Source organism: Numida meleagris, chromosome 1 (assembly GCF_002078875.1).
Source record: "Numida meleagris isolate 19003 breed g44 Domestic line chromosome 1, NumMel1.0, whole genome shotgun sequence".
In the NCBI taxonomy this organism is placed as follows: domain Eukaryota; kingdom Metazoa; phylum Chordata; class Aves; order Galliformes; family Numididae; genus Numida; species Numida meleagris.
The window spans coordinates 171673071-171735345 of NC_034409.1; the positions used below are offsets into that span (position 1 = coordinate 171673071).

The 62275-nt window shown below is 40.5% G+C and overlaps 1 protein-coding gene across 3 annotated transcripts; it reads right to left on the bottom strand.

Moving 5' to 3' along the window:
* RFC3 (replication factor C subunit 3) lies at nucleotides 48220-59500 on the bottom strand. Of its 3 annotated transcripts, none has more exons than XM_021377956.1 (9): nucleotides 59261-59500; nucleotides 57919-58056; nucleotides 57032-57099; nucleotides 54234-54331; nucleotides 52597-52778; nucleotides 52221-52357; nucleotides 52013-52111; nucleotides 50796-50865; nucleotides 48220-49565 (listed from the first exon to the last, which is right to left on the bottom strand). In XM_021377956.1, exons 1-9 carry the CDS (start codon nucleotides 59483-59485, stop codon nucleotides 49374-49376), a joined length of 1209 nt encoding a protein of 402 aa, XP_021233631.1. In that variant the 5' UTR covers nucleotides 59486-59500; the 3' UTR covers nucleotides 48220-49373. The 3 variants fall into 3 exon arrangements, with proteins under 3 accessions (XP_021233631.1, XP_021233640.1, XP_021233648.1); XM_021377965.1 differs by having other exon boundaries at nucleotides 59302-59457; XM_021377973.1 differs by having other exon boundaries at nucleotides 59229-59312.

Genomic DNA, 62275 nt, shown 5'->3' on the forward strand with positions numbered 1-62275 from the left:
CTGCAGTGAGGTCTCCCCAGAGCCTCTGCTTCTCCAGGCTGAACAAGCCCAGCTCCCTTAACCTGTCTTTTTAGGGGAGGTGCTCCAGCCTTCTGATCACCTTCATGGCCCTCCTCTGGACCCTCTCCAAAAGCTTCACATCTTTCTTGTCCTGGGAGCCCCAAGCCTGGCTACTGTCCTCCAGTGAGGCCTCGTGAGGTTGGAGCAGAGGGGGACAATCCCCTCCATCTCCCTGCTGCCCTTTTTGATACAGCCCAGGATGCTCTTGGCCTTCCGGGCTGCAAGCACATATTTGACTGTGAGTTTCCCTACACCTCTAGTGATGCCTTTATAAATACTATTTTGTGGATCTTGTGAGGTTGAATTGTCTGAAATACTGTGACGCCTTTGCTGGAGCTCTCTACATTCATGCTTGTGCAGTGTGACACAAGGATTATGTCATGCCCTGAGATGTGGCAGGAGAGTACATGGAAGAGTTTCAGGATCAAAGCCGAGACTGTCATAAGCCACCTAGCTGTAGTTATAACTCTTCCACGTGTTGCAGACAGTCTCTAGAGTGAGCTCTGCTCCTCCCCATCCTTGGGTGTCTTGGAGAGATCCAGTCCAGCCTGGTTTCAGCTGGGACAGAGCTGATTTTCTTCATAGTATCCGCTATGATGCCATGTTTTGTCTTCAGGAGAAAAGCACTGTTGATAATACACCAAAGTTTTAGTTGTTGCTGAGCAGTGCTGCACAGAGCCAAGGACGTTTCAGTTTCTCAGCTTCTCGTACTGTCCTGCCAGTGAGGGAGCAGGGTACACAAGGAGCTGGGAGGGGACAGAACCAGGACAGCTGACCTAAACCAGCCAAAGGGAAATTCCATACCATACGACATCGTGTGAAAATAAATATAAAACTGAGGGGAGTTGGACAAGGGGCAGTCACTGCTGAGGGACTGGCCAAACGGCAACACAATCAAGGAAGCTCAAAGCGTGCTTCAAGGGTTAAGCACTGTGGGCGAGCAGAGATCTCATCCTTTAGCTCAGTCTCTGGCTCACTTCAACACTGTGCTGGCACAATTTTGACCATACTTGTAGTCATAAACAAACCCTGGCCCTGAGTCAGGAGTAGACATGGGCCAGGGACTCTCACAAGCCAGTACAGGTGCAGCCAGCCTCTACAAAGCAGTAGGAGTTTTTGGTTTGTCTGTTATGTCCCAGTTGGCTGCTGTGTCCCAGTGAGCCTCAATGCCAGCACAGTCCCAAGCACACTTCAATTATTGTTGTTGGCTGCAATATTAATACCTCTAGACATGGTGTCACAGTGCTACGATCAGAGTAACCCAGATAAAGAGTTGCATTTTTGTATATTTACATCTCTGCAGCTAGTTTATCCTGGATTTGGAAAGAAAATTGAGTTGAATGGGCTTTATAATGTGACTCATTCTGGACAAAATTTCAGTACTTAATATTTTCTGGCATAATTGTCAGCAAACATTTTGGATTCCATCCACAGTTGCAGTACTTTGAGTACACTAACTAGATACTTTAAAATTTGGGTATAACCACTGAACCCGGAATTATGTCTTAGAATGCCATGTTGACACATCCCCAATTAGACTGATGCAAATCTGTATCAAAGGAACAGAAATGGACGAGAGAGATTTTTATACTTGCAACCCAGAAAGGGAATGGAGAGACATGCCATGTAAACCTTCTTTAATGTAGTCCTCAGAACTGTAGGACTCTCGGCTTCTGCATATTCTTCCCATTTTTCATGTGTGCAGATGTGCCCTCTGTGTTCTCATTTGGTTCTGATCATAGATGTCAAATACAAATGTAGTCATGCCTCTAGTTCAGAATAAGCAGTAAAGATCTTGAATACCTCACTGTGCCCCGTGTACTTTTCATTAGGAAAAGGTGGGGTAACACGCATTTTATGTTTGTGTCTTGTTTTCCCTTTAAGATGGAAGACTGAGGAAAGTGTGCAGCATGACAGAGTGCACACAGATAACTTAAAACTTCTGAAGTAATTCACCTCACTTCGTAAACAGAAGTGGGTAATAATGTGGTATAAATCTATCCTGATCTAATTTTACTTGTTTACTCACTTGGACATTCCCTCACCCTCTCCACCCTTACTGTGTAGGTATTTTTGGAGCCTTCAAGGTTCTGTTTGGTGCTGTGGTTTTTTAATTACTTAAGAATGAATAGAGTTTGATGTGGCTGTTTTACCACTTCTCCCCAAGTGCACTCCAAGTGAAGATGAGAGTTGAGGATTTTAGGAGGAAGTGGAGCATCCTCTCCCAGTGATACTCCTGCTGGTGGTATATTCGCTAATGAGAAGTCAAACAGTGAAGGTATTCACAGGAAGTGATTTATCATATTTTGTCAGCCAAAATCTGGTAACTGTTTTATTACTGCAGATGTTGCTGTACACTACCTATAACATACTGTTAATAATACACCTGTGCATGTTAAGTCTTCTTCTGATATAAATCAGTCTCATGAAAAGCAAGGAATTTTGGAGGGACGCTTTAACCGACTGTGACTAGAGTATTCATTTATTCCTTTGCTGTTGGTGTAATCTAACAGAATTGCTGCACAAGTGTTTTTTGTTTAGTTTAGTTTAAGGAAGTTCTTGCAGAACAATGAACAAAGGGATTTGGGGATTTATACATTCCATTATAGAAATAGTGACATTTCCATGACCCTGTTTAGAAGAGTAAAGCTTCTATTTCTCTCCTGCTGATTCTGTCAACATTAACACAGTAAGTTCAGTAGAAATCCCCCAGGTATTCCAGTGTCAGACCACAAAGTCATTTCTGCCTTTTAAAGAAAATGCTGTGTTTCAAGGAACAGGGACTTTGGGGAATATTTGTGTGCAGTGGAAACCTGGAGCAGCAATGCAGACCAAAGAACGGAAAGGCTGTGCACAGAACGGAAGAGCAAGGAAAACAAAATGACAAAATGTATATTTATATATCTTCTGAGTTTAGTTACCTTGGTGAAAATATGCAGCAACACCACAACAACTCCAGAATCTCCAGGAACAGCTCAGATTAAAATATGTGCCTGCCTGAAGATAAAATGAACTGCAATAAACAAAGAGGAGAAACGCTAACCTGTGCTGGCAGCAAATATTTGGGGAGGAAAAATAAATGGGATTATGAGTTTTTCCTTTCTTCTTTTCACAAATATTTGTCCTGTAGATTAATTCAGACCCATTTAAATAAAGTCAGTCATTACAGAATCCAATCACTTATTATTCATTTCTTGCTTTCTGAAGGATACTCAGTTCAAACAATGATGTTGCTCTGTGTGCCACTCACTCCTTTCCCCGGTAATCTGTTAAAATGATGGCTGATTTTAGCCAAAATGGCAGATGGATAATGGGCTCAAAGGTAACAAGTTACAGCACATGTGGGAAATTCCATGTGCGTATAGAGGAAAGAAGTACAAACCCACCAAGGGACAGGTGGGTATAGATTATACTCGTACTCTTGTACTTCTCAGACATAGGGTCTGATTTTTGTGGGGTCCTGTGTGGAGTCAGGAGTTGGATTCAGTAATCTTTACATGGATCCCTTCCAACCCTGGTTATTCTATGATCCTATGATTTTGTAAGGCATTGATGACTGGCTGTTCCTCATGTGTTTGCTCTCCCTAAAGCCATGGACCCAGATGAGTGTGGCACACAGAGCACCAGGATTTTGAGGTCCTTAATAAAATACAAAGGGGAAAGATGGTTGCTACATACAGCGGTAACAGCTGAAGCATGAAAGAGAGCACAAAAGAACAAATCACAGAGAGTCAGAAATGGTGGTAGAACAGTGGGATGAGAGGGACATAAGGCGAGTGTGTCAGTCTGTCACATTTCAGGCAGAGTGTACTGATCTCTGAGCTTTTAAGGCATAATGGCACAGAGTAATGCTAGAAAGGATCTGAAGGATGCAAATTACGCCTACTTAAAACATGGAGCTGAATTTTATTTTGTAGCATAGAACTGGAGCTGAATTGCTGAAACGACAGAGGAGAGGATGATGCTAGAGCAAGTTGCATCTCCTTGTTGCAGGGCACTAGTAATTTGGCAGTATATTATAACCTGATGCCTTCTAAAATGTACCCTGTGGCCCTAAAGAGAAGGTTCCTCAGGCTACGGTTGGCAAAACACAGCACATGCCAGATGTGTTATTTCCACACTTTGGTAGATGCCGGTTTCCCACTATAAGGGCTTTTGATATTTGCAAATCACCAATAAAGATAATCTGCATCAAGCTGGATGGTTTCTCAAAATAGAGTTTAGGTTTGTATTTGGTTGTGTAGGATAAATTATCATCATTGCATAATGAGGACAGAGATGGTGTAAATTCCGTATAATTTTCATATTAGCTGTACAACTTGAAGTACCAGCTCTAACAGCCTTGGATTTTCAGTGGTGTAATTGAGAAGACAGAGACTTTCAAAACACTTTTAAAAGATTTTCCAACTTTCAATCTGATGAAAATGTACACATACTGAATATCTTTCTCTAATTGGTTTAACTTTGGGGAGCCAATGTTAATCGAAATTTCACGCTCCACAGTGATTCTTTTTGTGGCTTTGCAAAGAGGATGCACACTTTCAAAGCTTCGTGTGAAGAAACCCATGATACTTTATCACCTGGCATTCAAAGTCCAGATTCCAAATCCCATTGCAGCGAAATATTTACTTGTCAGATCTTGTTTGTTGCCAGTGTTGAAATGCATGTAATTTCCTGCAAGGGAGGGTTGTGGATTGCGAGGCCACAGCAGTAATGAAGGGAATTTGTACGGTCATTGAACTGGTGGTGTGAGAGTGAGAACTCTGCATTGTAAAGTCAACACAATGCCAGCATTAGCATTCAGATGAAATTCAGGCTTCTGTGAAGAGGCTGTCATCCAGTCAGTTTGTCAAGATAAAACCTCACTGTGCTCATACACCCTGCAAGTGGCTCTGCAGTATTTCAAAAGTGAAGTGCAAGCACTTTCTGGCACATTGCTGTTGTACCTCCTAGGTATGGGGTCCTTTAGAAAAAAAGGAGAGCTTTTCGTTGCTGGTCCCTGTCTACACAGGCTCTTGCCTGTATGTTACACAGATAACTGAACACTGTTTTAACTATTCATCATGGAGCTGTACTTAGGGTCATGGACTGGGGCCCTATTGTGCAAGGCATTGCAAAGACATGGACAAAAGAGCTTACAATTCACCTTTGTAGGCTTTTGCTTAGAGATGTGAATGGCCATTCTCCAGGAGCTGGGTTTTCCCTACCGTTGTGCAGTGCCCAATAAGGAACAGCTCTACCAGTTCAGCTAATGCAGTTATTCCATTTCCAGTGCAATTGTATTACCACAGTAGAGCTGCATCAGAATGAATATTTTATAACCAACATGAGCTGGGAGCAGTGTGCTTATGTCTGCCATAAAGGCGGCTCGGGCTGGAATTCAAGAGGCAGTGTGGGGCTGCCAGCAGGCAGGAGAGTAAGGGCAATGGAAAGGCAACTGTGAGTCGAAACCATCTTGTTACAATAGCATAAGCCTTGTTTGCTACTTAGTGGAGTCCAGACTGATTCTGATGAATTTCCCACAAACAAAAAAGAATGCATGGCTGTAATGATTTTAACCAGGTATCTCAGCTGGAGCCCAAGGACTTCTCATTTGGCCTCCACTGTGTGGACATATTCTGCTAAGCATAGGGAGGCACTGAAAAATAACAATCTCTGGTCAGTGGGTGGGCTCACCATGCTGTACGCCCTCAGGTCCTCCTACATGCCACCCAGCTGGAACCCACAGTATGTGCTGTCAGTATGGGCAAAGTAGAGCTCACAAAGCCTTTGCTGGGGAGTGGGAAGGGAAAATGAAAACTAGAACACAGCACCTACTAAAACATGTATTTCTCTAATTTATTAATGTTTTTTGAAAGCACTTTCAGCCCAGTGCCTGAGGAACAGATGGGCATAGTTTGCCCTTTAGGAAAGGTTTGATAAAAAGTTTTTTTCACAGGAATTTGTTAATAAACTTAGAAACCACAGAGTGAAAGATGAAGTCTTCTCATGAATTTAAAACAGGATAATACTTGGGGAAAATCACAGAATTATAGAATGACTTTGGTTGGAGTGGACCTTAAAGATGATCTATTTCCAACCCCATGCTGTGGGCAGGGCTGCCACCCACCAGCTCAGGCTGCCCAGGGCCCCACCCAGCCTGGGCTTGAGTGCCTCCAAGGGTGGGTGCAGTAATAAACCATCCATTCTACACAGCCACAGATAAGTTTGTGGTGTATCCTGGAGGTCATCCAGTGTGATGCAATGGTAAATGTGTTCAGAGGTTAAATAGCCAACAGGCAAAGTATGGTAGTAACATAGATATAGAACTAAATCCAATCTATCAGATACATAATTGGTCGAGAGTGTAGATTAAAATTTCCATTAAAATTTTAACCTGATTTTTAAATAGTCAAGCAGTATACAGAATTGTCTCTAATTTAGGTTGTATTTATACATAAGCCAAATTTTCAGGAAGCAAGACACTTACAGGCAAAGGGGCTGGTGTGGTTTTTTTGCCCCTGCAACTGTGTCAGTCATCATGTTCCCTTGTCTTCCTATGAACTGAGTGAACTGTATGGTTTGTCCGGTTAACTAGTTCTGCATGGGTCTGGATCTGACCACATAAAAGCAAACAGTTCTAACCTTCTTCAGAATCCCACAAATGCTTCTAATGAGAAACAGCAAACTGCAGGAGTACAGGGCAGGAGATTGGGAGTGAAGGAAATGTATGTACCTGGAAGATGGTTAGAACTCTTGTGGTACGTATATTCTAAATTTAACACCTGGACAATAGATTTCTTCTTATTGTCATGACAAGCTTATTGTCTGACCAGTAGTCATTAATTTAGAGGACAAATATTATTTTCCCAAAGGCATCAGTGAGATCGTACTAGAGCCCCAAATACTCCTGCTTAGAATTGGTGTCACAGCAGATTTAATAAAGCTGGCATTTATATTCCAAGGAAGAATAGAACAGCAAGATATAGAGGTTGCAACACAGTCAAAACCCACACAGAACAGATAGAAACAAGGTAAGAGCAGGAAGTATTTCATAAAATAGAATTGAAGTGGCCCACTTTTGTAGAAAGGTGGCAAATATTTTTGAAATAAAACAAAAACCACAGAGGGTGAAAAACACTGTAAAAGGGTAATTTAAATTAGTAACATTATTTTTAAACAAGTAAACTTTTTTATTTGAAAGCATATACAATACATAAATACTAATTCATTACATGTGTCAGTAAGCTTATCCTTTGACATTTAACACAGGGAGACATTTTGCAGTTGTTTGAACTTTCATTCAGGGGAGCAGGGGCAGGACAGACAGTAACAAGTTTATTCCATGTAGATGATGATAGAGATAATCACTCCCAGGAGTGACACAGATTTCCCCCAAAGTTTCTGGCACATCCTGCAGCCAGAGCCAGGCCTCCAGGCCAGAAGCACCTTTGGGCTCTGCCAGTGTACCAATTGCTTTATTTCTGGGCTTTAACCTGGGCCTGCAGAAATGTTTATGAGCCATTACTGACATAATGTGATCTAAATTAATCTTGTTTCATCTATTTCAGTTAATGATTCTTTAAAAAATCAGTATTCAGTAGAGAACAACTATGCTTATAAGAATTTTCCAAATGCATAACTTAGAATTTGTAATTAAAAGAAAGGCACCTTTACTTTCTATGAAATAAATTTTTGACCTCCCAAGATATGAATTATACTGAAAGATTGAATGTCTTATAATTTACTCTAATTTACATGCATACTAGTACTCTGTGCTAGTGGAATCAAATCCATTCATCCATACGTCTCAGCATCTTTACTGCTAAGAGATAATGGAAGTTTTTCTGTAATGTGGCTAGGAGGGAGGTGTGAAAAGGTAATTCTGCTCCATCTTTTTGACTTACAGTCCTGAGAATTGGTCAGTCTCTGGCACAAGTTGGTTCTGCAACTCCTTACTCAGTGCTGGCTGCAGCCCCACATACAACTATGACTTCAATGTCATTCTTACCATGGGAGATCTCTTATGCAGTCAGACATAAAGGCTTTGGTGTGTCGCATTTGCACGAACCATGAGAGCGATACCAAACCGGCTACAGGAGCCCCTTGTGCAAAAAGGCCACACTCTGGTCTCCCTAAAGCATTTTAAACAGAAACAAGAACTCTTCAGATGACTTACAAATCTGAAACTTTCATTACTGCAGAAACAAATAAATTCATGTGTTGCTGTAGTTCACTAACAGTTTCAGCTCCTCAGTGGACTCTGTAAGTTTTATTGACTTATCAAGCTCTTATAGGTCGTGATATCAAACATATCCATTTTTATAGACATTTCAATTGCCCTGGTTTCGTCTAAGAGCTACTGTAGGAGACAATTCTTCTGAAAAGCATGAGTGACTGTTCTAATAGGGGACGTATATTTCAGATTCCAGAAAGTTTTAATATCTCTCTAAGTAGCAAAAGTTTTCACTTCCCTTAGAAGATTGGATTGATGTCGTTCTGCATGGAGCAGATATTTTGACATTGAACTTCTCTGATTATTTGGCCATGCAAGGAGCTATAGTCCAGTTTATTCTCCATCTGGTCATTGTTCCATTGTCTTTTCTAAATCCATTGAAGAGACAAATGTGGAGAAAAATTAGGATTTTCTTTTGTCAGTTTTTCCTTTAATTTCACCATATAATGTTACCGAATTTTTGTCATGCTATGTCTCATTCCTTAGGCTAAGGACACTGAATAGGACAGACAAAAAAAATTACTGTTCTTCATCACCAGTTACAGTCCTGTCGGGGACACTGAAGTGTTCCTTTGGCTTAAGAAGAATCTTCTTTATTTTTAATTTTAAATCTATATTTACTCCAGAATGTATAAGGACTGCTCTGAAAGTCATGCCTCCTATTTTATTATGTTGGCCCATGACATCAGAGGCAGATGTTGATGGTATGGCCATAGAGGTTGAACCTTCCTACTCAATTTCCTGTTACATTTTGTTGCTGTGTGACAGGTGGCAGCAGAGGGGCAGTCTGACAGAATGGCATCTGACATGGAAGTGTGTATGAAGCAAAGGTGTGTCACTGAGATCCTCCATGTGGAAAAAATGGCACCCACTGACATTCATCGACACTTGCTGAATGTTTATGGAGACCAAACAGTGGATGTGAGCACAGTGAGGCAGTGGTGGTGCATTTCAGCAGTGGCAACAATGACATGAAAGACAAGGTATGATCTGGATGACCATGCAAACTTTTACAAGGGTGTTATGCAGGCTCTTGTTCATTGCTGGCAAAAATGCATGGCTAATGGTGGTGACTATGTTGGAAAATAGTGTTTTGTAGCTGAGAATTTGCTCTGTCAATGCTGTTATTGTGCTCTTTGCATCTGCTGTAGTTTCCATGGAAATAAATAGGAGGCATTACTTTCAGAGCAACTTACATATTTCTGGCAGTATTTTTTTAATCTCTGTATATTCTTTTATATTAAGTCGCTGAGTAATTGCTAGGAAGTTCAATTTACTGAAGAGAACAAATCTCTAAATTTTGCATAGCTTTTGAATCTCACACACACCAAGGCTTTCACAGACTTGAATTCAATCAGCTTCGTGGACTGGGGGGCACAGGAACCTCACCGCCATTAGAAGGAAGGGAACCTACTCAGTCAAGCTGAACCTTCTGTTTCATGAAGTGCTGAAAAATACCATAAGCTTACTGAGCAAAACATGGTCTTCACAGTAAGACTAGTCTAGTTGTATGCTGGAGGGCAGGACTCTACTTGCATATTCACAGTCCTAAGTCTGAGTCTTCAGTGACCTTGTATTTCGTTTTGACCACTCTTGTTATGCTGGTCAGCACTTTGGCAAAGAGGTGAGAATACTCTACAGATCTTTATCCTAAATAATATTCACATTAAAAGCAGGTCAGATGCATATCTCATGGCAATAATAATTGGTATAAAGTCACATCACTTTAAGATCTGGCTCCTAGTTTTTGGCTTATTTCTTTTACTATATCCACATCATGGAAATAACTACAGCTCACTGAACAGTTTTAAAACATCTATAAAACAGAGGAGTGTAGCAACTGTACTGATGACTTCAATAAAAAAAAATTCAGTGCCAGATTATGAATTCATTCATGCTGGTATAAAGCCAGAGTAATTCTGCTGATATCACTTGTGTTACTTTGGCATTACAATATCATGACACAGACCAAACCTTAGTTCACAAGTGGCTTCGTAGTGCTTTGAAATTTTAATGGATTCCCTTTTCTCTCACTTGTTCTCTTTATTTCATATTTGTTTGGTTTGGCATAAGAAAATAACTCAGGCTTTCTCCATAGCCCATTCTTTTTCTTTTTTTTTTCTTTTTTTTTTCTTTTTTTTTCTTTTTTTTTCTTTTTTTTTCTTTTGTCTGAAGTCAGTTGTATGGGGTTTTACTTCATTCTGAAAGCAAAGAAATAGCAAGCAAATTGCAATTATTTCTTTTTATTTTGTGAGCCAGCAGACAACAGTTCCTGTTCTTTGTATTTCTGAAGAGTTTTTAAAGTTTTGCCTTTTTTAAGCTGAAAGATGTTGCAAAACGATCATATGCTCTGTCTGTTTTCATCTCAGCAAGAAGAACCTTGGAGCCGTGCACACTATTGCAGACAGGTTAAATTCTGGAGGCCTGAAAGACTGGAGCCTTGCAACTGTTGTAACTGTCAAAAGCAATTCTGGCCAGAAACGTCTCAGCTTTGTATTCGGCATAACTAAAGAGACCACTTGGAATTGTTTGTATATAAGGAACAAAACAATAGGCATTGAGACTTCATTATTGAAAGCAGCTGCAGCGGAGGAAGTCCTGCAGCCAGGGTTAGGTTGGTAAATCCTGTTCAGGACATTTTAATGCTGCAATTCAAATTCTCATGATCCTTTCTGTGAGGCTGGAGACTATTTTGCACTGTCTTCTTTTCTGCCCCATTTTTCCCTCCAGTATAAGGTGTATTAACCCTGTGAAATCAAATTTGGAATTGTTGGAGGACCCATTCTGATCCCACAGACACGTGTGAGAGTAAAATACGGGATTGTATATACCATCCCTCCAAACATGATGAGATCAGTACTGTAGAACCAGCTAGGTGAGGCTAGAGCTGGAATTCACTGTTAAAACTTTTCAGCTTCAATGAACTTGGATTTACTTCTTTCAGTAGCCTTTAGTTGTTTATGATGAAATCCTTCCTGCTTACCTGAGGCACTGCTACACAAACCAACAATGGGACAATGATTAGAAGTCCACATCCATCATGTTTCTAGCTCAACTCACTAATATGCAGAAGAAACTGATTGCTTGTGTTCTACTGGAGAGAATCTCCCGACATTGCCACACAGTAACTCAGTTTCCACAGGAGACTATAGTATCTTCTGCCTCCACACTTTCTCCTCTGTATCCTTGCTGATGGGGATAGACTCTTCTGTATGCTAAATCACAAAGGCCAAACCAGTGTTCTCACCGTTGGAGCACTGTACTAGAGGCTGGAAGCAGCAAAGTTACAACAGATGAAGTTGGTTGTAGCCTTGATCAGTTCTCCTGTTCCAGGAGGGGCAAGCTTGGCGCTCAGGTATACATCTGCCTAACTTGGACTGGTGGCTGTATCACCATTCAGAAGGATACCAGCAGACTGGGGAAACAGGCAAACAGTAATTCATGAAAGCCAACAAAGAGATATTCAGAGTCCTGCACTGGGGAGGATCAACCCCAGAGAAGTCTATATGCTGGAGGCAAACCAGCTGGAAAGCAGTTTCACAGAAAGACAAGCAAATTCATCACAGGCCAACAGCATCCTGGGCTACAGTAGGAAGAGCACCGCCAGCAGATTGAAGGAGGTGATCCTTCCCTCTAGTCAACACTGGTGAGGCCATACCTGGAGTTCTGGGCTCAGTTCTACACTCTCACCCCAGAACAAGAGGCATGGACCTACTGGAGAGAGTCCAGTGAAGGCCATGAAGATGATGGAGGACCTGGAGCACCATTCTTGTTAGGAGAGGCTGAAAGAGGTGGGGCTGCTCAGCCTGGAGAAGAGGAGGCTCAGGGGGATCTCATCAATGTCTATAAATACGTGAAGGGTGAGTGCAAAGGGCAGAGACAAGGCTCTGCTGAGTGGTGTCCAGTGACAGAACAAGAGGCAATGGGCATAAACTAAATTACAAACCAAGTTTGCTTAAACATAAGAAACATCTTTTCTATTTCTAGGGTGACTAAACAGTAGAAGAATTTGCTTATAAAGAGGTTGTGGAGTCTCCACCAATAGACATTCATAATGACTGGACATGCTTCTGAGCCACTTGCTGCAGCTTGACCCTGCTCTGAGCAGTGAGGTGGACTAGATAGTCTTCAGAGGTGCCTTACAAACTCAACTATGCTGTGATTCACTGACTGTAAGCAACAGTGCCCATCATCACCTCAGGAGATATTTCTGGGTATCTGACAGCAATTAATAGTCAAAAATTGGGGTACTTTCCAACTGAACAATAATGCATCTCTTCTTTGTTAAAAGCACTGACCAGGGCAGGAAAGTAAGCAAGGGTCTTTACTGGGACTAAGGTAGGTTTTATAAGCCTATAGCCCAATTACAGTGGTCCTCTCCTTAGACCAGGCCACTACACTTTGTGCTTCATTGTTTTGGAGCTATTTTTAGCTAAGGGTGACTAATGAGTTGGAGTAAAGAGTGCAGAGCTGTATGAGGAGGAACAGCTGAGCAGCTCTCCTCCCACTGCCTTGACTATCACACTTCAGGATTTCTGTAGCTCCAGAATTTTAGCACCAATGTTTTAGGGGGCCCTAGTCTGTTGGATGACTTTCTTTTTTCTGTCTTTACACAGTTTAGATTACCCATCTCTCCCCAGACTTTATCTTTGGATGTTGTTTTTGTATTTACATACGTATTTTTCTTTTCTCTTTCTTTCTCACCAGGATGCCACTATGCCATTTTTTGGCTTCCTTCCTAGATCCTTCAGAGATGTTTTGTAAACAAGCACAGTAGTGCAGAAGAAGCTGGGGTAGGAAAAGATTGTTCTGGCATTTTAGAATGGCTCTTCCATGCTGGGCCACTGTGTCATCTCTAAATGGATGGGACGTTTTAATGACAGTCCAAAGTAATGTGAAATCAGGTTATTGACTTTTCTTGCATAACCTGATGATGCTTCCATACTTGCTTTGATGTTTCATTTTCTTTGTATTTTCTGCTCCGCAGTTAAAAGAAGGTAGAAATAGAGGTGAGGAAAGGGGAAGCTTGTTAAAATGATCTAATGAGCTAATAAATTAACTATTGTGATGCCAAAACTGCAGCTGTCACTAAGCAAAATTGAAAACACCATTCAACTTGGCTACAGCTGTGCAACTTAGTCTGTCTCTTAATTCTATCTCTCTGTTCTTTTTTTCCCAGGAGGGAACACGAGGCCAGGAGCTCCCATTTGCCCTGTATGGCAGATGTCCCACAGGCCAGGTTGGGCCAAGAATGGGAGTTAGGAAGCAGAGAGCTCCTCCTCCACAGCTGAACTGGCAGGGCTCTACATCATCTGGTTTTCTCTCCACTTTTGTAAATCCACAACATTTAAATCCTTAGTCCTTCATTGTTGAATTACTGCCAGTGGCTTCCAAATCCTAACTCTTTATTAAATAAACAGGATCAGACAACATGCTGGAGTGCAGATGACCAGTGCTAATATAGATTACATTTATCTGATCAACACAGATTTGTAAGGGGGTGCTGGACACATGCAAGAAAGGATTATCAAGCACAGATGGTAGTGCTCAGTTATAGCAGTAGAACAAGAATGTAATTGTATTAATGAATGAGGATTCTTATGTTGTACATGAGGAAAGTGAAATGCATTACAGAGATATGAGGGAGAGAAAATTGATTATGTGAGAAACTGGCAATCTTTTCGTGCCTAGTTGTCAGCGAAATGAATGACAATGCTTAAAATATTCCCAAAGGTATTAGCATTGTAGCCCCTGTCTTTTAATGTTGCCTTGAGCACAAGTTGGGCAGGAAAAGGTGGAATAGAGCGTATAACATGTCCATAGCAAATCTCTCAAGTCCAGATGTCTTGCCCACACTGTCTTGTCTTGTGCATCGAGGTGTTCACAAAGACTTTTCTCAAAGCTGGACAGGCTGCCTGTCCCACTCCTCCACACCATTGTCTCTTTTACTTGTAAGCAACAGGCAAAAATCTCAAGATATTATATCTCAGCAATCCCTTGAATAAAAGAAAATTCCCCATGGAAAATGGACCCATATTGGATTTGCTATTAGATAAAACCTAAACAAGGTGATTTATATTCTCTTCAGACCCTTTTGTGAAATTTGCCTTCATATCCTTACTACATTGCGCCTGTAAAGATGGGAAAGGAGAATAAGACTTTTCCTTGTCTGTTAATCAAAATTTCAAAGTACGAGGATTAAGGTAGTACAGACACAAACATTTCCATGCACGTATATGGCTATTTTGAACAGATTAACAGATTTTTCAGACTTACAGCATGTAAAAATTTATTCAGTCTTGCTTGAATCAAGATAACATGCCTGACACTGCTACAGCAAAATACCGAGTGGTTGGTTAGTTTCAGTGCAGGTGTTAACAGCTGTGTCTTCAGATGGTTTCATCTCTTGTTTATTTGCTACTAATCATAAAACTTGGTACTTATTTGCATTCAGGGAATTATCAGAGATTTTGCAAAAAAGTAATGTTGGATCACATTTTACTCTGAAAATGCCAGAGACTGACAATATTTAAGAAAATCCCATTGTAAGAGTGAGCAGCGATCAACATATGCATTTTCTTGACTATGTGGTTATTTGCTGTTGTTCATAAATTGCTTTTGATTTTTCATTGTTGTTGTGGTGGTGGTTTCTTTTAAATGCAAAGTTTTATATTGAAAATTATTTTGCATGATATCCCTGTTCCCATCAGTCCCTGAACTGTAAAATGCTGTCATGCACTGTTCTGTTCAGCTCACTAACTGCATCTACACCTATAAAATGGTTTGGCTTTCAGTTCCCAGAGGCTCATCTTATTATTTTCTTCCACTTAAATAACTCTTTAAATAAAACATTGAAAGTGCAGTTCATTGGTTATTGGCTTTTTCTATACATATATAAACTATTATCTTTTTGAAGTAGTTCAGTTCTTCAAGGTTGAAATTCTGTGTGTAAATATTAGCACAAATAATGGAAATCACATGCATAAAACCTTAAGCACAATGCTGGAAATGCTTCCTCCTCTTTGTTCCCAGGTACATTCCATCTTTGTACCTCAGGCTTTGGGGAGGGAACTGGGGAAAGATTTGGCTGTAATGTAGCTTACATAAATATACAATTTTTGAAGGTCTCTGGAGCAGGGAAGGGGAAGCACTAAATTTACACAACTTCAGTTTAATGCTTCTGATTTTATGTTTTCCATTTGTACAATCATGTCAATTTTATAATGGCATGTAGTAGCACTATAACATTTAATCCAAGATAATCCAGTTACTACTTCCTTTTCTTAGGCATGTCTTATACAGAAAAAATTACCATATTATTTTATAGTTTTGCATATACACTGGGTACCGTACATTACATTCTGTTATTTTGCCTTTGTTTTCCCATGTGGCTGATACAAAGAGTCTGTCTCAGTGCTGTGAAAAGGGATGATAGTTCTTAAAGGTTATTTCATAACCTATGAAAGGAGTGCACTTGTTACAAGCAAATTTTTCAATGTCTCTAACAGATGGAGCTTGACTTATTAGGGAGGGATGTACCAACATGTAGGCTCAAGGAGGTTTGTACGATGAAGAACCTGAGTCCTACCAGTGGTTTCACAAAATGCTGCAAGTCAAGCTCCCGGCTTCTTCTGATGGAAGTGCATTTCAGGGGCTGATTCAGCTGGACAGCAGTGTCTCAGTGGCTCTGTGTTATTTGACTTTCTCTGATACTTAAATGCTGCTATTGGATAATGCCAGAAACCATTATAATCAGAGCGTATATGTTGGTGCTCACTTTCTTGCTGTTAATAGTATATACCTATGGCAGACCGGGCTACAGCACCCAGGAGTGGCACCGTGTGTGAAGCAAGTCCCTAACATGCCCTACATAAGGAACTCTTTGAAGAGACATTGGCCCTCATTTGCAGGGTAATTCTTCGTTTGGAGCATTTTCTTCTGCCCCACTTACCACAGCACCTCATGCAGCAGCAGCATTCTCTGCGCAGATGCATCTCCAAGGGAAGTTTTGTTGCTTACCTCTCTCTTTCTACGGCAGCTCCATGTCAGGAACAATGATCTATGATGATGCAACTTTGGTATATTACTTGTAGCAGTTGCCAACATGTTTTTGTAAAAATTCTCTTCAGACGTCAGATGAATTGGGCAGGACATGAAATTTTTGTCACAACTGCAGCTGAGAAGAGTCAAGTATAAGAGGCGCAGCCACATAGCTTCTGGAAGCGATGTCTCCACCAGTGATTTGTAAGAAACTATGAAGTTTATTTTCTTTCCACATTAGGACTGAGCGGAAAGATTCTTTTGTTATTTATTTGAATTTCCTGGTTTCTCCTTTGTTGAGAGATAGCTGTTATTCCTTTCATATATTGCATTTACTCAGGCCCTTACAAGGGGTTCCTAGGAAATGATATCATAGTGCTGCACTCGCAAAGGGCTGAGATTGACAAGTTATCATTGCAATACAAGCTAGCAGGCTAGCTTTCTGTCCATCTATGAAGGCAGTAAGGACAGGTATTGAGGAACCTTATGAATGGTTATTGCTGGTAATCCAGTCACCATGGAAATAATACAGAAGTCCAAGAATGCAGCACTGGCTCAAAATAAAGTGGGTTGACAGTTATTTAACACTTGGGTTTCCAGTGTCCCAAATTCTCTCAACAAGTTTTGCCTCCATTATGGAAGTACATGCAATATTGTTTTTTATATCGATACTAAAGTTCAAGTCTTGAAAGACATGGAGGTCGTCAGCGTGTAGCTCAGATCTCTGACATCCAGCTCTTTCTCTAATCTAAAGGGCCACAGTTTTCCATTTGCATCAGGCCCTGCTTCTGGATTGCACTCTGGCACTATGGATCCAGCTTTCCACAAGGATACCTAGAAAGCACAATCATCTATTCAGAATACTCAGGCTTCTCTCTCTACCTGATTATTATGAAACTATACTTCAGGGTTAATCTCCTGGACTAAGTGAGCCTATATCAGTGTCTGGTTTTCCATAAGTTCTGTTTTTGTTCTGAGTAAGCACCATCTCAGTCTCACAAATCTCATCCTTCCCTACCAGTTTTTCTTTCCTGCTTCTCTTGCACATAACCACCTCCCTACAATATAAACACAGAAAGGGATGTATAGCCAGCTCCCCATGGCTTTAGGAAGGTGGAGGAGATGCAGCCACTGTAAGAGGATGAGGATAGGGCTGTGGGATGTGCTTCAGGAACTAGAAGCCTTAAGGAAGGTTGCATCATGCTACAGTAATGTTAATGCAGCATGGTGGTGAGTCCCTAAATGGTTGATTAACTGTCAAATTGTGATGCCGTGCCAGTGTGTGATGGTATCTGGGAAAAAAAGCAGCAAGGGAAACTAATTAAATGCTAACCCGGAGTTTCTCTACATGTCTTTGCTTTTTTATGTCCTCTTCGGTTTTTGTACTTTTTTCTCCTCTTTTTCATTTCCTTCCTTACCCTTCATTTTACCTCCTTATTATTTATAAAATTCCCTTTTATCATTTTCTTCCCATATAACTTCTTTTAGCTCTCCTTTTCTCCCAGCCCCTCTGTGCCCCATGTTGTGTTTCCCCTTCTGTTAATCAGTACTTTCCCAGATTCTGACATCTCATGGGAGTTGCCGTTCAAGGGCTTTAAGAACACTTGCACAGTTTTTCCTCTCTTGTACTTTTTTTTTTTATTCTCCTTGAGGGTAGAGACTGCAGGCTTGACTGGGGGCTCCTCCATACACGGGACACAGTCTGCCCAGGGGCTTGCGTCCTGCATGAGCATCCCAAGAATCCACAATATTCAGGAAGTTAACAATCATTTGAAAGTTTTTAATGGATTTTAAACTCAAATTTAATTACATTTTCAATCTGATTTAGTGAAATTTAGCTTAGGGTTAGATGACAGCAAGTCAGTCTGTACCACCGCTCTGCATTTCTTTGCTTTCCTACCAACTCCCATTGAATAGATTTTTACTTTTTGGGTTTTTTTTCATGAAGGTAGAGATGCGTGTCCCAAAAGGAAATACCTACATTCCCCAAAGCCTTTGTTATGCATGTAAGCAAACAATACTAATGTAAGATGTCATTGTGTGACATTTGAAGCACTGAGTATCCAATTCTGTGTTGGACAGAAAATGTTTTTCCTCCCTGATGCACAGCTGAACTTCTGCATTCTTTCCTGGCTCTCTCTGTGACTTGAGAAAGGACACTGGGAATGATAGAGTAACTGAGGTCTTTGAGGTACAGATGGGCATGCAAAAATCCTATATTTGAATGTGAATCAATCCCTCAGAAATGATTTTCCCCCAAGCCAAGTTGGTGAGGATCTCTGTTTGCTTTCTGATTATGTTTGCTCCTTGTTTAGAATTATCATAGAATCATAGAATTAGCTAGGTTGGAAAAGACCTACAAGATCACCTAGTCCAACCATAATTTTCTGTAATGTGGGCTATAACGACCTTCCTAGGATTGTCTGAACATTTTTACTCTGGGTGCTCAAACATCTCTCAGCTCTCCTCCTCTAGTGCACAGTATTGTATATGGTTTTTGGTCTGCTGTGCTAAAAGCGTTAAGTGGAGCATTGACAAGTATTTTGTGGTTTTAAGCTTGGTTAGTACAAGAAATGGGTGTTCACTGGATTTCTCTAAGCAGAAATGTCCATAGCACAGCTGTTAGTGGTTACTGGGCACTGATCTGGTTGATTTTCTCTTCCTCCAGCCTCCCCACAAAAGGATTACTTTCTTATAAGAACAGTGTAGAAAACTCAGTTTCAGAGTGACTTGCAGAGCTGGATTTTTAAACTCAGAGAGTCCAGCCCATTGTCCCCACTCTTGAAGCTACCTATTTAAAACAGAGGATACTACAGGCCTTTGTTCCTTTTAGGTGAGAATTAATCATAGCCTCCATTACATCTCTTCTGCTCATATTCCAGAGGAGTAACCATGAATGCATGATTGGGTTGGCTTTTGGTTTGTTTGTTTGTTTTGTTGTTGTTGTTTTGCATTTAATTTCTTTTTGCCATTGTTTGTCTTACTCTGTGTGCTCTCTTTTGCTAGGTACTTCCATAGGTTTCTTCTTTTTTTTTCCCAGGAATTAAGCATCTTAAGCAGATAGATAGCAATTCCCAGGCTACCCCTCTGCCTCAGTAAGCTACGCTGAGTATAAGTGTGGAGTTAAACCTAAGCAATTCTGTTCTCCTCGCTCTTGTGATCTTATTCACAAGTTATTATTTCCTCTTGTCAAATGAAGCAATAGCAAAGCTTTAAAATGATTTTGCAGCTTTTCCAAAGAACAATTTCCCTCTCTTCTCTCGCCTCCTTCTGCCATTCCCTGTATATTTGATAGTACATCAGCTTCCTCTTGATATGATCCCCAGTAGAGCACTTCAGTTATTTCAACCAGGGTTTTCTTGAAGGCATTTTTTAAAAACTAGCTGCTACAGCAGAGTTTGGTTTTAATGAAGAACAATAAAAAAATCCTTCTGCCTTGGAGAGCCATCCTGTATGCAGTAATGCATGTGGTGATCTCTGTGCCTGGGATATCCCCACTGAATTCACATTCATTGGCACTGTTCATGCACACAAAGTTAAGCACCTGTGTAAGTGCCTGCGATAGCTTTAAATCTCACCAGAAGCTAAAGACAGATGTAGTAAAGCACAGGAAAGACAACTGAGAATTGTTTTTTTTCATTACCTGTGTTTCTTAGGTGGCTGTCATCTAGTAACACATCTAATGAAGAGAATACCATTGATCACCAAATAATTTCTTTAACTCACTCCAACATTTGTCATCACTTTGATATGGGCAGAATGGTTGGGAAATTTTCAGTCTGGGCCATTTCACAGCAATGCTGAGTGAGCATCTGATACAACAGAAGAGAGCAAAGCCACAAAATTTAATCCTAGCATAGTTTTTCAGATCTGTAAATTACATGACCAGAATACCTCTAGAGTCAGTTTCTCACTGCCGCTTACTACAGGATTGAATTTGGGCTTTGTCTGCTCCGGTGTTTTCCTCTGATGTAATTGCCTAGGAAATCCCCAAACACATCTTTGGAGTCAACAGGATTTTAACTGCTTGTGAGTTTGAAAATAAGGACCGTATCAGGAGTGTATCAGGAGTTAGATTAATGGCCAACACGCAGTGCAGACGTCTTGGGTGCTGTCACGGATACCTTTGGCTCAGTTATTCCCTATGGAGTTCTTTGCAGGGTGTGAGCAGAAGAGGAGCAGTCTGTCTTGGTGGCCCAAACCCTCACATAATTCAATGGAAGTGCTGACGTTGACAACATATGTTAAATGAAGTTTGCAGTTTTTATGGCTACATCAGTTAAATTGGAAGTTTTTGCTGTACAGAACTTCATGATTAGCTGAGCAATGACTTAGGATCCAATATGCTGTTCATAATACCAAAGGGTTTTCCTGCAGGCATTGTTAATACCAGTTCAGTATGGCAATCCAAAACAGCTGCAAAAAAAATGATTCTTGGAAAGCTTGAAAGATTTTTGTTCACAGTAACACATGGTGCCAACATGTTATTCAATGGGAAGGCCATAAGCATGCCTCTTCCAGAGCACTGAATGAAGAAGAGGAGACATCACAGCTCCTGGGGATTTTGTTTCAGATTCTGAGCAGCTTTTGGTATTTTTCAACATTTTCAGTTGCTCTTTTTTAAGATGTGTCTGTAAACAAAAAACTGAATAAGTACCTTTTTCAAGGAGAGATTGAAAAAGGGCGGAAGGCTTTATGGCGCAAAAGTTAAAAGCTTCCAAAGTATAACAGTATAGGCAAGTTAATAAACTTTGAAAAGCAGATTATAAAATTCCCATCAGATTTATATCCGAAAACAGCACATTGAATAATATCGTATAATAGACACTCTTCCTTCCTTTAAAAGCTTCAGCAGTTTCTCTTTAATGGCAACATAGTATTTGGAAATACTATTTACTAAATAAAGAATATAATCCTGGTGAAATTAACAGAAATGCATTTTGGTAAGAAGTTTCACTGACTGTATTTCTTCCATCCTTTCTCTAGGACTTTGGTGAATTAGTCCAGCATTGTCAGTGATGGAGAAGGAAGCAAATCAACTAAAGAGGGATCATGTTCATAGTTTATATGAAAAAATTTCTCCTTCAATGATGCATGCTGGAAGGCATGCCCAGTGTGCACCGGTGCATTTCAGAAGAGCAACAAGGAGCCTCATTGCTCTCATTGGTGAGTGGGGCTGTTTGCTATATTAGTAATGACAGTCTAGATATCTTCTCTTTCTAGCAATCAGTTCTTGATGCAGAAGAATTTGAAGCCTGTGAATCAATTAAAACGTTCAGACCGACTATCAGATGGAAGCAGGCAGTGGGGTCAGCTTGGAGGAAATGTCTTTTCTATCTGCTGTTATGCTCATACTGGAGGTTTTCCACTTCCCCAGAAGTCGAAAACAGAAAATCTCCTGAAGATCTCTTCCAGTCAGTGCTCCAGGGTGGTTCTCTTTCATCTCTTTCTCTTTGGAAAATAGAATCATCTTAGCCAACTTTTGGCACCATTTCACAGCACCTCTTCTCAGCTGGTACTGCAGTCAGGCATGGGAAGGACGGAGAGATCTGCAGCTACTTCCTGAATGTGAGATCTGGGAGAGCAGATCAGCAGTTAATATTAAGCAAGTATTTTGGAGTAAACTTCTATCTGTGACTCAGCAATGACTCATCAACCATTCAAGCAGTGTAACAGATTGATGAGGTTTGGAGGCTCCTTATGGAACACAGGGAACCGCACAGGGTTTCAGAAGAGAGGCAGAGATGCCATGGGAAGGCTGTAACTTAAGTATAGGGACTTAAACATCTGGAAGGTTCCAAAATTATTATATATTAAAAAAAAGAAGAAGAAGAGAGAGAGAAAAAAAAAATTCAGGCTCTGACCCAAGTTTAATGTCTGATGCAAGTACAGCCATACACAGGATGTGAACTATGGTCTGCAAAAGGTGCAGGGAATTATGTTAGCCAGATGCATTTATCTCTCTGATCTTATCCTGAACTACAGTTTTTATGATATAAGTGAGGAAGCAAGATTTTAAAATCGATATTCTACTTTTAAATGCATGACTTTGTGTAGTGAAGTCCAGATAACTCTGCAAACAAATTACCAAAATTTTCATTAAGATCCACTTTACTGCTGACATTAAAACAGTTCTTATCTAAACATGTTTGCCTTTATTTCAACGCAAGAAGTATTTCAATTTGGGAAGATGTAAATTTGTGTCACAGGCTCCATTATGAAAAGGAAATTGTGTGGAGATACCAGAAGAAGAAACTCTGCTGTTGTCATGGTGACAGCAATTAGCAGCAGTTAAAACAGCAAACAATGGATTTAATGGTTTGGTCTAATAGTGACTTTATTGCTTAGTATCTTAGTTTGTCTATCAGCACTTCTATATACAGAATATTTCAGTGCTGTGCTCCCACTACGCGGTGATTTCACTTATCATTTTGAGTCTATTACAAGGAGAACTGCAGCAACATCATTACCATAAATATTTTTGATTCTGTTTGTAGTGGGAAGGCCAATGTAAATGCTCTCTTGCAATCCTGCTTGAGCACCTCCTGTCACGCAGCACAGAGCCTGCTAGACAGATAGGAGCAGTCTGTGATCATTTTACTGTAATAGTAAAAAATCATCTGAATTTCACTGCAATTGTATCCTTTCCAAAATGAGTGGGGATTTTCAATCTATTGCAGCCAGCCAGGGGCTCAGTTCATTCCGGCTTATGTAAGGAGCACATTTTCCTTGGTGCAGACACCAAATGTCCACCTTTCTTTCTCATTTTTTCTTCAACCTATGGAAACGGCAAATACATTCATATCAGTTCTCAAGTCTATAAGCTGGGCTGTGACTACTGCTTCCTGATGGTGGAAGCAGCATGAAATGAAGGCCATGAAACCGTAGCTTGTGTCTGCTGTGCCAAAGGAAGAGCATCCCTGTCCACCACTGATGGAAAATTCTGTGTACTGTTGGTGTCAATAGCTCAGATCTGTACAAGGCCCAAGGCCTTTAAGCTGGCTTCTCAGTCTCTTCTAGGTTAAATTGGTGATTTTTTTTCTCCTTCAGTAACTGAATTTGTGTTGTGTAGACCAGAGAAATCCATCGTAGCAGAAAAAAAATGCCATTGCAAACACAGTGACAAACTGCAAAATGGGTAAGTCGCACAGATATGAGCTGAGTTTCACTCTAGTGCAAGCACTACTAGGCTACAATGTGAAAAAGAGGAAAGTAGAACCTTATTTGTGCTTTATCACACAGCAGAAATGCTAAACATTGTCTCTGTCAAAAAGACAATATAACAAAATTTGCTTAGGAACACTTGGGAAATATCCCAGGCACAGTATTAAATCCTTCTGCTCCTTTCCTAACACTGCTTTTTACTCCCATGCTCCACAATCTGTCAGCCAACACAATCATTTCTGTGCTTATGAGGGGAATGACCGTAGCACTGATCCAGCAGAAGGGAACCCAGCAAAAAGATTGTTCTCAGCTGAATCAAATCCCCTTTGCTTCACTGCAGCAAGACCTGGTACAGCAAAAGCAGGGGATAAAAGAAAGGGAAAAAGAAGGAGCCAACAACAGAGCAAGCAGAAGTACTTATTTTAAAGGCATAAAATGTCCATCAAATAACATCAAATTTCACTCCTTGTAAGATTTTTCCTTGTTGTTTAGTTGCCCTTTTCTACCTAACTTAATGATGGAGGAACTACTTGTCTGCCACTTTGAAAGCAGACACAGAATGGTAGCTTTAGCCTTTGTTATTTTTCTCTTAAATTTTGAAGTTTCTTGTTAGGAACCTTGAAATTACTCAGCTGCTTCTTACAAGTGAGGTGTTAAGGTTATGCTGATTAAAAGTAGGACAATACTGTAAATTAAACAAATTACACTGCTCAGCAAACTTGATTTTCCTTTTCTCAACAAAAGGAGTGAGAAGGTCTCTAAGCCTTCTTAAATCAAAGTGCAGTGTTAATATCTCACATCTCCTTAAGGCAGCCTTACACAGCCTCTTCTCCATGTCTCAGGTGACCTTTCTTTAAGTCCTGGAGGACTTTACTTTTTAAGTCCAGGTTTATGCCATATAATTTGACATTTGATGGAATTTTGAGATTGCATTGTTGTCTCTGGTACATCTCTCTACAGGGCTATGAACCATGCTCACATGCAGTGTCTGAAAATCTACCACTCATAAATTAAGAAACATGACCAATAGCTAACAGTTCTTTATTATGATAGTTGGCATTTTCTGGAAATCTCGGGTAAGGAAGTGAAGGACAATTCTGCTCTGTTGAAAAGAGTACATAGCAGTGTTCAAAAGTTGTCTGACTCAAAAGAGTCTGTGCCCCAGTACTGCTTCTGACCAGACTCAGAAGAGCAGTGTGGTGTGGCTGAGGTTGCTGCTGAGATGTGGATGGACTACAGACATCCTCATCCACGGCAAGCTGAGAGTTTTGTTTGTATGGCTGCTGGTTGTGGTGAAGAAGCCAGAAGGATGTTTAGTCTACAGGTGGAACTATATGGTTATGAAGTGTGGCTCACTCATTAACATGGTCTGTAACATGGCTGCAAATTGCAAAGTTACCTTTGTTACAACCTCCACCATCACTGACCATGCATGAACCTTAGTCGTGATCATTATCATAGAAACACAGAATGGCTTGGATTGGAAGGGACCTTAAAGACCATTTAGTTCTAGCCCCCTGCTGTGGGCAAGTTTACCGCATGTAAAATAGGGCTCAGATGCATTATAAAGTTGCAAATATTGTGTTGACTTATTGTGTCTACCAGTATATATGCATATGTATATGTATATAAATATATCATAGAATCATAGAATGGTTTAGGTTGGAAGGGGCCTTTAAGATCATGTAGTTCCAACCCTCCTGCTATCGGCAGGGACACCTCCCTCTAGACTAGGTTGCTCACAGCCCCATCCAGCCTGGCCTTGAATGCTTCCAGGGAGGGGGCATCCACAGCCTCCCTGGGCAACCTGTTCCAGTGCCTCACCACCCTCACAGTAAAGGATTTCTTTCTAATACCTAGTCTAAATCTACCCTCTTCCAGTTTAAAGCCATTTTCCCTCATCCTGTCACTACATGCCCTTATAAAAAGTCTCTCCCAGCTTTCCTGTAGGCCCCCTTCAGGTACTGGAAGGCTGCTATAAGGTCTTCTCATAGCCTTCTCTTCTCCAGGCTGAAGAGCCCCAGCTCTCTCAGCCCATCCACATAGGAGAGGTGTTTCAGCCCTCTGATCATCTTCATGGCCCTCCTCTGGACCTGCTCCAACAGCTCCATATCCTTCTTGTATTGGGGCTTCAGAACACAGTACTCCAGGTGGGGTCTCACAAGAGCAGAGTAGAGGGGCAGAATATATACATATATATGTGTATGTATCTATATGCGTATATGTATATATTTATACATATATACACATATACATACATACATACATAAACACACACATATATGAGCACATATGTCCTTAATTTACAGGAGATTGTTAAGGGAGGCAAGAAAATTCTGCAGGGGTTCTAAAGCCAAGTCTGGGGGAGGAAAAATTGGCAGAATAGCTTAATAATTTTTCCTTGTTCTCAACACCTATTGCGTATAGACACATAAAGAAGCATTTTTGCAAAATCCATGAGTGGGGTATCCTATACTGACAGGAAGCAAATCTATATATGATGAATCGGCAACATTTTAAAATGTCCTGCTTTGCAGTGGTTAACTTCCTACACAAGGAGACCAATTTGCCTGTGAGTATGCAGTTCTTTCCACAATGTTTTCACTGCCTAAAGAAATCATATTCACTTTCCCAGTGTATTCACAGCATTGTCTTAATTGAGATTTAATATTACCAAATGACAGAAATAAGCCACTTTACCATAAAGTACTGGCTTTGAAAGTGTTAGCACAATGAAGCCATTCCTGTATTAATGAAATAAGTAGGATTTCTGCCACTTACAATAAAAGAAGGAGGACTCACCCATGTTTCCACTTTGGCTAAAGAATTGCTCACATCCACGATTCAGTACTGATTTTTAGCATAATTTTATCTTTGTCAAGATGGCTTTCTCCTTTACTTAGAAAGATCCTGTTCTGTGCCAATAAAACCTTCTACATGTTGAGTTCTTGCACTTTGGTATGGACAAGAGATAAAAAGTAGTTTTTTCTACTAACTTAGTTAACTAATTTCTTTCTTCCAAATGTAAAGGTGAAGATCATTTTCTTCTCTTAGTAGGAGTCCAATACTCAAGTCAGTGAAGGTAAATTATGTTACTGAAATATCTGATCATACTCTTCAACTCAATGGGGAAAAAAGGTTTCCATAGTGAAGCACATCAAATGGCTTTCCTTGGTGTTAATACCAGCATGTGAAAATTAACTTCGTTTTAATCTGTAATCTTTTAGTTATGTGGTAATTTAACAGAGAAAGTGAGGGGTAACTTAGGGAGGTAAGGCTGCCTAGTCCTCTAATTTACACTGTCTGAGAATTTGGCCTGTGCAATTACGAAGAGTATAATTCTTAAAATTTACAATGCCTCTTGGGGGGAAAAGAGTCTCTTCAGGGGAAAGTCCAAATGAATGGTTTAGGAATGTTTGCTCCTATGTAAGTTCTGTCTCTATGGTAAAAATCAATGAGACACTGAGCAGGAGGAAACCAAGTGATCAGAAGAAGAATCATATTAGTGCGGTTATATCGCACTCTGGGGCCAATTAATATGAGCACAACATGGGAATGCAATGATTCCATTCTCTCTTTATCCTGAGAAGAAACCCCACATTTCTGCATAACATTGGTTATTTCTGCATACCACTGAGATCTGTCATCCAGGCATGACACTGCTACCTGCCAGTTCTCCAAACTTCTGTTTTTCCTAAGGATCAGTTGGGAATACATTCTAATAGGGTTGTTTTTTTTTTTACTTTTTCCAAGTACAATCCAATGTGAGTAGAAAATGGCATTCCTTAACAGTGGTGATAACAAAGGCACAAGAAATAGTATATCCCAGTGTAAAAACAGAGTATAACAAGGTCTGCCATGACAACATTAGGAAACTCTCTAAGGCCATAGAAATTTGGACAAAATTACAAAAACTATCAATAACTGTAAGTGCAAAGAACTAAAGTCAGGATGACTACAGCATAACAAGAATTATAACTAAAAAAAGGTTTTATAAATGCATGCAAAGCAAGAGGAGAACAAAAAGGAAAAAACAAATAACCGACAGAGGAAGATGGTGATGTTGTTGCATTTTTTTGGTCTTTACAAAAATTTATTTGTGATCAGCTATTATTAGACTTGTAATCAGGAGACAGGAATTTAGGCAGTAAAAAAAACAAATAGCTTTAAAAATATTAGAAAAATGAGGTTACACAAATTGTCAGGAAATCATGAAGTTCATCTTGATGAGCTGCTTGGAGCTGGCAGATTATCTTTAATCATAGAATCATAAAATCATTAAGGTTGGAAAAGACCTCTAAGATCATCTAGTCCAACCATCCACCTAACACCAATATTTCCCCACTAAACCATGTTCCTTAGTACAACACTGAAACATTTCTTGAACACCTCCCCGGACAGTGACTCAACCACCTCCCTGGGCAGCCCGTTCTAATGCCCAACCACTCTTTCAGAGAATTTTTTCCTACTATCCAATCTGAACCTCCCCTGTCACAACTTGAGGCCATTCCCTGTCATCCTATTGCTGTTACCTGGGAGAAGAGGCCAACCCCCACCCCACCACAACTTCCTTTCAGGCAGTTGTAGAGAGTGATAAGGTCTCCTCTGAGCCTCCTCAGAGTAAACAATCCCAGTTCCTTCAGCTGCTCCCCGTAAGACCTGTGTTCCAGACCCTTCACAGCTTCACTGCCCTTCTCTGGACAAACTCCAAGGCCTCAGTGTCTTTCTTGTAGTGAGGGGCCTGAAACTAAACAGAGTACTCAAGGTGTGGCCTCACCAGAGTTGAGTACAGAGGGACAATCACCTCCCTGCTCCTGCTGGCAACGCTGTTTCTGACACAAGCCAGGATGCTGTTGGCCTTCTTGGCCACCTGGGCACACTGCTGGCTCATGTTCAGCTGAGCGTTGATCAACATTCTCAGATCCTTTTCCTCTGCACTGTCTTCCAGCCATTCTGCCCCAAGCCTGTAGCATTGCCTGGGGTTGTTTCAGTCAAAATGCAGAACCTGGTACTTGGTCTTGTTGAACTTCATCCCACTGGCCGCAGCCCAGCTATCCAGCCTGTCCAGATCCCTCTGTAGGGCCTTCCTGCCCTCAGGCAGATTAACACTGCCCCCCAACTTGATGTCATCTGCAGACTCAGTGAGGGTGCACTCAATTCCCACATCTGAGTCATCAATAAAGATATTAAATAGGATGGGTCGCAATACTGATCCCTTGGGAACAGATCTCCAGCAAGCGAAGAAAGGCAAACATAGTACTTGTTTTCAGTAGAGAAGGGACATCAAGAGGAAGCCAAGGGACATCAAGAGGAAGCCAACTTAGCTTAGATTTATGCAGAGATACTGGAATAAATAATTTAAATAATCTAATTTAAATAGAATAAACAATTTAAACCTACAGAATGATAATACAATGGGAAAGAGCCAACAAGCATTTGTCAGGAACAAGTCAATCTGTTTTTCATCTTTAATCATTCCAATAGGCAGAGTGGTGGGAGAAGGCATGGTCATCTTGACTCTCCTGTCGTTGTTGTAAGTAAAATAAGTAAACACATCTAAGAATACAAGAACATATAAGACTGAAAAATCATTCTGAAAATTAGATCCACTTTTTCACTGCCCGATCAGAGCACATTTCAAAGAGGATCCTCTTGGGATCCACCTTACCTGTTTCTATTCAAAATTTTAATTAACAAATTTTATTGTAGGCTAGATAGCATATTGAACAATTTGTGAATTGTTTCTATATAGGAACAGTAGGAATTGCTTTGGAAGATCAGATTTGATGTGCAAATGATGGAGAGGCTGTTTGAAATCCACAACAAGAGATACAGAAACCATCCAGAGGGAAGTACCATACTTAGGAAGGAAACATTAAATGAACGAAGTGAGAAATAATGGTTGAGCCAGATGGGCCACAGACCAAATTCATGTGGGTAGCATTGTGCTATTACAAAAACAGACAAGTTCCCTTTTGAGGTTTTATGGAAGTTGGAAGAATGAGCTACTCTCCTGGACTCGATACTTTTTCAATCCAAAGTAGAATATGGTATTGGCTTTTGGGAATCATACCTTTAAAAGTTTGCAGTTAATATGGAGATGTTTTAAATAATTGAAGTTTAGGAAATATGAATTATTAGACTGCAAGAAGTATAATATTCTTCATAAATAATTTTTACATAAAGCTGATCTTTCCTTTACACAGGAAGGAAAAAGAAACAATTATCCTAACCTGCAGCAAAGGTTGTTTGCCTCAGATGTAAGAAAGCTTTTAAGGGCAGCTTAGACTAACTTGGTTTACATTTGGGCCAAGTATTTAATTCTGCCTTGGAGCCAGGATGAGACCTACCTGTTTTTCTGTATCTGCTCAAATGTAAAGGCCACATGGCCTTTTGGGGAAAAATCCATCGTCTATCCTATATCCTGTTGCTCTTCTGCCAGTGACTAGCTCTTCTCCCTGCTGAAAGTCAGAGGTGCAAAATACTAATGAGGCCAGAATATCACAAGAGGGTTCACAAGCAGAGCATAAATCCCACCCATATTGGGAATTTCTGGGTTTGATGAGGTGACTCACCAAGAGCTTTTGCTTCTTTTGAGACATTTGCAAGTCCTGCTTTCAGCTTTGGTCTCATCACCATTAGTCTTTTATTTAATGGGAATAGTACAGTTATTTCTAAGCCTGCAATGACAAATTCTTACAGATGCAGAAAAATGCCACAGAGCCTGTGGCTGACATTTGTGGGCTTTATCTGTTGTTCACACAGCTTCTCTCCCTGATCTTGTCCGCTGACAGCATTGTGCATCACTGCAGTTCTCACCAACAGCAAGGAGCTTGATTTTTATCTCAAATCAGAAGCTTTGTGTTCCTGCCCATGAAATTTTCATGCAAATTACAACCGATTTATCAAGAATATCCCAATCTTCTTTCCAGTGGATGATACATACGTATGTCACGATGGCGTCAGGTCACAAAACCTGACATTTTTTTTCCTTGGAAAAATGCATACCACAAAAAAACAACCTCTGCCCCTTATGGTCTTTTCTAATTCTCTAAGTTACCGCAGAACAGAATTAGCGCAAAATCCAAATCTAGCTTTCTATTTTGTATAATACAAAATACAGTATAAAATGTATAATGCAGTAGCAAACTACTCAGCATTTTTAAAGGCAATTATTTATTTTAGACCACAGCAGGCTATAGTGGTCTTATTAACATTGTCATGTTGACAGTCTATCTCTTTTGAGTCTCAGCCACATGTTCTTTACAAGTGTTACCTGGTTACGAGGCCTTGACCAGCTGCGTCATTTAATGAGTTGACAGAATGTCACTGGCTGCACCGCTTGTTAACGTGTGGCTGATACCCTCTGCTCTCCCAGCATGCAGAGCAACACCGAGGCATGGAGATCCAGACTGGATCCAGAATGGCGTTCAGGCACCTGAGCCGGATGTACTTGCATAGTGCCAAGGCTACTTTTGCTGATCTTAGTTACAGGCATCCCTATATCTTTGTTGCTGTGATGAGCGTTTCAGCTTCTCAGAATTATCTCTAACAAAAATGTAGAAGGAATCCCACTGAAATCAGGGTGGCCATTCAGATGCTTAAAATTAAGCATATAATTATATTCCTGAATCAAGACTTTAATAAGATAATTAAATTCCATAATTATAATGATTTTTATAAAAGCATCACTGTCATTTGCAAATGCTAACCATTAAATTAAAGAAGAAATAAGTTTTTCAATCTAAGTGATTCAAGAGTCATATTTTCAAAAGAAAAAAATTAATGGAAAAACTGTTTGAAGTTTGCCCATCAATTCTTTTTAATAATTCTTTTTTTTAATTTATTTTTCCTCCCTTTTTTATCTTTGATACAACCATAATAAGGAGAACAAAGTTATATTGAACTTAGAATCATGCCTTCTGTATATGTTCCAGTTGTTCCTATTATTAGAACTGACAGAGATAAAGTGACATTCAAAGTATATACACAATACATACAAAAGAGTCTCTGAGATAAAGATTCTGTGATCCTTAAATACTTTCCAAATGTCTCTGAAGGGATTTAACTTGAGGGAAGAAATTTGGCTGAGAAAAGCTATTTCTGATTACACAGATTTCTTTGCCATTTAACAGGGTTCAAATTGAATTGCTGACCTAAAATATTCATTTTCAAAATGACTTCTTAAAAAAAATCAGACAAAGTTGTTGATGCTTTCAGTTCTGTTCTCTGAAGATGACTGAATGACTTAAAAATGTATCTTACACAGTCTGTTTGTTCTAAATGATCTCTTTTAGTAGGATTAGTCACAGTATTAAATTAAGAGAAGGAGCAATTAATTATATTCTTCTGAAATGAAGAAGAAAATAATCTTTGAAATGTTCTCCCTCCCTTTTCACTCCCTCCGTTTGAAATCTGAATTACATTATGCATTTTCAGTTATGGAAAATCTTTCAGTTTTCATTTTAACAGAAGTGGTGGAAATGAGTAGTGCATGGCACAAAATTAATTTGGATTGACTTTCAGGAACACTGGGGAACGTATGGCCAAAATGAAAAGAAATGCTTAATTTCTGACAACTGCTAACTACAGAGTAAAGCCTTGCTGCTGCACGGAGCTGTTGGATGTCTGGATGAGTACTAGGCTCATCCAGAGCACACGGGTATTGCTGGAGCAGTTCATAGAATCATAGAACCATTAAATCATTTGTCTTTTACAGTAAAGGTGGTGAGGCACTGGAACAGGTTTTGCCCAGAGAGGTGGTGGATGCCCCATCCCTGGAGACACTCAAGGTCAGACAGGACGGGACTCTGAGCACCTGATCGAGCTGTAGGTGTCCCTGTTCATTGCAGGGGGTTAGACCAGATGGCCCTTAAGGGTCCCTTCCAACTCAAACAATTCTAAAATTCTGTGATCACAGAATCACAGAATGTCAGAGATTGGAAGGGACCTTGAAAGATCATCTAGTCCAATCCCGCTGCCAGAGCAGGAACAACGAGATTAGGTCACACAGGAACACATCCAGGTAGGTTTTGAATGTTTCCAGAGAAGGAGACCCCACAACCTCCCTGGGCAGCCAGTTCCAGTGTTCTGTTACCCTAACTGTGAAGAAGTTTTTTCTAATATTTACATGGAACCTCCTACGTTCCAGCTTGCACCCACTGTCCCTTGTCCTATCATTGGATGTCACTGAAAGAGCCTGGCTCCATCTTCCTGACACTCAGCCCTTACATATTCATAAACATTAATGATGTCATTCCTCAGTCTCCTCTTCCTCAAGCTAGAGACCCAGCTCCCTCAGCCTTTCCTCATAAGGGTGATGCTCCACTCCCTTAATCATCTTTGGGGCTCTGCACTGGACTCTCCCAAGCAGTTCCTTGTCCTTCTTGAACTGATGGGCCCAGAACTGGACACATTCCAGATGCGGTCTCACCAGGGCAAAGTAGAGGGGGAGGAGAACCTCTCTTGACCTACTAATCACACCTCTTCTAATACATCTCAGGATGCCACTGGCCTTCTTGGCCACAAGGGCACAGTGCTGTCTCATGGTCATCCTTCTGTCCACCAGGACCCCCAGGTCCCTTTCTCCTATGCTGCTTGCCAACAAGCCAGTCCCCAGCCTATCCTGGTACCTGGGGTTGTTCTTGCCCAGATGCAAAACTCTACATGTGCTCTTGTTCTATTTCATTCAAGTTCTCCCCGCCCAACTCTCCAGCCTGTCTAGGTCTCGCTGGATGGCAGCACATCCTTCTGTCATGTCAGCCACTCCTCCCAGTTTTGTGTCATCAGCAAACTTGCTGACAGTGCACTCTATTCCCTAACCCAAGTCATTACTATATTGAATAGTACTGGTCCCAGTGCCGACCCTTGAGGGACTCCACTAGATACAGGCCTCCAACTAGACTCTGTCCTCCTGACCGCAACTCTCTGATTTCTTTCCTTCAGCCAGTTCACAGTCCACCTCACTACATGATCATCCAGACCACATTTCCTCATTTTAGCTGAGAGGATGCTGTGGGAGATGGTGTCAAATGCTTTACTAAAATCTAGATAGACACATCAACCACTTTACCATCATCTATCAACGTGGTTATTTCCTCATAAAAGGCTATCAGGTTGGTCAAGCATGACCTCCCCTTGGTGAAGCCATGTTGACTCTTCCTAATGACCCTCTTATCCTTGATATGCCTAGAGACAGCACCAAGGATAACCCATTCCATCACCTTTCCAGGGATGGAGGTGAGGCTGACCGGTCTATAGTTACCCAGGTCTTCCTTCTTGCCCTTTTTGAAGACTGGAGTGACATTTGCTTACCTCCAGTCCTCAGGCATGTCTCCTGTTCCCCACAGCTTACTAAAGATAATGGAGAGTGGGCTAGCAATGACCAGCTCCCTCAGCACCCATGGATGTATCCCATCAGGACCCATGAATTTATGGATGTCTGGATTGCTTAATTGGTCCCTAACCCAGTCCTCATCAACTGAGGCAAACTCCTCCTTGATCCTGACTTCCTCTGAGGTCTCAGGGATATGGGGCTCCTCAGGACAGCCTCCAGCAGTATAGACAGAGACAAAGAAGGCATTTAGTAACTCCAGCTTCTCTGTATCTTCTCTCACCACGGCAACCACCTCATCAGTGGGCCTACACTGCCTCTAGTGTTAGTTTTATCTGCAATGTATTTGAAGAAGCCCTTTCTGTTGTCCTTGACCTCTCTCGGAAGGTTTAGTTCTGAACAGGCCTTAGCTTTCCTAGTTGCCTCCCTACATCCTCTGACAACAGTCTTATATTCCTCCCAAGCATCCAGCCCCTTCTTCCATGACTGTAGACTCTCCTCTTCCACTTGAGTTTGCCCAGCAGTTCCCTGTTTAACCATGCAGGTCTCCTGGCTCCCTTTCTTAACTTCCTAAACTTTCTTGACTTCCTATGATCCTATAACATTCATGATATCTTTTTTTGCTAATGAATTTAAATGTGGGGTTTTTACTAGCTTTTGTTATAAGAAAAGCCCAGAGCAGGGGAGGCTGAGGGGAGGCCGCATGGCAGCTGCAGCTCCTCACAGGGAACAAAGGGGCAGCGCTGAGCTCTGCTCTCTGGGACAGTGACAGGGCCCAAGGGAACGGCATGGAGCTGTGTCAGGGGAGGGGAGGGTGGGGGTTAAGGAAAGGGTCTGCACCAGAGGGCGGTGGGCATGGAACAGGCTGCCCGGTGGGCACAGCCCTGAGCTGCCAGAGTTCCAGGAGCACTTGGAAAATGCACTCAGATGTAGGGTTTAGATGGTGGGTGGTGCTGTGTGGAGCCAGGGGTTGGACTCAGTGATCCTTGTGGGTCCCTTCCAACTTGGGATATTCTATGATAATAGTGTACAAGAACTGCACAGCAGTGAAAAAGCTTTGAATATTCTTCTGTGGAAAAGAGCAGGAAGATAAACTTCTAGAAGAAACAATTGCAGGTAGGCAGCTAAAAGAGAAGGGTATAATAAGGATGTATAGGTGTCTCTGTGATAATCTTGGTGAAAAATGACCACAAAGTATCAGGAAAGATTGCAAGGGCTGAGAGGGCAGAAAACACAATATTGGCAAACAGCAATTATCCATATGTAGGTTGCATAAATGATACACAGAGGCATGAAGCCTCTTGGAAAGATTAATCTGATAATGCACAAAAGGAAAAAGCTCTTATTAGGCTGAATCAAGCCCACATTAATAAGTAATTGTGCAAGAACTATGTTCTATCAATGTAATGTGGCCATAATCATACCTTCTTCTAGGAGCAAAAATGCTATAAAAATCCACTGTATAAGACTTCAATACCAAAAAGGCAGAAACTGATTAAAAAAATGGAGAAGCCAAAAGGGTGAAATGTTAGCAAACAAGTGTGGAAAGTGCTGAACAACTCCTGGTGAGGGCTTAGTGTAGGTGTATGGCATCTATAAAAAGGATGCTGATCAACGCCATTTAAATTCCTATGTGATTTGTGACTACAAAGGAAATGAATAGGCTAGTGATAAAGTCTGCTGATGACATAGAACTATTCAGGATTATTGACTGCAAAGAATCACAGGAAAGTCTTGCACAAAACTAATGCCCACACTGCAGAAAATTACTTGATAAATGCTCGGTAACATGTATAGAAAAAATAACTAAGCATACGTCCATGGTGGTGCTCTCTACTGCTGTTCAGGAAAGAAATGTTGAAGTCATTTTCAGTTTTCTGAAAATATTTGCTCCATATTAAAACCTGGTCAACAAAAAATATATTCAAATATGAAGAACAAAAACGAAAACAATCCCATACAGGAATGACAGAAGATAAATAACTGGTGCATCTATATCTTCAATGCTGATCAAAATCCAGGTATTCTCCATCTCTGCAAGGATATAGATGAACAGGTAAAGATCCTTACAAATATCAGAGGTACAAACTATTTACGCAGGAGGATTGGTTAATAGACTGGAGCTCTTCATCTAAGAGAAGAGTATCATCATAAATTATCATAAAAAGAAGTGGATAAATCATGCTGCTCCTGAGGGAGAGGAGATAATGTCCTAGACCCCTCTAATTATATGAGATCAGTGAGTAGATAGTGAATTTCTCTGGCTTCTTGCAACAGGAGAAGATGTGTGGAATCATTTAAAAAAAAAAGGAATTTAATTGCAGGTTCCTTTGGCAGGTGAATTTGAGCAATCAGATGTAGAAGCAAATGCGAGAAAGTGTCCATGGAGGATGAATCCATCACTGATTGTTAGACACAAGGTCCAGCCTGACACTGAGGATGCTCTTAAGCTGCTGACCGCAGAAAGCCAGAGAAGAGAGGGTCACTGTTTTTCCCCTCTTTCTTTCCCAGATATCTGTTGCTGACTGCTGCCACGGCCTTATAGCAAAGAAATGTTTAATCTGACCCAAGATGAGTTTCCTCTGCCGTATATGCAAGCTTCTTTATTTTTTGTGGTTTAGGAAAAAAAAAAATTCATTTAAAGTATCAGGCATTATGGAAAATACTCCTTCAAGCATACGGACCGTTGTTCTATAGTGCTAGGATGGTGGGAAATCACCTTAAAACACATCAAACAGCTGGAGAAAGGTTGGAAAGGTTGTTCTAGTGGTGAAATGCTGAAGTATCTGCCCCAGCACCATCCACCTGCCTGTGGTGAGCTGCAGGAGGGGCGGATTTCAACCATCTCTAGCAGAAAAGTGCAGGCTCTGGGCTGAAATCAGGTTCTTGGGGAATATTTGAGCCTCTGTGGCAGCTCCATCTCTGACACAGCGCCATTACAGCACATTACAGATGGCTCAGTTTAAATAGAGCTTCAGTATACAAGGAATTTAACGTAAAGGAAAAATATATAACTTTTTTGTAAGCAGCTTGCTTTAGGTGAGTGCGATTGTTTGGTGACCATAGAGCCTGCCAGGTTCAAAGTCATGAGTAGCAATTGTCAGGATGATTTGTGATTTCTGTACAGTGCAGTGCTGCCCCATGCAGATGTTGTGTTTCATAGAATCATGGAATCCTTAGAGTTGGAAGGGACTTTTAAAGGTAAACTAGTCCAAATCCCCTGCAATGAACAGGGATATCCAGTGCTAGACCAGGTTGCCTAGAGTCTGATCCAGCCTGACTTTGAAAGTCTCCAGGGACGGGGCATCCACCACATCCATGGGCAACCTGTTCCAGCATCTCACCACCCTCTCTGTAAAAGACTTTTTCCTTATGTCTAACCCAGCTCTACCCTCTTTAAGCTTGAAACCATTTCCCCTTTTTCTGTCACCACAGACCCTGCTAAATAGTCTGTCCCTTTCTTTCCTGTAGCACCCTCTTTAGATACTGACAGGCTGCTATCAGGTCACATCAAAGCCTTCTCTTCTCCAGGCTGAACAGCACCAGCTCTCTCAGCCTGTCCTCACAGGGAGGTGTTCCATCCCTTGGATCACGTTTGTGGCCCCCCTCTGGACGTGCTCCAACAGCTCCATGTTTCTCCTGTACTGAGGACTCCACATCTGGATGCAGTACTTCAGGTGAGGCCTCACCAGGACAGAGCAGAGGGGCAGGATCATCTCCCTTGCCCTCCTGACCATGATTCCTTTGATGCAGTCCAAGATACAGTTGGATTTCTAGGCTGTGAGGGCACATTTCCAGCTTCCCACCCACCAGTACCCCGAGTTCTTTTTCAGTAAGGCTGCACTCAATCCTTTTATCTCCCAGGTTTTATTGGTAGTGGATGTTGCCTTGACCCAGATGCAAGACCTTGCATTCAGATTTGTTGAACCTCATGAGAGCTGTGCATTTTAAAACACAATGCATCATCTGTAGCTTTTAAAATGATCTGGCAAATTTACCTTGACAACATCAAAACTTTACTCAGCATGAGATTTTATTAATAAGTTGTAATTTCTTAAATGACACTTGATGCCTTTTAATTAAAAGGGCCATGTTTCAATGTCAAAGTCTCGACTACTGCTCAGGAAGACCTGAGCTTTTTGGAATTGATTTCTGTTCATCTCATCTCCAACAAGTTAAACCTCCAGGCAGAGCAGCTGAATAACTAAATGTTAAAAGGCCCTATTCCTTTAAAGCTTGCCTTTTGATCCTCACATTGCTGCCGAGGCTCTGAATGCATCATTCAGGGCAAGCAGAGTGTTTTCCTATCTCAGCTGGATTTCACAGTGTTATTCTTTTAATTGTAAAGAGTCTCTTTTTCCGAGGCAAAATGGATTGGATGGTGAATGGCCGTTCTGACAGGCACAGACAGGCTGCACGTACAGTGCTTCTGCTGGTGTTTCCTGTAGTTACCTCTCCTGAAAGAGTTGAAAGCTTGCACCTGTTTTTCTCCCCCTTGAAAGAACAGGGTTTTTTTTGTGAAAACCAACACCTCAACAGTTGAACAAAAGAAGCTAGTTTATTATTATAACCTGAAGTGGTTCACATAAGAAATATCTGCCCAAATTGGTTCAGGTATTTTCACTGAGGAACATAAAAGTTTGGATAAATATGACTAAATCTATTGCTTTTTTTTTTTTCAGCATCTTTAATCTTTGCCCTTTTCTTTCCAGCACTATTCCAAGACTGTTTCGTATTTCAGATTCTTATGTTCTTTTTCAGATTCTCATTTCTCATGTAACATGATTCATACAGCACAGTTGAGACGTTGCTGAAGAACCCCCCATGCACCAGGACCTGACCAACCTCAGCACCTGCTGTGACCTACTCCACAGCTACGTAGTCTGGGAGCAGAGACCAACCTGCAGAGCTCCCCTTAGGCAAATTCCTGCCGAAAAACAAGACCAATTGCCTTATTCAGAACAATTTTTTTTACCAAAATTAGAGTTAACTCTAAACTAAGTTCTTGCTCCAGCAAGGATGTGCGACTTGAGTTTCACCACTGTAACTATGAGGTGATCTCCTTGCCATGCATGTTTGTGTCGTGTGTGTGGTTATCCAGCAAGAGTGGGATTTCCTATTTGTTTTTGTGAAAAATGCTTGATAATTACAGAAGCACACAATTGTTCATTGGCCAAGTGTCTTTCACTTGTATATTCATGATCTAGATGTATCCAAAACCAGTAGTGGCCATTCATTTTTCCTACTCTGTTTTTGATGCCTGTCAATAAAGGAGGAGACGTGGGCAAGCAGATTTAACTTAGCCTTTCTGAAATGGATATTATCAGCAGGATCTCCAGCATGGCTGTTGCAGAAACCATGTGTAACCTCAGTATATGGCTTCCTGGTCAGAAGGGCTTCTTTCAGGCTGCAGATGAGCATTAAGCAAGGATAAAAAAGCAGCAGGTTGCTTTGCTACCTACAGTGGACAGTAGTTACAGGCAGTAATTTTGTATTGAGAAAACGTGGCTGTTGTGATGTTTACTACTGATCTGAAAGATGTCGCTTGTTTCAACATGGTGAAATGAATTTCTAAATTCTAACATGCTTTGAAAATAAGTCAGTGTGTTATGAACTCCTGTCACAGATTAAAGATAGTACAACAATAGCGCATAGCACAATAGAAGATAAACGATGTGCTCCCATGGTGCAAGCCACCAGCTGCCAGCGCGCCAGAGCCAGTCCCTGTCCTTACACTCTGTATTCATTAGTGTCCTGAGGGATGCTTGTTCACCTTATCTCTTCTGTTCTAGTGACTCTCCATTTTTCAACAGAAGAGAGGTGCGTGCAAGCCATAAAGGAGATGGCTCGCATCTGGAGAATAGGAGGCCAGATAATGATATATGTGTGGGCAGTAGAACACAAGTAGAGATTTGAAAAGCAAGATGTCTTTGTTCCTTGGAGTCCTTCACCTCCTTCCTGCTCCTCAGGCGCTCCTGGTGCACGAGCAATACACAAATCAATGTTCAGGAGGACATACAGCTGGCTTTGAACCAGTCCTGCTTTAAGTGGGATAGGACTTGAGAGGTTCACAGGAAAGTACAAAGCTCATTCTGCAGAGGGTAGAAAAGCTGTCATGCACAGTGACAGATAAATCTCTGAGATGTCTCAGTTCTCAGGATCACTTCACTCAATATTGAATTTGATTGAAGAAGAGCTAATTAGATACTGAAATTACAGTGCTCAGTTGAATGAATTAAACAGGAAAAAGAAAGTTGAAATAAAAAACAGTGTGGCTTTCTGAAACACATTTCCAACTTTTTCCCACATTGAAAACAAAGTTTTGAAAATGGAGCAGCTTTTGAAGTGCTTGTTAAAACTGTGCTGCCCATGTCACTTCAATCCAAGGCTGTCAGAATTTGCTATTCAGAATTAGGGCAAGCAACTACACAGATACTATTCATGATTGCAGCAGAGGGGTGATCTGATTTCATATCAGAAAGAATTAGCTGTCAGACAACAACTTAAAATAGATGACCACCCTCAACAAGGAGCTTGCTGCAAACCTCAGGACAAAAGCAGGATAGGCCACCCTGCAGAAAAAGGGCAACGTGTGCACCCTGACCACATGGAGCAGGCAGCAGTGACGCCTTCATGAGATCTGGCTGAGGTACCACCACGTTGTCAAAGAAGGGATTTTGGCTGAGCTGATAGAACATCACCATCCCGAGCTACGTGTTATTCATTCATACGCTGACCATGAAAAATTTGTGTGTGATTGCAGAAAATAATGAAGTGTGGAAGATCTGGGGAAATATCTCAATTGAAATGCACCATGAGCACTTCAGGGTTTTCTGCCTTTTGAAAGCTCAGTGCCTTTGAAAATCCTTCCTAAAGCTTTTTATAGCCCTGGGTTTGTTTTGGAGGAGAGGGGGGAGTATGAGGAGGAGTCTGCTTTGAAACTCCCAGGTTCTGTAACTTCATCTTCTTTGATTTTGTTCTTAAAATACATTTCTATTGAAATATTTTTTCTAGCGTTATTACCTCTGACTGAGCACATTTCAGCACACTGATCCCCTTTAATAAACAGCTGCCAGCTGTGTTTTACTGCTTTAAAATAGGTAAAATACATTTAGAAGTGGATTGCTGGATTTTTTTTTTTATGTGTGCATTAAAAGTCTTTGTTACCCATTTATAACTACTTCATCATTCATGTCAACTTGTTCTGTCAAAATTTACTGTACTCTGCCACTTTATGTAACATAGCATGGGAAGTAATTGAAAGATGCACTATTTTATTGCAGCTCTCTTTGTCATCTTATATGAAACTTCCGGCTATGCCAGATAGGCAGTCTTTTACAGGAATTCCTGGGTGTTTAGGGCCCTCATGGAAGGGACAGTAACTCATGACACTGCCTTAGTAGAGATCTTTTTCATTGCCTCGTAACAGTCACAGCCAATAAAGCAGATAAGTATTTGCCTCCATATATGTCACTGCATGAAACCCCTAAAAACAGCTTTAAGAGCAAACTCTACATGTGTGTTTGAGCTTGATTTGCTATCCCCCTGCCAGCAAAAACAGGAGTTAGAAGGATTTAGTAACCCATTCAAATCTGTAGAATAGAAGAGCATAGCACCGAAAACTGACCCAATGACCATTAGTCTACTGAGAAAATGTTTCTTAAAACCAGCATGAAATAATAATGTTTTTATGTATAGGTCTGCCTTTTGCATAGAAGTTCAGATTTATTATCTGATTTTTAAAGATAAAGAAACAAAGATTATTAAATTTTCTTGAGGTAATGTGAAGCAAATATTTGAAAGAAAAAAAAAATCCAAGCAACATCGTTGCTGTGCTGATGATTATTTACATCAGGGAGATTTACTGATAATTTTACTTTCTGCCTTTGTTTTTGTGGGTTTGTGAATCAGCAAGTCAGAGATAAAACCTGTTTTATGGGAAGTATGCCCCTGTATATTCTTTATCGGCCTGTCAGTAGCAGATGTATGTCATCTTTTCAAGAGTAGCCTGAGACCACACAGTAATCAGAGTTCTTTTAATGCAGCTTTAATTCAGTTTGGATGTAATATTCTGTAATCACATTTCCGCTACTTCCTCCCATGGAGTTCACATTGGCCGTATCATACATCTTGTATTTTCAGGTGGGGAAGCTGGAGGAGCTAATCAGCATCCTCCATCAGTAATCACTGCCTCCGTGGCGTTCTATTTTTCCCCCTAAGTGTTGTTGTGCATATCGTTGTGCAAGTGAAAGTTTTTCAGTCACAAAACAGTTGATGCCATTCTGATCTGACAAGGCTGTTGCCTTCAGTTCACACCATTTTCCATGCCAAGGAGGACTCGATAGCATTTTGCTATTTTTTTAATACAGCTTCAAGTTGTGCTAAACAACAGGAGCAGCACATTGCAGGTCTGAGCTTCTGCATCATGTCTTTTCCTACTGTTCAGCAGGTTCCTAAACCAGAGCACACACCAGAAAAACGCATTTGATCACTGCTGTCAATTGCTGCCCTCAAGCACACCTGGTGTTTATTTTTCCTGCAAATCAACCCAAGTATTTTAACTGATCCTGACTATTTCCCTTTGAAGGGTTTCACTGGCTCCAGTATTCACTGATCAAGTGGAGTTCAGCACCTCCAGTTTGTGACACTACTGGATTTCTCCTAATTCTGATTCCCCATGTCTTCTTGGTCCAGGCCGGGTTCTCCTATCATAGCCTCAGCATTAGCATCCTTGAACTAAGGGTACGTGAGGCAAATGTTGGCCTTTGGCTTAATGGGAACTCCTCCAAGTGCTCTCCTGAGCAAAGGTTAGTCCTCATTTACTTTCCTCTTGTCATCTTTGCTTTTCTGAGCTAGACTTTAGAACAGAAGGGTGCCATTTTTCTGGCCACATTTAGGCCTCTAGAATGTAGATGTGTTAGTCTTATTCTGTGCTCTGAATTGCCTGCAGAGTGAATGGCAAGAAATAGATCCTTTAGAGGATGAATCCTGAAACATGCCTTGAACAACCACTGGAGTTAGAGAGCTCGTGTTCTGCACCTGCTCTTCTCTCTCTCCTGCTGGCAGAAGGAGTTTGGGGAGGAACTCAGCCTCAGACACTGGCTCTTGGATGCTTCAGTTAGGAAGGATGGATCCTACATAGGATCTAAGAATGGAAAAGAGGAACATGAACCACAGTAAAACCAGACAGATTCTTCCCCAGACACCTTTTGGCCAAGCAGTGACATCTACATATCTGTATTTTGCAGAAAATGTGATTGTTAAGTTGGAAAAAAGACAAGCAGCAGCAACTTAGCTTTCACGATTTTGGCTGTGATAGAGCTAATTTTCTTCCCAGTAGCGGGTAGGGTGCCATGTTTTGGGTTTAGGATGAGAATTATGTTGATAGCACACCGCTGCTTTAGCTATTGCTGAGCAGGGCTTACAGAGCCAAGGACATTTCAGCTCCTCATACTGCCCTGCCTGTGAGGAGTGGGGGGCACAAGGAGCTGGGAGGAGACAGAACCAGCACAGATGACCCAAACTGGCCAATGGGACATTCGGTACCTTATGGTGTTGTGTGAAAACTGTAAACCTGGGAGGAGTTGGCCAGGAGGGCTGCCACTGCTCAGGGACTGTCTGGGGACTGACAACTGGTGGTGAGCAACTCTTCTGGGCATCTGTTGTTTATTTTGTTGTTGCTGTTTTCTTTTTTTTCTTGCTTATTAAACTTATCTCAGCCCATGAGCTGTTGCCTTTTTTTTTCTCAGTTCTGAACAAACAGCTCTGTGGTGCTCAGCTGCCTGCCGGCTTAAACCACAACACCAGCTCAGCTCTTCTTTACGGCATCTGCCACACCAAAGCTTATGGCCATTCATGTGCCCAAGGGACACTCTCAAAAAGGCTTCCAATATCTAACACTGTCCTTGATCTACCAGTGATGATCACCTTTACAGATATTCGTAAAGCCAATACCTTCTGATTTGCTGCTCCCCAAAAAACTCCCAAGTGTGGGAGATTTCTCCATTTTCTCCACATCAACTCCATTTCTTCCCTGGACGCCTTGGAAACCATCCATAGACACCCTGGGATCCATGAGCATATCCTGGGGTCGTCTGTTCTGTACTCGCATGTTAAGCACTGTCACATTGTGTTTCATGCAGACGTCGTGAAGTTGGCACGGTGGCTGCAGCCAGTGATGCTCACATCCCTAGAGCTAAGAAACTGTGAGCAAGCACTGTTTATCTTCCTCTGGCATAAACAGGTTTGATGAGGATGAGTCTATCACAAAAGACTTCTGCCCACTGGGTAAATGTCTTTCTTCTAATTGCCTGCTAATTGGCAAAGAGCTAATCCCACTTATTATCAAAATTCTTTCTCCGGAGAAAACTCAGCCAAGAGTTTCATAAACCCTTTTCCCTCATCCTTTTCAATTTTAAAAGCTATTCCAGTATTATTTCGTGGCTATCACCTAAGGAGGTGTTCTGTTTGAGTTAATCAGCTCCTGCAAGGTTATATAAGATATCCAAAAGTGCCTTAGTCAGCATCTTAACTTCTGTCTTAATTAGTGTTTGCTGGCCTAAAATTGTCATTTACCATAGGCGTTTGTACTGACCTCTCAAATTATGATCACCCATTAAATTAAACATGGAAGAAACCTATTGGGTCACTTATCCTCTCCACCAAAGTGTATTATTTGTGATGTGTGGCAGGGAACTCAAGTGTAGGGCACAATTAAGAACACTGCAGCTTACTTGTCTTTGAAATGTAAATACAATTAATGAGTATACCTGTCCTCCCCTGGGTCTGCCCTTGTCTGCTTCACCCTTCTGACTTCTTTATTTCTTCTCTTTGATTGGTTTCTTGATTTCCTTGCCTGCCTCCCCACTCAAAATTGAGAACAACGTTTTGGAGAATTCCCAGTGAGTAAAATCACTGGAAATACTTCATAGATTTCTCAAAATGTGTATTTTACTTTAATATACCTTTAACATCTATTTGTGACCAGGACTGTGCTAAGTGTCCCTTTCATAGTTTGGCACCACAAATAGTTTCAAATGAACATAGTAAACATAGTATTGAAAACTGGATACCAGTTTGTTTGTGGTGAAAGCCTGTATTGGCAACATTTAGCTGTAGTACAACCGTGTCCATTCATTGGCTGCCACAAACTTCCAAATAACAGCAGGGACACTAGGGAACTGAAGACATGCTTTGGGTTGAGAAGCACCAACTGTGGCAGGGCAGGAGGTCCTGACATTGTTGGCTGTAAAACAGCAAGCTTCGTCAGACGCAGCAGCCTGGAGCTTTGGGGAGGAGGAAAAATACTGGGGATACCTGAAGATACTGTGTTTTAGGGCAGGAATGGGGGGTGTTCCAGCATTTCCACCCAGAGAAACATGTGGGCCAGTGGTGTCAGTTTGATTTGGACAATGAAAGCAGTAGTTAAGCCCTTCAGCCTCCTTTTGCTTGTGTTATCTTACGTCTGACTCATACTTGAGAGGTTCCAAACCCATCCCCACTGAAATACTACCTAAAACACAAATAATTGATAGAATTTTACTTGCTTAAGGGATGCTGAAACAGATTATATCATTTCTTCCAGAAGTTCAGTACACACACTGTACACAAACATAGAAGAAAATCTGTTATAAGGATGCTTAATGGCTAATTGGCTTATTTTTCACACAAGAAAATCATCCACTGCTTTAAAATATATACCAAATGTGTTAGGCTTGATTGTCCTAATTAATTTGGACAAAAAATAATTTCAATTCTGATGACAGAAAAAAAAAACTGAGTCAATTCCTCAACATTTTGAAGTTAATGGCAAACTCTTTAATCTTGATCATGTTGTAACGTGAAACCAATTCCTGACACGTAACTTGGATGACATACTATGCATTGATTAGTCTGCAGGGCACATGGATGGCAAAGGCTGATTTCTTTTGCATGCCTATGTATTTGCTTTCCTTACCTCCACAGGAAAAACAAAGAACCATTTAGACTTTCAAGAACTAGAAGAACATTTCACTGTCATCTTAAGACAACTTCTATTTAGTGGGCTACAATTTTGGGTTTTGTTTCGGATCATTGACTGAAATCCAATGCAATAAATCCATACAGCACTAATTGTTAGTGCAGGCACAAAGCATTAAGCAAGAAGGATTAAAGACTGCTCAGGCATACCGGAGCTCTTTCCAACAAGACAAATTGCAGCTATTATTTTATATCAATGAACTGTAATAATCTTGAATTCCCTGCACTGATAGGGAAATTTGTGATAATGAACTCTTCTCTTATCTACCTTACCTTCTAACCTGCAATAATCAGGTCACCTCTTTGGTAAAGAAGGGACCGTTCCTCATGTCAGCCTTGCTAATATGAATTTATTCAATAAACTTTAAAAATCAGTCTTCCAAACAGATGATATTTTTATTATGATTAATGCTGAAGTAGTGTTATTTACCAGAGATTCCTAAAAAAAAGAAAAAAGAAAAAAAAAACGACATGATTTTAAGAATAGCATTTCTTGCAGGAGCTAACACTTAGATTTCAGAAACAGGAAAAAGAGAAGCTTGACTGTACCACTCACCCTTTTGCAGCTGGTCTTTGTAGAACAGAGCAAGTTTAACTAAAGTAGTTGCCATCTTTGGTTTCCTGGTCTTTTTAAAAAAAAATTTCACCTCTGCCTTTCTGTGCTGGCATGACGCTGACTCCTATGCAGCTTCTTAGACTGTTCAGAGTTGAAGTCCCACCAGGGCAGGAGCAGCTTGAAGTTCTCATTTTGAACTAGCAGGAGGCGATGCTGGATGAAAGCAAGCCTAATCCCCTCAGCATGCAACTCAGAAGCAACTCTAAGCAGATCTCAAAAGATGAAATCAGCTGAAGAAACACCACCTAGAAGTTGGTCCTGTGCTATATTCAGTGTTTATAAGTCTTCCTGACTGCCTCTCCAACTCGGCGTGTGAAGCAGGTGGGCACTGCTCAGCGTACGTCCTGAAGAGTGCTGTTGTTCATTTGCACACGTAGAGGAGGCAGAAATACCTACACCAAGACCCTTTCTCACCACACAAAGGTTCTGTTTTTGTGGTAAAAGACATGTATGATGCTATTGCATGGTAGCCTCATAAGATGAAAAAACAGCATAAGTCTCCCTTTTTTCCTGATAGCCACCTGCTTGTAGAGTCCCTTCAACCCTATTTGTTGGTACACAGGCTCTGTACAGCAGCAGTCACAGCGCCAAGCCTGCTGGAGTTCAAGGAGCAGTTGAACAACACACTCAGACATAGGGTCTGGATTTTGAGTGGTGCTGTGTGAAGCCAGAAGTTGGATTTGATGATCCTTGTGGTTCCCTTCCAACTCAGGCTATTCTTTGTTTTGATGACTACCTCTAAGCACATGTGCTGAAAACTTGTGTTGAAAAATTCTACCACTTTAGTTGTCCTGGATACAAAAGCACTTCTTGTATAAATACAGACACTGTAGGAAACACATACAGAGACTTGTGAGATTCTGTGCCTGCATTTTTGTGTGTTCCAGGCTATGGAACATGAATCATCAGAAGGAAATACCAGCTTCCTGGAACAGCATCAGCCATTTTTTCCACCACTGATCATTACCCTATTTTTCCCATCCTTGACTACTGGTCCCAGGTGAGGGAAAAATGAAAACCACTCAAATAGAGGAAGCACAGCCACACAGTTACGTTGGGATTTTCAACTTCTACACTGAGAAGCTGAGGTCTTTTGAAGCAACAATCCACTCTGTCCCCCACTGACAGATCTTCTCTCTCTTCTCCATGTCAGTACTGATCCTACTTAATTTATAAGAATGATTCACAGAGCAGGATGTTAAACCACAGATGATACAATTTTAAAACACAGTAATAGATAAATGATGAAGAACAGAAAACTGCTTTAACTCAGAGAAAGCAGGATGGTAGTAGGGAGGCAGGTGTCACTAAATTTTCCAGGTCATGATGCCTTTCATACCCTTTCCATTACACCCTTTCCACAGACAACGGACTAAAAGAAACAGCAAGTAAATATTTGTAAATGGTGTCACATAGCCTTGTCATGACATCCTTGAGTTACAGTAGGCAATAGGCAAGTCTTGTTTGGTTTTGAAAATGGGTATAGACTAGCCTTCCAAAAGAGCAGGCAATTAGTACGTACAGTAATTATGTCTCCCTTTCCCAGTCCTGTGCACTCTCTTGCAAAATATTTGAGCATTTGTTTCCACAATTATTGACTCTGCTAGTTAATTTCAGCATTAACAAAACAAGTTTTCTGGGACCTCCGTGAGTCAGTCTGGATTCTCACAGTGCTGCAAGATTTGTAGGACAAGAGCAGAGGGAAGAGAAAGCCCATGCTCTAGACTTCCTCAATCACAAAACCAGTTCAGTATAAAGCACACGAACACTGAAGAGGAAGGTAAGAGGTGTATTAACAGAACACACATAGATAGTCAAGCTTCCAAAGACTATGAATGAGGAGAGGTGATTGGGAAATTTAATTCGTTTCTATATAATTTTTTTCCAGGTATCTAGCAGTTGTCTAAATCAAACAAGTGAACGTGACAAATAGCATCAATTTAGTCAATGTTAGGGTACCATAATACATAGGAATAACACATGAAAGACCTGCAGAACAAATTGGCATAGCTGCTTTTACTTTGATGTCTCCCTGAAGACTTACACTAGGGAGTATTGCCCCACTTTTCTGAAAGACAGTTTACATCAAAGTAAATGAAGGCATACACCTGGTTTAAGAGTTTAAGGTAATCACCTACATAGTGTAAAACATCAATTCAGTATTTAATTTGTTGTTCACATTCTTTTCTTTCACTTCTTATAAAGATGTGCTTGTTAAAATTTGAAACCTTACCACTGTTTATACCAGAGTCAAAGGAATAATCTTTACCTGAGTGGTTATGTGTGTTGAAACTAACATGAAAGCATCAGCTGGCATGTGGTCTTACTTTGTATGGGTATATTCCTTCTAAACAAAGTTTGATGCTGTCCAACTGACTTACAAGCAGTACAAAAGTATTACTCATTTAATTTCAACACAACTGATACAAATGTGAGTCAGAAAACACTGTCACCACATCACTGATAACATTGTGGCTACAACAAAAACAGACAAACAATGCAATATATAACTGAGTCGGCATAATATATATACATATGTGCTCAAATGGTAATTTACCACACATGGATATATATATGTTTTTCAAACAGCTCCGGCCCTGAACAATTAATAAACCAATAAGCATGTTCTCTCCTCTTAACGTAAGCTTACAAATACTACAAGCAGACTACCATCTAATCCATCTTCGAAGCCAATCTTTTGCCTTCCTGAAAGCACAAAGTATTTTGTATAGATCTACTGATGCTGTTAAACAATCCATCTGGTTTCCAAAACTGAACACTGTTCCTTAGTTCATTGTGGTTTACATCATCAGGAAATAAAATATTTGATTTTGAACTAGACCCACATGCCAACAGACATGGACAGCAGAAAAATAACATGGCATACTTATGATACAACATTTTGTATACAACTTCAGGTATCGAGCTTAGAACATCATGTCATCTAGTCCATCCTCCATAAATTTCTTGTAAATTGCCATAAACTTTGCTACAAATGCTTCAAGATGATAAATGGCTTTGCTGCCCAGTTGCAAGCGGTGTTCATAGAAGGCTGCCATCTGTGCAACTTCTCCTTTCAGCTGTCCATCACAGTTATTCAAAAGTTCTGTCAGGAGACCCTAAAAAGGCAAAACCAAGGCAATATTTAAGAAGCTATATACTTTTAGTTAAGAGAATAACTTCAGTTTTCCAGAAATAGCCAGTCAATGATCACCAGTTACAGAAAAGATGTTCAAGAATCATTATTACACCATGTGTCTGATGAAACTAGATTTATGAAACTGTGTCTCTTCAGAGTATTCTTGCCTGATATGTAACTCACACCAAAGCAGCAGTTAGCTATTATTCTCTTAGACGAGAAAACAAAAATAATTGAACTACTTACACATTAATAAATGGAATAAATTAACACAATCTATCTTCAAATACTGCAACATATACTTGCACTCCAGGCAAGACCAGGAGAATTTTATCAAGATGAAGTTTGCTAAAATTTCTTATTTCCTATTTCCACTCTTCATGACGTCACCGGTCACAAAGAGTAATAACCTACCTAAAAGAAGGAAAGGGCTTATTTAAAACTTAAGTATACATGCATGTATAGACACAAGATACTTTACAATACTTTTACTCTTTAGTGAACATAAATGTCTCAATTCTTGGGAGGTTTCTGCAGGGTTGGTTTTTTGAAGGGGACAAGAAGAAACCTGCTGCACTAGCTTCCTTCCTTCATGGAAATTCAGGACATAGCAAATACTGAATATTTCACAATTTTTTTTTTTTTTAAACCAAAAAAAGCAAACTTGATCAAATTTAGTCCATAAAATACAGCTACGCTTCAATACAGAAACAGAGCTGAGAAATCTTCAGGTGGACAAAGCATGTACTCCTTCATTTTTACTCAGCTATAACATTGCCATCAATGACACTGTAAGTTTTAGTAAATCACTCAGAGACATCTGAACAAGGATGCCTGAGAGGGAAAGCATCTGGTATATTTTTAAGTTAGAGAACAGAATCTTCCGGCCCTTAAAATCTACACAACTCAATCAGGATCCAAAGGTATTTATTTATGAACATAATAGTCCAGTAGATCTACTCAGGATACATAGCACTGAATGTTACATATCTGTCTGTGCAGGAACAAGGTCTTTAGCCAGTGTTTCAAAGCAATGACTTGACCGTTTTGGTTACTTGGCAGAAAGGAACACAAAAGCATCATAAAGTCACTCACATCTATTTGGAAAGGAGAAAGCTTTTCTTCAATATCTTGATGATTTTGATTAATCTTTTATTAATTAAAAAAACATCAGTGTTAATATCTATACCATAATCAAGAGCTAGAATACCTTCATTATAATCTCAGGAGGAATGCAGTGTGTTAGGAGTTCATAAAGCCGTCCACGAACCTCCAGAAGTCTGTTGGAGAGACAATGAAATATCAGATTTACATCCACAAAGCATACTCATTCTCACTACTTGTGAGGTATGTAATAAAACAGGAAAAAAAAAAAAAGCAACCCAGGCAGAGGGGCTCTTTTGTTGTAGATTTTAAAACCAGAAGCTTTGCATCTTGGACAGTTTCAACTCAAATAACTCATATTGCCTTTTATTCTAAACAGTAAGATATAATACATATAGAGTATTTACATACATTTGTAATTTACAGCTAACATAGAAGATGCAAGGCTATCAGAATTTGACTCAGGCTCTTCTTCCTTTAATTCTTACTATTTACGCTTAATATTAGAATCTTTTATAGAATCTTCTACTATGTGTATGAGACATGAGTTGGACTAATACAGAGGGCATCTCCCACTGTTCTTGAAAAAGAAAGTGTTGATTTCTCATTTCACATTAAGTTATTTCACAAAATCATGTTATGACAGAGGTGGTGAAACAAAAGCTTTAAATATAGAAAAATAAAGCAAACAGCATAGCACTCAACTAAGCTTATGCTCACTTTTGAATACAAAGCTGCAACAGATCGCACAGAAGATGCAGAGATAGTTCACCATTAGACTGAAGCAAACTAGAAATCACTTAGATTTAACCAAAGAACTGAACATAGAGTTAAAAGAGACATAAAAAGGTCATGAACATTCAAGACACTCCACCATCTCTGAAGATTAAGATTACTGCAGTTTACACTCTTTATTTATTATTTATGAACTTTCCTACCATGACATTCACAAAAGGCTATTCCTTTATTTTCAAGTCTTTCTTTTTCTCCCTACATCTCATTCTTTTCATACCGGTAACATTCTCCATTCTCTGACCATTTTTGGCCAAGTTCTCCAGACTTCAGCATTCACTTAAAACTTTTCAGTGCAATACTTGAAATGGATATAGCACTCCAAAACTAATGATACATAAACAGCAGAGACTTACTGCAGTTTCACGCAGGCTGTTTGTCATCTTATATATCTACTAAACTACAAAGTCTAGGGAAATGCCAGAAAATTAGATTACAAGAAATGCAATACTTTAAAAACATAGCATCTTCAGCACTGAGCATAAAGCAAATAAACAAATGTAACTTATAGCCATGAGTATATTCATCTACCTTTGCGGTGTCTGTTGACTGACAATAGCATTTGCAGTTTCTCTCAGATAAATTTCCCAGTCCATCTCAGGAATGTCTTGATCAGCACTGAAAGGATACCTATATAGCAGGTAATAAAGCAAACTTTGTCATCTGGCCTAACAATGATACAGAAGTTGATTTGTATGTCTAAAAGTAGAGTTTACATGAATTTTCAGCAGCCACTTACTGTTGTACTCTGCAAGACTCACACATAAGCAGTGCTTTCCGAAGATTCCTGCCAGATTTCTCTGCAATCCTTTGAGCCAGTTCCTGAGGAAGAGTCAGGCCCTCTTTCTTACACACACTGGACAACACATGGCAGATCTAGATGGGAAACAGCATGCAGGGAAACATTTAGCAAACAGTTTAGCACCTACAGATTCTCCTACTTGAAGTATTTCTAAACCTGAGGTGGACTGATCTAACATGAGACATGCTTGACAAGTCACCCACCACTAAAAACTAGGTTACTCTGTGGAAATAAAATATTTCCTAAGCCCACAACAAGAACATATCTGGTAAGAAGCTTTAAAGGACTTATTTCTGCTTCTGTTTCAACATACATCTTCAGTGCTGGGAGCAGGCACTCGTACAGTCAGGCATCTGCTTTGAATAGGTCCTATAATTTTTGATATGGAGTTGCAGCACAGGATAAGTCTGCAGGTTGCCATGTACTTCTCCATTGTTCTTCGCAAAGCATGCTGGGCATCTTTGGTGAGTTTGTCGACCTCTGTTAACAGCACCACTGAAAAAAAAAGAGTAAAAAGAAGCATACTGAACTCCTTAATAAAAGGTGTAATTTTATGTTGAAGTGATAATGCTAAAATGAACTTCACAAGCAGCAAAGAGGTAGCACAGTTCCACAGACAGGAAACTAAAGCAATATTAAGACAACCTGCCTGCCTTTTTGAGTATGTAATCTGCTTCTCCCTGATACTCTATCCCCATGTAATAGAATTTTCCTCAGAGCAGGGTTGCGGCACTTCAGTGCCAAGAAGTAATTCAGGTAGGTGTGGAAGCTTTCACCCTGATAACAAATACAATAACTTTAAAGGAATTCTATGTAAGAAATGCAAAAGGCATTTATGGCATAAGGTCATATAAAAAAAAAAGCACACATTTCCTGAAGACTCCCTTCAATATATTTCATATTTAGAAGCTGACGTCTTAGCAAAGGATAGACAGAAAGCTGCCATGTTACGGTAGTTGCAGGGTGTTCCGCAGTACTTCAAGGAAAAAGATAAAAAACATTTTAAAAATCCTTTGGAACAATCAAGAGACACCTGATATGAAACACCTAACACTTGCAGCTACTTTCAGTAGATTCCTCCAAAAGCAGGCAACTCATAGATGAGTCATTTCAGTATTCTGAAAATATCACTGAGAACAGTCTGGAGGAACTAGTCAGTCCTGCACTCTTCTCCCATTTCTTCTCTGGTTATATATGGGCCCTGAGACCAGACAACTTACCAGATACTTTGACATAACACGTCAAAGCTCTAAGAACAGTAACAAAAGTGAGACAAATATCAAGTTCAAGCCCACTGTCAATTATTTTCTTCTCTGCTCTCTTAAGATCTCCTCTCTCCTTCAATTTTTTGTTTTATAGTTCTGGTTTTTCCTCTCAATTTAGTCAAGAAGAGGAAAAATGAATCAGTTGTAGCAACAAGCATCTTGAAACACACAGTGAAAGCCATCTTCATTTTGTTACTCAGAATCCTGCCATACAATGCAGATAAAATGCATCTGGAACTTTCTGCTCAAGGCACCTCATCCGTCAAGAAACCCTACAGATAAGCATCTAACTCCTACTTAACACAGCACAATTTACCATAATGTTTTCCTGCCCCTCAATTTAATATTAAGCCTCAGTAAATCACAACTCAGTAACTACTGTAGATCACCAAAGTAATTTACAGTGCATTTCAGTGGTAGACTTGAAAGAAAACAGTCGGAATCCCAGTGCCATTTGCCCAGCCACTGTCATTCAGCTACATTCAGTCTTCCTAAGAAACCAACACAAGCTCACATTGAGTATTCAACCACAAACTTTCCACAGAAAAAGAAAAATGCTAAGTTGTTTAATTTTACAAAGGTTTACATGTATTCACATATAAGACGCACGTACACACAAAAGAATCACCTGAAATCTCTTTAAAACGTTTAAGTATTTGGACTGGTTTTAATTGTTTTTACTCACCTTTAAAGTCTCGTTGAGTACTTGTCTCAAGCTGTTGGGATTGTGCTACTGTCTTCAAGAGTTCCTGAATTACTACACGGTCATTATTTCCAGCATCACTATATTAAGAGTTTGAATAGAACTTTTAAAACAACAAGTTTATACAGTACGCAAAATTCACCCTCTTAAAGTAGCCCGTTGGTCAATGAACTGACAACAAGAATGACACATTATTTCAGAAGATATCAAGGTTAGAATTAACTTCAAAACACCTTCCTAGTAATAAAAATCTCAGAGCTTATGAAGGCACAGCTGGATTAGTTGCACTGTCTTTGAAAGTGGCAAAAACTGTTATCAGATGTTTTTAATCAGCTCATACCAAAAAAAGCTCTGTTTTAGTAAGAAATCAAAAGCTTTGTCACTAGCAATTTGGACACAGACATTTACTGTGAAAGTTTTTGCCCATCATTATGGCAAGAAAAAGTAAGTCTAACCACAGGATAGGGTGACTAACTCAAAGGACTGATGTAAGTGCATACAAATGTTCCCTTAAAACAACATGCCTAATGTAAAATTGAATGACAGGCACACTGAAGCTATAAAAAGTTACTAATAAAAGATAGATATTGCACAGGTGGTTAGCTTGTTTCTTTTAGAAGGTGAAGGAAATACAAGCTGATCTTCTTCCTGCCTTTCCTCCATACTATTCCCCACAGTGACACTGTGCAGCTTTCTTAGTCCCTAGGTTAATAGGTCAGCTAGATACTGGGGGCTGACTTGCAAGTTAGGTTACTGAGGCAGCATAGAGAAGAGAAAGCAGCTCTGCAACATTTCACTGTCCAGCAAATGAAGAAAGCATTTGCCCGTCCGGCTCAAGTCACCACTCAACCGGGCCCTTCCATTTCTTGCCAAGGAGCAGGCAGCAGAATAGGCAGAAGCATCGTATCATCAGCTTAGCTCAGCAGTTCACAATCTGCTGAACACATTACGCTGACTCTGACTGAAGCGACTGCTCAGTCCTAGAGATGTGTCTTTCAGCAAGGAAGCTGATCTGCAAGCACAGAGGGAAAAAGTAAAAACACCAAAACTTACAGTCTAGCTCTACTCTATGAGTTACGCCAGCTTTTGGAAATGAAAAAGCATTTTTAAATAGTTTCCTAACATTTAAGGTGCTTTCTGCAGTGACAAGGAATCCAAGGTCATAATTTCATACTCAAAGACCATCCTTGATTCTATGCAACCACAGCAAATAATCCGGGAAAACAATGAGCAAAAGCTAACTTCGCCCACAAATGTACTTTCATTGTTCCTTATTCTTTCACTGCCCAGTTATTCAGAGGAACCTATTATATAGCTCAAATAACTACTGTTCAAGCGACCAACAATGCTTTGGAATTCAGACAACAGTCTCCTTTTGGAGGAAAAATAATGGTTCTGTCTAATAAAGTTCCATAACTAATTCAGTGTCTGCAGCATCCTACCCTTTTCCAGAAGTTAATTTCCTTTCCCTGATGCCATTTATCATGTTATGAAAGATACACTACACAATTTCACAGTATTATAATTCAATCAAAATTCACAGACCAAACTGATAAACATTAACACAACACATACAGGTTCACTGGTTAGTCAGACATAAACATGGCAATTGTGCCATCACTTAGAGCCCAAGTGTTAACTCCTACAACACAGTTACTGTATACAACAGTGGTGACAGTGTAGCAATTCTACAATTTTAGGATTTTTTTAATACAAATAAAATACATATTAATAAATATGTTTCAAATTGAAATTATTCTAGTAAGTAACAAATATTTGTAGTATTAGGTTAAACAGATTAGAAGACCTCCCACATCATCAGTGACATCTATTATTGTTTATTCTCATAATACAGTTTATTAGCAAAAGTCTCAGCTTCACTTGTTTGAGGGCATACTGGAACACCCGCAGATACTCATTAATCAATATACAGAGACTCAGAGAAGCACAAGTTTTTAAAGGAACACATTATTTGAAAATGGCTTTGAAAATGTAGAACAACATGGGAAAAGATCTAGTAATAAGCACAACACTAGAAATTACTTCAGGATACACACTGCCTTAGAATTTCAACTCAGAAAACAAAGCCACTTTAACCAAAGCTTACTGCTGCATACAGACATTTGGTGTTCTGTGATTTAAAGTAACATTAAAGAGCTTCAGGTAAATACAAGTATTTACTTTGGGCCACTGAACTGTCACCAGCAATTTCACTAGTGTCAAAAAAGACACAGCACACCATTATAGCTCCTGACATTTAACTCAACAACTTAGCTCCTTTGTGACAGGACTCCCAGTACTTTTGGGTGTTTTCTTTGTGTTACTGTTTGTTGAAAGAGGGGAAATCCACCTCTGTGCACCATACCATTTTAAGATTTATAGAGTAAACCTTACAGAAATAATGTGAGTTGAAAGCAAGTATCTGTAAGAGAAGTAATGACTTAGGATCACTGCTTCATACAGAAGTTTCTGGTTGCGATCTAAATGGATAAACCAGAATTGTTCCTGGGTACCTAGTCCTCAACATCTGCACACTTATATGGCTAGTTAAGCAGAACATTACTGTAAAGTACACAGCAATCCAAGTTTTCCATTCACTCAGAGCTGTTTAATTAAAAATTCTTTCCCTGCCTTTATTTGCAACCCAAACTTCAAACCATTATCTAATTTGCTCAGGCAATAAATTGAGCAGTCAGGTTCTTATATAACCATCTCAAACCACTTCAAATACAAGACACTGATCACATTGCACATGGGACTTCTTTTTAGAGTATACTTACCTTGGGTTAACTTCAAGGTGATAATTACTTGCAATCGTGCTAATTTCAATTTTCTTTTTAGAAGGTGCCTATGTAGATAGTAACCATAATAAATTAGCATCTGAAGAACTCTTCACGAAAAGACATCTTGCAGATTATAACTTCCAAGGTCTCAGATCAAACAGACACTAAGACACTACTCTTATGCATCTCCTGCCTCTCACAAGCAAAAGGAGAAAAGAAGCACTGATGCATCACCCAGCCTGTAGAATAGTAATTATAGCAACATATAGCACCTGCTGTAACTGGTGCAATATTTGTTCCACTACTGAGAAGAAAAAAAACCTAACAATAAGATTTGGTAATTCCTTGCTGGTTAAGTTTTCCATAACACGGATTTTAACCAGATAATATAAACTTACAGTAGTACCTAATTAAATGCCTAAGACCAAGGCAGAGTATAATCATAAAAAAAAAAACCACAACAGCTTATACCAACTAATGCTGAAATTGTCATTATGGGAATGGGTATAGAAGTTATAGCATGCATGTATGAGAAAAGCAGTGCTTATGATTTAAAAATTAAGGATTACCTCTACAGACAATTTAAATTCCCTACTAGTCTATTATATATGGTATTGTTCAAACTGGTGTAAGAAACAGAAACAAATCACATCCATCCACAAACACCTAAGGAACAAGAATACCTAGTAACAGTGGCAAAAGTATTTGTTCAAGTAACCAAACTAGTATCATTAATTGCATAGACGAGATAAAAGATACTGAGTACAGAAAAATCATAATATATATTAAAATTCATCTAAATACAAATGTCTCACAGAAGAAACATGCCGGTGTACAAATGCCTACAGTGCTTTGCAGGAGAGGGAATTTTTTTTTTTTTTTACCGTTATACTCTGATGCTCGATCCTCAGTTTTTCCACACCTGCACCATACAGTTCTCTTAACAAACACATTATTCTTGTCTTCTTTCCAGCTCCTGATGGCCCATACACCAACAGATGAGGGAAGTCACCGCACTGAACCTGAACACAAAGCAATAAGATCCATCAGTTACAACAGTATTTTCCTTATGTTGCGGAAGAATATTTCTATACCCATTGTCAGGTAAGTTCACATGACATTATTCTTCTGTGTACAACTCAGTCCTAACTTATTATGTAAATTAAGTTCCTAACTCCTTTCCTGCAATATTTTCTCTGAAACATGCTTTCCCATTAAGACAATGTATACTTTCATTTAACTGTAAATACTCCACATCTCAAAAAAAAAAAAACCAAAGAAACAAACAAACAAAAAAATACCTGGAATCTAGAGTCACAGAATCATTAAGGTTGGTAAAGGTCAAGATCATCTTGATGATCATTTTGATCATCATCTAAGATCACCAGGTCCAACCACCAGCCCACCACCACCACAAACACTAAACCATACCCCTCAGTGCCACATCTACATGGTTCCTGAACACCTCCAGGGAGGGTGACTCCACCATTTCCCTGGGCAGCCTGTTCCAATGCCTCACCACTCATTCTGAGAATAATCTTCTCCTAATATCCAACCTGAACCTCCCCTGACACAGCTTAAGGCCACTACCTGAATAAACACAGAATCACAGAATGGTTTGGACTGGAAGGGACATTTAAGATCATCTAGTTCCAACTCTCCTGCTACAGGCAGGAACACCTCCCTCTAGACCAGGTTGCTCAAAGCCCCATCCAGCCTCGCCCTGAATGCTTCCAGGAAGGGGACATACATGTACAGGGAAAAAGAATAAGGCAAAGCTTAGAGATGAAATATACACACGCACCCTTCTGATGCATATACATACATATGCTTCTGCTTATATATTACATAACACGCACAGCAGAAAAATAACATGCTTTTATATGGGTGGGTATAAATACATACAGTTACTTTGTTGTTTAATCCTTAGTTATCACAGAATCATCTGGGTTGGAAGGGACCCTTAAAGGTCATCAGGCCCAACCCCCTGCAATGAGCAGGGCCACCTACAGCTCCATCAGGTGCTCAGAGCCCCTCCAGCCTGACCTTGACTGTCTCCCTTAACCCTGACAACTTCACAGCCCCACGTTTCATCGCGGCTCACTTCAAACCTCCGCCTAACGTCAGACAAAAAAGACAAGCCCCGCTCCCAGGAACACCGACCACTGCAACGTAACAGCACAGGAACACCAACCCCCCGGCACGCCGCCTCCCTGCTACGCTAACCCGCAGAAGCGGGTCCTGCAGCGAACGGCAGAACCTCTCACCAGGCTGCGGAGCTGCGCCGCCTGCTCGCGGTGAAAGTCCAGGCGGCCGAGGGCGCTGGGCCGGTACTTGTCCACCCACAAGCTCATGGCGGTTGAAAAGCGCGCCGTCCCACCGCCCCGCGCAGCCCCGGCCCCTCCCAGAGGGAGGAGCAGCGGCTACGGCGACCGCCGAGGGACACACCATGGCGAGCAGCGCTTTGCTGCTTCCCCACCTCTCCGCCCCCTCACTCCCCGGCCCCGTCAGCGCTTACCGCTGTGCTCCGCAGGCGGTCTCAAAGAGGGGCTGTTTTCTGCGTGGGGAAACATACGATCCTTCGGTTCTTTGTATTTCTCCGAGTCGTCCCCGGCTCGCGGATTTACTAGGGATCAGTGGGCTGCCCATAATGTGTGTGCCACACTGTGAGTTCGCAGGTGAAACGTGCTGCTTTGTTAACAGAATGTGCATGCACGGGGGAAATCTGATTCTGTGTGCGGTAGCCCCATAAATAAACGTATTGCACTGATGATATTTAAAAACAGAACAATTACTTGAAGTCATATAACGTGGTTATCACAGAATCACAGAATATTCCGGATTGGAAGAGACCCATGAAGACGACGAGTCCAACCCCTGTTTCCACACAGCACCACCCAGCCTCCAATCCTGGTGTTGGATAGCGCTGTCCAAACGCTCCCTGAGCTCCGGCAGGTCGGGGCCGTGCCCTCTGCCCTGGGCAGCCTCTTCCATGCCCACCGACCTCTGGTGCAGACCCTTTCCCTAACCCCCACCTGCCCCTCCCCTGACACAGCTCCATGCCGTGCCCTCGGGCCCTGTCGCTGTCCCAGAGAGCAGAGCTCAGCGCTGCCCCTCCGCTCCCTGTGAGGAGCTGCAGCCGCCATGAGCCCCCCCTTCAGCCTGCTCTGCCCTGACGCTGCTTTCTGCCTTAATGAGCAGGCTAAAATGTGTCAGCATAATGCCATACATCATTTCTGAGAAATATATATATATATATGATTAAGAGTTCATGTGGCTTCCAATTTTGTCAGCTCTGTGTTCACATTTGTTCTTAGTCAGAAAGCCATAATGTAGGAAATAGCTCAATTTTCTCAGACATTCATGTTACTCCTAAAGGTCACATAAATCTAGTGGGGGCAAAGAGAGCACATCAACAAGTAGCACTGCCTGTTTCTTTGGAAAAGTCATGTTATGTACTCTCCTAGATGCTTGCAAATCAGTTTTATTTGCAGATTGCCTTGAGTTAGCAAATTCACCTTGTACTGCTTGGCCAGCACCATCCTTACACGTGATTGTGCCTGCAAAAGCATCAGGCTGTGTACCTTTGAATCCCTTTGCTCTGCCCACCACCACAGCGTGACCTGTTCCTCTGCTGCTTTCTAAATTTACGTTTTGCGGTCTACAGTGTTTCTCATGTGTCTCTCCTCTACCATCTGTTTTTCAGAGTAATCTCTAAATTTGTCTATGAGTGCTTATTTTCCTTTGTTGTTCTCTTTGGTTAGTTATATTTATGAGTCACCTTTACAAGCTTTTTCAGATCCTTTGTTTGTTTACCTGACTTTTTAATAATTCCTGAGTGAGGTACTGCTCTTTTGTCTATCAGTGTCATGCTAGACTGAATTGCAATCTGTGATAGAACTCCTTATAATAACCCTCTCAGTGTTTCCAGCCCCCAGAGATACCTTGTATTTACAAATGCCTTCCACCTTCTTGCAAGTGCTTTGTCATACTCCAGGCTTTTGAAAGTATCAGCAAAACCAAATCTTTTTTGAATGAGGTCAAGCTTAAACAGCTAGGACACCATTCAGTAGGCTTTTGATACTTTCAGCTCCCAGTGAGATCAAGCAGATCTGAAGAAATATGAAAAGCTCTGAAAAGGCCCTAAGCTCTTTTTACTATTAGGTCATTAAATTTCCTTAGGATTTCTTGTTTTTCCCGAGGAGAAGATGTTGGCAATTGTGTGCTGCCTCACTAATGTATGGGCTTACGCTTACATTTTCAGTTAAATTATTCCTTGCCTTAGAAAGTAATTAAACAGATGACCAAAACTGTTTTGTTAAGTAAATATCTTACCATTTTAAAATCTGGGTCTGCATGAAGCATTGCAGTTGTGGTACTTTTTGTCTGATTAAAGTGCCTTAGAAAGCTTTGATTTTCTACTTCATTAATTTTTCAACTTCACTATAAATCTAAACAAAAAGAAGTAAATATCCAAAATGGAATGGTTTGACCATGTGCATTACAAATAAATTGATGTGAAGGATAGAGGAGATTGTGGTAATTTCAGTTGTAGCCACAGTTCACTCAAATGTAAGGATTGCAATAATACATTTTGACTCATTTTGTTCAGTCCAGCAGAAAGTTCAAGAGGTAAAATGACTTCTCTGCATGAATAAACTAGAGAATGTATCTGGAAATAGAGATTTTAATTACAAATGGCATTATGAGCTCCTTACACAAGCAGCCATGTTATTAGAATGTGACACGATGTCAGGCACTATGAAAGAAGCCCCATCCTGTACCAAATTGAAGTAAAAGTATAAGATCTGGGCCCAGTGTTTAAATGTATACATACATTTTAACCAAGTTTAAACTGATTATTAAGTTTAAACTTGGTTAAAATGTTAGTTTAAGTGTTTAAGTTTGAACTGATTATTAGGCCCAGCTCGAATTAAGCTTGGTTGCTGGGATTAAAGAGAACAAGAAACTCTTTTACAAATATATTAACAGTAGGAGGAGGACCAAGGAGAATCTCCATTCTTTACTGGACGTGGCTGGGAATGTGGCCACTGAGGACAATGAAAAGGCTGAGGTTCTCAATGCCTTTTTTACGTCTGTCTTTAAAAGCCAGACCAGTTGTCCTCAGAGCACTCTACTCTCTGACCTGGAAGTCTCGGATGGGGAGCGAAACAAACCCCCCATGATTCAGGAGGAAATTGTCAGAGACCTACTACTCCACCTGGACTGCCACAAGTCCAT

Coding starts and splice junctions, on each gene's coding strand:
- RFC3 (XM_021377956.1), bottom strand. CDS start 59,485: ATGGTGTGTCCCTCGGCGGTCGCCGTAGCCGCTGCTCCTCCCTCTGGG. Junction 58,057..59,260: donor TGCAGGACCCGCTTCTGCGG/GTTAGCGTAGCA, acceptor CTTTGTGTTCAG/GTTCAGTGCGGTGACTTCCC. Junction 52,779..54,233: donor TACTCAACGAGACTTTAAAG/GTGAGTAAAAAC, acceptor TTTTTTTTTCAG/TGGTGCTGTTAACAGAGGTC.